Below are 69,904 nucleotides of genomic sequence, written 5' to 3' on the forward strand. Positions count from 1 at the left end.
GACAAAATATGCAGGAATGCACTATATGAGCTGCACTGTAATAAATGTAGATTGTTGTTTTAAATATTCATGATAAAATAGATGCGTCAAAGCTTGAGCTTGTCTGTGTCAGTGTTAACTGATCTGCCCAGGACACAGACACATTTTAATGTTCATGTCGTTCAATTGAAATTTTATACACACTCTCACTCCTCTTCCTCTTTTTTACACATTATGATATCGACAACCCTATATTATGTCGTTTGTTATTTTGGGTGTAAGCAGGCTTATTCATGTGTAAAAATGATTTATTTTCTAAAGATTTTATTTTATTTTATTTTATTATTATTTTTTTTTTTTTTTAGTGGGAGGATTAAGGCAAGATAAACTGGCTTCAGAAAAACGAGGCGATGACTTTTGGACTTTGGACACATCCACCTGCCAAACTGACTGGAGAGAGTGAATGGCATCTTGAAGCTTAAATGACCGTGAGGCATTGTTACTTACTGGCAGCAAAGTGATCCCTGTCCGCCTGATTGCGTTAATTGCTTTGAAATAGGATACATTATGTATAATTACGCAGACCTCGGATTGGACCGCGCCGACTCTCTCTTTCATCTCTCTGAGGTGCATCATAAAGCGAGTCGCTATCAAATTAACTCGAAATCACCGAAATGTTGCCGTAGATTATTTCACCACAAACTCACAACTTTGACTACCTTCATCTCTACTGAGTACAGCCCGTGTGACTTAATGTCCCGTGCAGGCGCAAATCCCTCCATAAATTAAAAAATGTGAGCAAGATGAAGGAATTATACTCACATGTGCGGTGTCACTGCCTGCCCACCCCCAAGACGAAAGTCATTTACTTGCACCAAGTGCAAATATTTTTGCCTGAAAATGCCTTTTGACATCCACGCTGCCCTTTAATGTCTTTACAGTCTAAATTGACAGACCTTGCATGAAAAGGGTTAAGACAACTTTCAGAGGAGGCAACAATGGGCCTTTGTGTGCAGTCCCTGCCTCCTGACTGGGAATCAAAGGTAGTTTATAAAGTTAAATAAAGGCCCGATGAGCCTTACAGTTGTTTTGTATCTCAGCTCAGCCCTCATTTGTTGCCTCTGGATTTAAATAAAACGGTATGGTAATCGTCTTCTCCATGGCATGTCAGTCTTCTCAAAGAAAGGCCATGTTTGGGATGCTAATTGCCACCGACATTGTTTTCCAACACCACTGTCCCTCTGTTCACCGGACAAATAGACTGGAGACACGGATTCTGCAACGACCGAGCCAGGTTTAAACAGATGTTCATTAAAATCAACTTTTGGCTGAGATCAGTGATCATCAGATCATCTAATATCGATGAGAGGTGAGACTCGTCGTTTCGGGTGATATTTTTGTCACATTCTCCGCTGGGTAATTTGCACTTATTTTTGCTCCATAGTTATCAAATCACAAAACACTGGTGCGCAGAGCTGCAGTGTTTTGAGAGTCACGCATCTGTATGATGTATGACTTTCTGAAAGAGTATACATAAAAAAACATTGCAGGCCATGCGTTGTTACAAAACAGCGCACGTTAATGCGTCTCACGTGCGCCAATTTGTGTTTACGCAGACTCGTTTAACGAGTTGGTGTTGGAGGACAGGTTAAGTGTTTGAGCCCCAAGCAGAGGGGACTTCAGACGGACGTGGGAGCCCGGAGACTCCCGGTGACTTCAAAGCTCTTCGGAGCAATGCCACTCGTTCCAGGTTAGAGGTTTTAAGTGTTTCCAAACACGCTGCAGCTGCACACTGAGCCTCCTACCTGCACACACACACACACACACACACACACACACACACACACACACACACACACACACACACACACGCATACACAGTGTGTGTGCTAATGAGGAAATGATAAATTAAGACTTGTGTGTTAAGTTTTTGGAAACCCAGTGGAACCAGGTTATGTGCTGTAAAATGCAGGGCAGTAATTAAAGAACGCCTGTGGCCTCCATTTAAATATGAACGAGTCAACCGGAAATCACTGGAGAAGTAGACTGTTTTCAAAGGCAGAATAACTTTTACAGGTTTATTTCTTAATCATTTGAAACACAACTTACATGTGTAATGGACATTCTGGGCCTCATTTCTTTTATTGTGTCCCACTTACCTTAAAATCACCATCATTAAAAGGACTCCTCATGCAATATTTCTTTCTCACTAAATAGTTAATTAGGCTGTTTCTATTATCCTGTCATATTTGCTCGTATATGCAAAAGAGTGAAGTCTCCCTGAATCAGTGGTAAATCAGTGTGCCACCTTGTTTACTGACTGATATTTTGAACCAATCAGACTACACCACAGCAGGTTACAACTTCATCAGGTATTGGTTCCAAAGCTGGGGTCCGCCGTACCCCTGTGGTCCTGGAGATGAACTTTATTATAACTTCCCCTTCTTTAAGTTATAGCACAGATTATGAAGGTACGTGCTTTGAGGGTCTCACACTCCCCCAGTGTATTAAACACCCCAGATAGTGCTGCGCAAAGTCATAACAACAAACACCTCCTCAGACTGGGGTCATGTGGTCTAATGTGTATCTTGGGAAACACTTGCACCGAGGAATCCTTTTCAGTAAAAAGGACTCTCTGAAAGTAACCAGTGGGCGCTGACCTTTTCTTCTGAGGAGCCTACTATTACAGCAAACTATGGCGCTCATTTGAATAGATGGAAATGGCGTGCGATCGGCTGAGAAAAAGCTAATTTTTCAGGCTGAATGGCTCAGTGTCCCTGGGCTAGGGCGGGTATAGTGGTGGAGGAGGAGGAGGCGGTGCTGCGCTCTCGGTGCGGGTTCAACTTTTTTTCAATAGGTCCTTCCTAAAAGTCGAGCGCTTTGATCCTGCCGCTGCTGGCGCCTAAAAACAACATAACTTGTCTGCCCATTAGAGAGACTGACAAATCGTGACAGATTGTTTATGCTTGGCAATTAGCGACGCAGACGCTTGCCTGAGAACTGAGGGCGCACCTAAAAAAAAAAAAAAAAGCAGGTAATCCGCGCCCATGTCTTTCAAGAAGCCTGTTTTATTTCATGTTTATGTACAAATTTATTGCAAGAACATTATTTGATAGGACATTAAAACCTTATACCTGCATCCAATGAGATAATACTTTCCCATATAGATGTGGTGATAATTTTAATGTGAATAATGATTGAAAAACGCGCTTCTTAAAGGACCGCAGACAATGATAAGGTACAAGGAGGTACAGCCAGGTAAATCAATGACAGTCCTGGGTTCAGTCCCCTCCCTTGGCTCCGCGCTGCATCCTCCCCCTTTGCCCCCTTGCCTCCATATAATTTTTGACTTTAATGGATGTAGTCAAAAAGGAAAAAAAGGAAAGAGGAAAAAAAAAAATGCTAGTGACCCCCCCTCCCCTCCAAGCCCGATAATTGCCCCTAAACGACTGCGAAGGCCTGTGTGTTTCAATCTGATTAGAGCCCCGCAGCCATCAATAAACAGCGCGCTGCAAGAGGTTCATCACATAAAGAGGAGCAGTAAACTGTTGTGAAATATTCAAGGCTCGCTACACAGCAGTGTAAGCACATGGCTAAAGTCATCGTGTGGGTCGAAATGAATAAAGGCTTATCCAAATGTTTGGGGGCAGAGAAGTTATCAAAGATGGCGTAAATACGATGAGTAATAGAAATAATACTACTGCACATGCCTAAGCCCTAATTATAAAACATCAATAGGTTAATGGCAGGATCATTATAAGGTATACATTTGGGTAAAAGATCATTTTGTGGGATTTAGTCTTGGAGTTTGTTGTGTTTATGTTTATCTGAAGTTGGTTGAGGTTTTTTTTTTTTTTAAGAAAAAAAAAAAAGAGCAGGCCCAGCTATTGTTAACTTTCCTACTCTGATTTTTTTTTTTTTTTTTTTTTTTTTTTTGAGTATCACAGGGGCCAGCCCATCTCTGCTCTGATTGGCTGGCTCTCTCTCCACGCCTGCCTTATTATAGCCCCGCACTCCAATTTGGTCACATAAACATGAGGATACCGTCACCTTAGGGCGCACCGCAGCAACTTTTTGGTAACTCTTTGCACGATACCCACGAGAGTCGTTTTACCACCAGTGGCAGTCGGACCTGTATGGCCCCATCGATCGCCATGTCAGCTTTGAGCGCTGGTTTGAAAACTGAAGACCTTCCTCCCCGCTCGTCTCTTGTCGGCAGAAGCGAGATGCAGACCACTCTGAGTCCCGCAGAGGAGACCGGGAAGCCCAAAGTTGCCATTCTGCCCTTCAGCGTCGAGGCACTAATGGCTGACAGGAAACCCAGCAGAGAGGTGCCATCCCCGGATGCCCAGTCCGTGGCCGGGACGTCCCAGGCGCACGGAAAAAGCGCACGGATGGGTTCTTTCGGTAGTCTAGATAGTTCACTTCCTGCTTTACCCATGGGCTCTTCGTTTTCAGTGGGCGAGATTATGAACATGCCAGAGGATGTGCTGATTAAACCCGAGAGCCCGGACAGTAAAGAGAGAACTTCATGGATACAGAGTCCTCGTTTTTCTCCTACACCTCCACGTAAGTTCAAGCCATGGTTTCAACACATAGCCGAGATTGGAGAAATAAACGTAAATTAGGTTTAATGTTATGTTCTTATTCTAAAATATGTAAGGCCACGTGTGCGAAGGGATTTTTTCATACTCAGCGTGTTTTGAATATGTCCCCAGTTGACTCGTCTTGAGTGGATTTGTCGTTATGCACTGTAATCCACAATTTAAAATGAAAGCTTTTTCTCCTGTTACAGGAAGGTTGAGTCCTCCTGCTTGCCCTCTGCGAAAACACAAGACGAACAGAAAGCCCCGGACCCCCTTCACCACGTCCCAGCTGCTGGCCCTGGAGAGAAAGTTCCGCCAGAAGCAGTACCTTTCCATCGCAGAGCGCGCAGAGTTCTCCAGTTCCCTCAACTTGACGGAGACCCAGGTCAAAATCTGGTTTCAGAACAGGAGAGCCAAAGCCAAGCGGCTGCAAGAGGCAGAACTCGAAAAACTGAAAATGGCAGCTAAGCCTATGCTGCCTCCAGCTTTCGGGATTTCCTTTCCTCTTGGAGCGCACGTCCCCGCGTCTTACGCAGGGTCGCACCCGTTCCAGAGGCACTCGCTGCCGGTTTCCCCCGTGGGACTGTACGCCGCTCACGTCGGATACAGTATGTACCACCTGGCTTGACAGGGACGCAGGACGAGGGGTTAAGACTACTTTCTGTGAGCCCCCAAGCGCGAGGTGGGTTGGGAGGGGGTGGGAGTGGGGGTGTAGTTGGACAGGTGAGGTGACACTCTAGTAAATACAGAGGCATCCTGGCGGTGAGCTCAGTGTCACATCTTGTCAGGGGAGCCAGGACCTTCCTTGTAGACCCCCCCCCCCCTCCCCTCCCCTTCTGAGGACCTTGAAGTTTATCCACTTCTCCTGACCTCGCCAGTAAGTTCACACACTGCAAAAATAATCCAGCTTTATTAGTCATTTAATCTTAAAGTTTGAATCAGTTTTTTTTCCAGTGAACTTTGAAATAGCGTAACCATAGCAGTCATGAACGTACTGAAATCTTAGAAAGATGAGTGCGAGACTAAATGACTCTGAGATTGATATTTTTGCGGTGCAGAGGTGGGCAACAACTTAGTACCTGTAGGCCTATGATGTTATGACCAATGGACGTTCAAGTATGGACAGCAGGCTGTGTGCCACGGTGTGCCACAGATAGCCCACTCTTTGGCTCTATTGCTGCTTCCAGCCAGGTAAAAAGGGCTATTTCCCAAGCCTCTATATGAGTAAATAATTTTGCGCAGCTTGACATATTTTTTTTTTTTTGCACCAACAAACTTAGGTTGGGGCTTTCATCGCATTTGTGGGCTGCTGCCACACTGCGAAAACCTTCTTTTTTTCTTTTTTCTTTTTTTTTTTGCATTCATGTCAATGCGTAACTATAGTGGGTTATTGAATCCAGTGTCAATGAATGCTCTTTATGAACCACAGCATTTGTTTTTGTTTTTTTATTTGTTTATTTTTTTTATAACAGCACTGTCTGTTGTTGGAATGATTCCCTTCGGAAGGGATATGTGTACTGTAAAATAATGTATATTTGAAGAATATCCTCATTTATATTATGAATATATTTGTGACATAACTTAACAATAAATTGTTTATTCTTTTTCATTAAGAAGTTGTTCGTTCTGACTGACATTTGCCTTCTGCCCCAAAATCTGACTATTGAGTAGCCCTTAACTGGGTTTGGAAAAATAGAATTTCTTATATTTTCGGAAAACCTAAGGAAATACTTGGTATTTTAAAATTCTCTGTCTATTTTAGGATGAGGTTTAGGGCTGTTGTGAGTGGTGTAACTACTTGCCTATAGGGTCTTAGAAGAAACAAGTTTATTTGGGTAGAAGCGGAAGTAAAAAATATATATGTTGTCAGGCCTATAAAAGCAGATTCAAAAACATGAAAACAGCAACATTGATCAGCTTGATTACAGCATGATTTAAATATTATTCATTTTGGAATTTCATTGAGATCTAAAGGCTTCATGTGACCCACATTCGTCATAACAGCACTGACAAATACAGCCCACCGTCCAATAGCTGGTCGTCAGGTAGTTACATTCAGACCTTTTTTTTTTCCTGTGCACATGCAAAGACGCGCACATTTCAGCCTTTCAGAGCTGGTGTCCGCTGTGAATTTAAACTTGTCACATGTTATTTTGGTGGAATGTATTTCTACAGCTGTTGCCTATTGCTTTGAAACAACTAACCTAGATTTTGTTGGCGCCAGAAGATTTTAGGGGGTGGACAAGGGGAGAGAGAGAAAGGGGTGGTGGTGGTGGTGTGTGTGTCTGTGTCTGTCTGTGTGTGTATGTGTGTGTGTGTGTGTGTGTGGGGGGGGGGGGGGGGGGGGGGGGCAACCAGTTGTGCCGGCTTCAAAACACACCGATAAATATTGGAGATTGCTTCTTTGGGCTAAATTGCTTGTAAACAATTCACTAGAATGTCATTATGGAGTGTTTAGGGTGTAAAATGAGCCAGGTGACACGCCATTATGGTGAAGACAGGGTGTTAGGACTCATGTGCCAATCCACATATAAACGTATTACAATACTGGAGCACATAAAGAAAAAAATATATTATAATATACATATACATAGTATATTCCATATACTTTTTTAACCTCCCGTGTGATGAACTTAGACTTAAATGACAAAACAGAGATCAGATTGGGGGGAAAATTACAGGCCACTCTGCAGCAGTTTTAAAGGCTTTCCCTTGACTTCCCTGCTATTCAGGCAGGGGTTAAATTGGAGTAAAATAATTGCTGTAATGAGCAAAGGCAATCTGCCGCAGACTGAGGCCGGCTCCAGCGAGGCTGTAGCTCCAGGCAAGGCGGAACTTTTATCATTCCTAAAATGTCAACGGGGGACTGGGACGGGCAACACTTCTCCTCTCTGTGCTGTGATTTCCTCCTCCTCAGCGCCGACAGGCTGCTGTCCTAAACAAGGGCCTGAAAGTCCTGGTTTTATTTTCAGAGACATCAGTAAAGAATCAGTTGTCAGTTTGTTTGTTTGGTTTTTTTTTAATCTCCCGTTCTGTTTCATAATATTACGTCTTATGAAATCAGTTTAAGTCTACAGTGTTTTCTTACAGCCTACTGCCCGATATACATATATATTTTTGATTTTATTTATTTGGTGTATATTCCTCCGCTCCATTTTATCCATGAAGCGTGTATTAATACATAATCCCTGACAATAAGCTGAAATCACACGGATGAACGCTCCGTCTGAAAAGAAAAGAAACTTGACACAAAAGAGCCAAAGGGGATCCGTCCATTCTTTTAAATGCTTTCATTCTTTTGTCCCCCCACTACCACCACCACCACCTCCACCACCACCCTCTACCCCCCCGACTCCCTATCATGCCAGGAGACACACAGAAAACAAAACTCACTTGTTTATATCATTCAAAAGATCACAGGAGCCTGTTTGACTCTGCAGTTAACCCCCCCCCCCCCGATCCTCAGAACTAGAAAATGGGTTATAAAAAGTCGCCTTAGATAAAATATTATTATTTAAAAATATGGTAACTGGTTGTTTTATAGACCTTTAACCTTTATTCAGTTTGTCTCCCAGGACAGCTACAGGATGCGTTATTGTTTTTTTTAATTAGCTGCATTAATAGAAGTTAACGAAGAGAGTTTGTCAAACCGCCAGTGATGAACCAAAGTTTGCGGGGTTTTTTTTTTTATCCTTTAACAAATAGTTTGTTAGAACTGATGTTAGAAAAATGTCAGCTCTTCTATCCCACACAGCCCAGCTCAAAGGAGATCAATGCTGAAGATAAAATGTGAATGTTTGGGATGAACCCACCAAAACTTTAAAAAATGAAAGAAAAAAAAGAAAAGAAAAAAAACGCTCTCGTTGCTCACATTTAGTTACAAATTTAGATCTAAACAGATTTTCTCTTTTTAAACTGTAGGTTGTTTCATTCATCTCTTGATCTATCCACCTTTCGTTTTCCCCCCAACACATTCACACACATTTTAAAACCTGTGTGATACCTGATCATTAATGAAGCTTCCTTCTAAACCAATTAACCATTATTTTTCCCCCCATAAATACAGTGATCTGACTCATGAGCTAATTCATGAAACAGTCATGCCTGTTAATGGAAATGAATTGACGTTTTCGGGTCTTTAAAATTTTCGCTTTAACTCTGCAACGAATTCAATAAATCTTTGTACATTTTATGAGACTTTTATTGTAAGAAATTAGATCTGTAGCATAAATTAATATGCTTGTCTGACTGTTGCAAGGCGCAAAGGTTAATCAGGAATCATTTATTGTCACTTTATTTAAAATATTAGACAAAGTGATGTCAGGGTAAATACAATTCCAGTGAAAACTGAACCTTTAAGAAAAAGCTAATATAATAAGCAGGTTCATTATTAACATTTGAAATATGGGTAAAAACTGACCATAGACAATTCTTAAGCCAAAATCCATCAAATCTGTAAAAACCCAAGTTATTTTCTTTCAAATACCACACCACCACCTTCTGTTCAGAGTCGGTGTGACATAAGCTCTTTAAATGAAAAGGTTTAAAATTTAACCCACCTAAGGTAAACATACTAAACTAAAAATGAAAACTAAACTAACAGAGTCTGGAGTGTAAGTTCTTCATATGCCACTGGGCCATTTCGAACCTTTTCGGTAGGACAAAGCACAGCAATGACAACTTTTTAAGAAATACTTTCTATAAAAATGGAAACGCTGAGGATGACCTCGTGTTTATAATTGCTTATGACAATTTCTTTAAACATTTAATCATTTCCTGGCTGTTAAGAAAATGTCTTATAATCGCGCGGGGGAAAGGGGAATGGAAAATAAGAGACAAATTTTCGATTAAATTACTTACTACCTACAGATTTTTGTTTGTTTGTTTCTAAGTCTGTTTTTCACAACATGTTAACTCAGGCAAATTTGTTTGGGCGCAGGAAACATGTTTACTATTCCAATTTCCATTTAAAACATACAACTACTACAAACACCCAGATTTAACTAAGACAGGCCCGAACGACCGGTCCCTGCTTTTCAGCTATAGATACAGTGGGAGTCCAGCCAGTCAGAGGCTGTAAATACTATTAATAATGCAGCCTGGATGTTTTAAATCAGAGATAGCCATCATCACCAATTTCTTGCGGCTGCCTTTACCAAGTAGACCAGTAAAAACCAGTGTCCTGCAGAAAACCAGATGTTCTTATATTGTGAACTGTACAACAATGACATGTTTTAAAAAAATGACCGAAATGTAATAAGCTCACCATGATGTCAGTTTGGACACTGCATCTCACAGTAAACGTCAATATTAAAGAAAGGATTTTAATACATTATTGAGCTGGACGTTGTAGTTGCAGGTAGCACATGTACATGCTGACAGCCACTGAATGTTACTCATGAAATCATAGGCCCACTCATCGTTTCTTTTATCATTTTTTTAAACTGTTTGTCAGCTCGAGTTATTATGTAAAGGTGATAAAAGTGTTGCCTCCAAGCAGAGACGGATTAAAACAGATTCAGTAAAGTAGAATTAAGGTTCCAAACCTTTTCACTTTGTAATCAAATGGCCTGTAGTGTCCACTAGAGGGCGGTGTCTATTTTGGTTTGACCTACGTCCATGACCAGATTCTGGCTACTTAATCTATATGGCTGGAGTTATTAAGCACAGAGATAACAACAGAATGATCGCCCGTGAATCCATGAAATAAGAACAACTCTTCATAACTGCACTAAGTATGATGGTCAGTCACAGGCATTAGAAGTCCTCCGATGACCCTCTATTGAATAATTACTTCAACGTGTAAAACCCATGGAACAATTGAGGGTTTATAAGGTACATTTACAGTTGACAGGAGGGGCAGCCTCGGTCTCATGTGTGAGAGATTTGAGTCTGAGTGCGGGTTGAACGCCTCTATCCGCAGCCAGATTTACTGAGCAGCGTAATTACAACAAGTGCGGAGTGTGTGCCAATCATCTATTGGAAATTAAGGGGGAAACATTTTCTTATGTGGACTAATGAGGCAACATTTCTTTTAAGATGCAATAAAAATGCTAAATGTGATGGAAAATTGCCTGAAAACCCCATAAAAAAAAAGTGAATCACAAACTGCATCACCGAAACTTTAATGTAAATAGGTTTCTGATCTGTCCTTTACAAGGTAATTTATTTCAACAAAGCAGAGAATGATTACTGTCACCCTTCGGCTACGTTGTTGTGTTTTATTGTTGCAGCATTTAGCATTTTTGGTGCAGTGTCACAGAACATAAAAACCGTTAAATTACCTGGCCGCCTGCGGTTTAAATGTTCTGTTCTCGTTTTGCCTTAATGATAGAAAATAACGCGGACTCTGCGGCCCTCTAATGATGATCAATAAGCAGAGGAATTAAGCTTTATAACAGCACCGTGGGCTGATTTCTTAACGAGCCACATGCTGCTGACATTTTCATTTTTGTAGGGTTAGTTAATTAGCAGTGAGGGGTTCAGGCCTGATGGTTCAGAAGTGCAAGAACAGGATTCTTGGCACAAAAAGAGAAACATTCCTTTTGCAACATGGGCCAAACAAAACCTAAACTGCAGGCTGTAAAATGATTAGTAAAATGATTAGTGTGTGTTGTAAGATGAAAAACATCTTCTACATGGGAGTGATGGAGCTGCAAGCGGGTTCCCACCCCCCAGTCAGGGCCAGTGATTAACAAATGTCAGATGGGTGTTGTTTCACTACTGTGGATTGTGATATTACAATCCACAGTAGTGATTGTAATATCACTACTCAAGTAAGCCATGGCAGTGACAGCGAGCCAGCATTGCACCAGGACCCTGAAAATAAAGCAGCTAAATGAAATACAGACATTTAGAATTAACATTGTGCTACTTGACATTTTTGGGGGCTAAAACTCAAATTCTACAACATTAGCACAAGTTTGAAAACCCTCGTGAATCCATGTGTCCTTCCTTAATCTTTTATCAATGCACATTTTATGTGGGACAGAGAAACTGAAAACCCTAAATTCTCATCACTAAAGTTTAAACTCAGGCCTTAATACCTGTTTTAAATGATAGCTTTTTAAAATCGTGAACATTTGCAGAAGATGCAACACATGACAATCATGTGGTGGCAAGCTAAAATTAAGCCCTAATTAATCCTGAGGACAATTAGGCTTGTAATGCATTGAGGTGATAGAGATAATCAGCTGTGGTTGCATTCTGACAAGCAATTTTACAGAACATCAGTTCTGAAAGAGACACCTTTTAAACAGTTGTCTGTCAGGGGGCATAAAATGATGGAAAACTACCATCCTCTGATGTGGCACCATAGATCTGTGACAACCAGCACCATCTTGTGGCCGATCAAGGCACTGTCATATTCCTTCTGAAGATCAACTTACACATTGAGCACAGACAACAGTGCAACGATGATCACTGCAGGGGGACCCTGCTTGTTAGCCAGCCTTCAGAACTGACTCGTGCTGTTGACCCAGGAGCATCACAGTTCTTCCATAACTGGCACCTCAACAACCCTCGATATAAGTGAAAGCATTTCAGTGGAGCTCAACAGTGCTGCCCATCAGTATTTCATTTTGCTAAATCCTGCACAATAGGCCCTTTCACATTTGACATTTTAACCAGTCATAGCAGGAAACACATAGGTGTTACCAGGAGCATTGACAGTGGCTTTGTTCTATTCAAGTAAGCCATGGCAGTGACAGTGAGCCAGCACTGCAAAACACCAGGACCCTGAAAATAAAGCAGCTAAATGAAATACAGACATGTTGAATTGTATTTTTTACACTCATGTACTTCCTACTGTGAAGTGAAAAATGGCTTAGTCAGAAAGGCAAACCCAGAAGGCAAAAAATCACAAACACACTGTAAAATTCCCATGATTGTTTCTTTCATTAATTACTGTTTGGCAGCCAAGCCATGTTGGGGATTCTTTGAATGAATGAACAGAGAGAGTTGTCAAACAAGCCCCTGCTGGCAACAGTCCTCCACTTTAACACACAAGAGTAACTTAAGCTTCACTTGTCAGAAGTTAAGCTGGCTGAGTGTTCAGTGGGAAGGGTTACCCATCACAAGTAAATTCAAGCCTCTGCAATTTCATTTTCATTCAGCACTGACATGAATGTAAACCAGGGCCAATGAGGCAAGACTCCCTACTTGGATTCATCTAGTTTTAGTCTGTTGAATTATACAAAACATAACTTTTATGTCATGGTCTCGTGTAAACAGGTCTAATTAAAACACAGACTAAATTAACTGGAGGGTTGAGCAGGATACGAGACATATCAGATAAAAAGTCTCAATGCCAGATGAGGGAATACTTTATCCACATGCAAAAAACAATGGGGGAAAAATGGACAAATAAAAGCTTTTTTTTTGTTGGTAGCATGTTTAAGGTCTAACTGGCCTCCAAATCACAGAAACACTTCCACATTTGTATATAACACACTTCAGAACCGCCTGTCTGTCTGCAGGTTACACAGTCTTTCCAACAGAGAGCAGCAGAGCCCATGAATAGAATCAGGAAAGCAAAGTGTTCCCTGTTAGTTGATTGTTCCAGGATCAAAACACTACATGCAATACAATAGCAAAACAGTCATTACTGACTTTGTATTTGCCCAAAAAGCACAAAGCTACATTCTCCTTTTGGGAGGGTTAATACTTTAAGTTAGTTAGAACCATGATTTATGTAAAGCCACGTTTTCCACTCACAGTTCATCAATCACATATTCCAGACATAGCCACAAGTTCATTTTAGTTTTTTCTTTTTCTTTTTTAGGAAAAATGTTTTTGTACAGTGACTTAAACAATGGTTACTCAAAATACAGTTGTATTTTAGGCAGACAGTAAGAGTTCATAGTGGCAGACAGGCAGGAATTCTGAAATTAATTTTAGGCAAAATCAACAAGTACATAAAAGACAGATTTTATTGCATATAATATATAAGACAAAGTATGGATATTGTCATTAAGTATATGTAAAAAACTGAGTTTCTAATATGTGTACAAAAGTGAGAGTTTTATGCATTGTGCTTAAGGCCATAAGCAGCAACAGCAGCAGCACTTGTGATAATTTCTCTGGTTTTAAACGACAGGTTAAAAAAAAAAAAAAATTCTGAGAGAACATACTGTACAACTGAAAGCAATGCTTAGAACATCCATTTCTTACATAACATTTTCAACCACCATGTTCAGCTCTTCCAATGTTTTCAAAATGCTTTATAGTGTTCCTTTAAGACACGTTAGTCAGACCAAGGGTTATGACAACACAATATATTTCTCTTAATGACACACAGACCTTTGATCAGCCCTGGTAAGTAAGCAGCGGTTAAAATCCGACTCACAAGCATCTCTTATTGGTTTATTATTTCAAGGTTTTCTTCGGCATGGCTGGCATTCAGCAAATTTCCTGTGGAAAGTTTTGCACTCCTTGCTGGAATGTAACCACACACATGTCCCCTAACATGAGTCTGCTGGAGCCAACTAGGTACAGCATGAAACAACACTGTGTGTCCTGCCAAAACCAAATGATGCATCTAATACACTGTAGGCTGTGGTGTGTATTGTACATTTATTTGTACACACATTCTATATATTGCTGATATGTGTTTTTATGAATGTAATAGACCAGTGTCCTTTGTCTGCTCTGTGTGTTGTTCATCTGTCCTCTTGCAGAAGCTGAAGCCTGTCCTCTGCATAGTAAGGGCTGCTCCGGCCAGTATCGATAGCCTCACAGTCATCCATGAAAAACACCAGGTCCTGCCAATGAAAAACAAAGACATGCGGTCAAGTCACTCGTGCATGAAAACAAGAATGCTGGAAGTCAAGAACACTGCAGACTTTTTGAGATCTTCTCACCCGATAACAAATTCTGGTAATGATGGTGTACAAGTTCTGGATTTTACGTTTCAGCAGCACCATTCTGGGGAGTCCTCTGCAGTGGTCATTGGGATGGTTCAGCACCACATAGAGAAAGTCACGGAGCTTGGTGGTAATGCATGCGTTCTAGAAAGACATAAACAGTGTTTTTAAAATGTCAGTGTGTACCACTTACAGTATTCATGAATATTCTAGTGAACTGCTATGGTTTTTTTTTTCTTTTATTAGGCTTTTGCCTGTCACCACTTACAGATTGCACAAATGTAGTCAAGTAGTCATTTCAAATAAACTTTTATGTACATTGTTATTTCACAAACCCTCATCCTACTAACAAGTTATGGATCCCTAACAGATTAGATTCTGTCACACAAATAATAATAAACAACGCACTGGTTTGATTTTATTTGTTCTGAATTAGCTTCCTGTGGGTGGTGACAGTAAAAGCTACAACTCTTCTCCAACTAGGATCATTGTTTTCCTGGATTCTGAAATAAATGAACTCCGTCAGCTTTTAATATTGGGCTTCTGAAAGTGGTTATCAGTGGCTATCCTAATTTCCTGGGAACCCCTTATAACACCACTTACAGCATCCCTTTGTATCTCCCACATCATAAGCATCACCTCGTTGTTTAAAACTTACATGCACATCAAGGAAGATCGTAGGTAGGACTTCAGCACACGTTTTCTGCAAATCAAGCATTATCATTAGAATACATAGTACGCAGCACCGGTCTAACAGGGTTTAAAAAGCCCCTGTATGCAACAGCAATGCAATCAGCGTCAAAGTGCTTACCGTGCGATGGTAATTGTGTATTATTTCCAGCAGAGCCATGATTTCTTTGCTCAGGCCGAGCGCTCTGGAGTAGCAGGTCGGAGGCGCGCACTCCGACTGCAACACAAAGCTGAAGAAACACACCAGAGTGGCCAGTCCCAGCCTCATGTCGGAGAATAGCACTGCGCTGGCGCTGCTCAGGACCTGCTTCCAGCTGCCTGTACAGCCAAGGCTGCTCCAAACCGTACAGAGGAGGACTTGCTGCAGTTTTAAGGATGGAGTGGTCGAAAAAAAAAAAAAAAATAGCGATGGGCGATGACGTGGAAGCGCAGCAAGACTGAGGGAAATATTTAGGGTCTGCTGTGTTTTGGAGATAGCATCAGAGCTGTGTTCATGTAAGCTCCAAATACCAGGGAATGACTGATCTGCTCCTTTTGAAAACACAACCAAACGTTTTGCAAATTTTCCCAACAGTCTCTGGCCAATACGGTGGTTTGACAAATCCAAAAATGGAGAGATTTTTCATGTCAGCTATCAATGTCAAAAACCACTGTCCGTGTCCAAAGGAAACAGGCAAAATTCAGGGGAAATTTGTAGTAGTAGTCATGAGGACGTCCAAGGGTGTCTGGCAGTGTAAAATAATTTATTTTATCTTATCAGTTTTAACTGGTGTACGTGAAAGCATTTGTATTTGGACAGATACCTGAAGATTTGGCATGGATGTTTAAGAGTGCCAACTACTTCATACTAAAAGACCAGAAGCGTTTAATTTTGTCTGTTCTTTTCCCAGTAAATTGATTTGTGATGTAGTCTTGTGAGAAGGTCTAAGCCTGTAGCTCTGTATAGACTTATCCACCATTTAAAAGATGCCAGTTTGAAAAAAGAGCAGGGAAGAATAACCCGTCACTCTGCAAATCTATTAACAATCGGAATTAATCAGACGAAGGAATAAGTGGAAACAGTTCAAAGTCAGCTGCCTTTACTTAAAAACAAAGCCAGATGCTACATACATTTTACAGCAAATGTGCTATTTCTGATACACTGAAAAACTACTTTTGTTTATTTTGTATTTTAGTATCACCATTAAACACCATCATCACAAAACATGATGTTTTGTAAATCTCAGGATAGGCTGGTTGGTGCCACTGCGCCTTTCTTCAGATTGAGGAAATTCCTCTTCCCTTTTCTCTTGGGGACGGCGACGCTGTCACGTGTTTCAGGTGGATCCCGAAACACAAACAACCGTTCTCCAGTGGCAGAGCTGTCCAGTGCAGAGCTGGCAGAGGCTGCAGCCATGTATTTCCCTGCTGAGCTGTGTAATGTTTCATTCACTGTGTCCTCAACTTGTTCTTCTGCTGAGTCACTCTGCTGCTGGTTAACCGTGTTTTCAGCCATGGCTGAGTTATAAATAGGCTGCTGTGCTTTGGTGAAAGTGTCCTCCTTTCCTTTCTCTTCAACCAGAAGTGGTTCGACATCTCTTGGAGGCAGAAGCCGGGATCTGGGGAGCAGTTTTTCCATCAGACTTTGCCTCTTTTCCTGGACTCTGTGAGATTTGGAGGACAAAGGGGCTGTTGTTAGTGGGGCTGGGGTGTTAAAGTGCTTACCTCATGCTTGTGGTCACTGCAGCCCAGCCATGTAACTCCTCTGATGAAAGGCGTATTTCACTTCAGTCAAAGGATCTGTCTATGATGTTGGTGACCACTGAACTACAAATTAGTCTTAACATCAAGTCTTTATGAGGACAGCTGGTAGCAAAAGACAGAAACGTGTTGAACTCACCTCTCTCTTTCTACAGTGCAGCTCGGCATACTTTGCATATTTTTGTGCACCACGTCTTCCCTCAGTTTGACAGGAAGAAGTCGATTAGACCCCACAGCACACCTGGTCAGAAAGTCATCAGCATATTACGAGGCTGGTAATTGCGATACAATCTCTGCACACAATGCTAGCTTTGAATGAAAAATGCTCAGTGATCCCCTAGCTATTTGATGCGCTGTAAAAACTTCATCACTTTAGAGGGAGAGATTTGTGAGCTTTTTCATCAAAGATATTTAAATTGCATTAGTGGAATACTGCACAGTAGGCCCGTCAAATTAATTCAAAATGCTGACAACTGCAAATTACACAAGGTTATTATTTTAGAAAGACAAATATTTGAGATAGACTTCAAACCGTAGAACTGTGTTGCTTAATAATCATGCTCCATGAAGAGCAACAGTAAATCATATGCATCATTTGATTCATGTGACATGCTGGTAGTTTTCAGTAACTGTAACACACAGTTACAGATTTTGGTCTGCGGGGGAGGCTCGGTCATGTGTGTGCCATTTCATTGGATTCAGTGTAAATTCAGAAGCTAATGATGTTTGGTTAGCTACATGTAGCAAAGTAGAAAATATGAATGCATATTTGTTTCTGATAAATAAATAAGTTAACAATAAATAGGTTTAAAAAAAGTGTGTGTGTTTAAAACAGGAATTAAAATGTGTTAAAATGGTTAATTTCATAAGGAGTTTAAAATGCTTTAATGTGTTTTATTTCATTTATTTTGTTAAAAATGTAAAAATCTGTTTATTTTATAAGAGATATCTTCTAAAGAAATGTACCTGGTCACATGTGTAGTGTAGTGAGTGTGGATTGGCTTACAGGACCTGCATGCAGTGATCGCGGGTCGGGGAAAAAAAAAGAAAAAAACTGATGAGACCGCGGAGGAGCAGTTTTCGTCGATGCGGAGAGAGAAGAGAAGAGAGCTCGAAGTTTGTGGATTAAAATATGTTAGGATTATCTGCAAGATAATCTGCCGGAAGACCAGTCTTTTAACAGAACTTTAGTTAAAAGTTTTGAACGTTTGAGGACATAATTAGCTGCTCGTTAACACAGCGAGTAGAGGGAAACATAGCTGACGCTGCGCTGCGGCAAGCTAACAGCGGGATTTAGTAGCCTCGTTTGGACTGTGTGACCCTTCGTTGGATTGTTTTCGGTCTGGAAACGAGAGACAACCACCAGATAGCGCTCTGAGCTAGCCAGGAATGCTCAAGAGTTCCTCTGGCCACGCTGGAGAAAGACTGGACGCTCGACTTTACCTCCCTGCTCTGCTAGTTCCTGAATCCCCTGGAGAATACTACCTGGATACACTTCTCTGCGGACCACGTTGCTCTGGAAAGGTACTGCTTTGATCTTTATTTTTTTTTTGCGCATTGTGAGTGAAGCGACCACGATACAGGCCTGCAACGAGGGGTTTAATTTAGCATATTTGGGCTAATCCTGTCGGCTTACTAAAGGGGTTGCATTAAGGTGTGTTTTGACAAAAGAGACTGTTTATTCTGTGGAAAACTGTTTCAAATATTGAAGTGTAAAGGTGACATTTTAATTTTTCTTCTTATTATTATTATTATTATTTATTTTTATTACTTATTTTTATTTTCCCTAAATTAAAGTTCAAAGTTTACTTTAAGGTAATTTTAGAAGGTTTAAAGGTTCTTACATACTGACACTGTGTGAGCTAAAGTGTGGCAGAGCTTAAGTTTAAAGAGTGAGGAATTTCCCAATTTCCCAAAACTAGAAATTTCACTGAGTCAATCTGAGTTTCTCTACCAAAATAAATTAGGCTAAAGAACTCAGGGCCCCTTTCTACACATTTAACTTGGTAGACGGGCTAGATACATACAATCCGATGCAACACACACTAATACTAAGCACACTTACCTACACATTAAAGACAATGTACAGTGAATGATCAAATTGGAAGGTAACATAACAGGACAAACAGAACAGAGGATGGGAACAGTGGAGAACGTTAGAAGCTAGAAGTTGGTGTGGTAGTACTGGTGACTCTTTGCTACGGAAAGAAGCTAAGGTTTGTCCAGAAAGTCGCTATGTTTGTTGCTAAGTGCGTTTTAAAAAAAAAAATCCCCTGACAAAGGCGGCAAGTTGGCAACACTGCTTGTAAACACCCACCCCACCACTTCATCAGTCAGTCAGTCAGTCAGCCAGTCAGTGACAGACATTTGCGTTTATAAGGCTGGCCCCGCTGTTGCGGTCCGGCCAGAAATAGAGTGTCTTAAAGAATGGGTAAGTGCTATTCTGGAAACAAAAAGAAGCAGGGGAGAAAAAAATAGCGCTGAAAAAGAAAACAAAAACACATGTCTTTGCAGATTGTTCCAAACTGAGCATTTTCATTTCCTTGTCCTTTGGCCAGACAGCTCAGATCCAAAAAGACCTCATGCATGGGACATTATTCATCAGTAAACTAATCCAAACTCAGCAGGGGCCAGACACGAGTGTTCCAGTGTATCAGGAAGAGAGGGAAATTAAATGATGAGTAAAATCATTTACCCCTTCATCTTGGCTCAGGGAAAATGGTGCTTGTGGAATTGTGTTCAGACAGTATTTGTTATTTAAATTGAAGACAATGCTTGGAGATGGCTGTGTTTCAGTCAGCTGCTGTGGAAAATTGGTTTTATTTAATCAGTGACTTCACTTAGAAAACTACTCTCTTAAACCACAGAACTTGAAGTGCTGAGACTCTGGCTGCACACTCGGGACAAAAAGGTTTTCACTATATTCAAGTTATTCTATTCTTTTCTTTCCAATAAAAAGAGGAAAGAAAGGAACAAAAAACATGAACTAGAGGGCAACTGCATAACAAAAGCATTTGGTAATTTGGTAATACCAAGCTTCAGACTATTTTTTTGCCAGTTGGGAGAGACAAAAACATTTGTATGATGATGACTTATCAAACAAAGTTCTGCCACCATTTACAGACAGGCAAATCTTGATATAGTTTTCTAGTGCTGATAGAAGAAATGGTTACGTTTTCTTTTTGGGATGCCAACATAGCTAAGTGTTTGATTGTAAAGGCCTGGACTTGGCATACGAGTATACTTTCAAACCGAGAATCTTACACATCGATCTGTCAGCAACATATGATGCAGTTTATCAAATCAAAACTTGAAATTGGTTCTTACCCCACGTGTTCCTGCTCGGCCGACGATGAAGCTGGGTGCTGTTTGGGGCAGAGGGCGTCAGTGATGGAAAGGAGTTCGCTTTCAGGCAGGGTGGGCAGGAGGAGACGCAGGGCCTCCAGGAGAACCTCAGTGGACACCTGACTCTGCTTCACCAGACGAGATGCAAACTCCAGATCCTAAAATGAAAAGCAGGGAAAAAAGCCACTGTAAGTAGAGATTTCCTCTACTTCCACTGGAACGCACACAGAAGTGAGGATGTCCCTGCATTTTTATTCTTTGCCTTTATTATGTTTATATTCATGATGTTAGTGGAAAAGCACTTGAGTGAGTGAAGCCCGACCTGGTCACATATTGCGTAAAGTCTCTTGAGCTCCATTTGTTCTTTTAAATCTTCCATGGCCTGATTGTTGGCAGTCATTTCTTGCAACCTGAAAACACCAGAGAATTTGTGCACAGCGAAATTTAATGGCCTGTGTCAAGCCACTAAATTCTTCTGAGCTAACACTGACATGACAGCTCACCTCTCGACCGACAGAGCGGTGACCTGATCACACTTGTAGAGTGCCTCCTGGAGGATGGATGTCATCCTATAATCCTGCTGGAGCCGAAACACTCTGTCTTCTTCACTGTCTTCCTCCCTCTCATCGGAGTCAGCTCCGCGTGTTTTATTTGACTCGACTCTGGCCCGAGACATCTCCAGGCCGTCCAACTCTGTCTTATCCTTCTGAAACTGTTGCTCTGCTTCCTCTAGGCCCTGTAGTAAGAGTCAGAGGACACATAAGGATGGAAATTTACTTTTTTAAGAATTGCACATTAGTTTGAACCTTATTATAAACCTCAAAGCCCATGAGCAGCCATCCAACCATGCAATGGTACAACACAGGTGTGATGAGTAAAGCTTTGCCTACCAAGCAGTGGCTCTGTATACTCTGGGCCATGTCTTGCTTCTCCAGGTTCTTTCTCTCTCTGAGCTGCTGAATGAGCAGGCTGTGCAGGGTGAGCATGGCTCTGGAGGTCTCCAGGACTTTGGTCCTCCTCTCAGCCTTCTGGTAGTGGATGGTAGCCATCTGAATCGCCAGACTGTCCGCCTGAGAGCGTAGATCATCCTCTCTCTCCCTCTGCATCTCCTCTAACACCTGCTGAAATTACAATGGGTGAGTATTGTCAAATTAAAACACTTATAAATGACTTACGGTTAACAGAACTGAGAAAACGGCTCTTCTGTCCTCCTTTCCACCTCTCCTTCACCTTGCTCATGACACTAGTCTCCATTTCCATTTCCTTCTCCTTCTCAAACAGCTGGATCCTGTCCTCGAGCCTTTTCTGGAAAAGCAGCAGGTCGGATGTGTCTGTTTTCTGTCTGGCCTTGCTGGTTTTCCCCTTGGACTGCGTACTCATCTGCAAAGAAACCCACAATATCCATAAGGTGGTTGGGAAATGACTCCAACCACACAGCTATGATGTGATTAGAAATGAAACCGCTCTGTGGAGCCCTTTATTATTTCTGGATAACAATGTGCGCTCATCCAACAGCCGCACCATTGAGGCTGATCACAGTGTGGTTTGCACTGGTGGTCGCTATTCTACTCTTCTTCAAATGAGAAAACATTAAACGCACCATTATCCCCTGCTGTGGTTTAATTCACATGGGTCTCTCTCCTTGGATTACCCTCAGAATTGTATCATGAGGAGATTTAAAACAAAAATGAATTTACTACATCAAAGCGAACACAGAGTAAAAGAAGTGGGGATAAAGACTTCTTCCCAAGAGAAACGCTTTTATGAGAGCTACAAAAGAGATTCACAGACAAAAAAAAACATAAATGTTATCAACTGATTCTAATGAAAAGCTCTAATGCTTAATTATAAAACAAGCATGCACAAATGTCTGGGGATATTTCTCACAACAATGTGAGTGGGCACTGATGAAATGATGTTTGATTTGAATATTGTGTACAATTCAAAACATGCAAAGCAAAACTAATAAGCTGAAGTTCCAAAACAGATAACACAAACATTGTACCAACAGAAGCGTGGACATCAGTGTTGTTTTTTTTAATGCTACCAGCAGTCAGAAAGTATCTAATTCTAAACATTGGGGCTTAAAGAGAATAAAACCAGAATTCAGTATTGTGTGATCATATGTTCACCATCTGTTTCTCGCTGTCCTTTCTCCAAGCTGCCAGGGATGTGTGGAGTTTGGTTCTGGAGACAGAGTGGGGAAGCACCAGGCAGCGGTCCATCACAGACAGACACTTCTGGAACTCCAGTTTCATCCTGAGCCTGTCATCCTCAGATAGCGTCAGCTGGGACGAACACAAACACCTGGGATGGAGAGGGAAAAAGAAGAATGACACATGTGTCATGTGTTTAAATCCCCCTGAAAAGTCTAAATGACTAACGTCATTATGAACAATCACTGACCTGAAGAAAGATCTGCAGTGTGCCCTGATCTCCTGCTGCTCCTGCAGCTCTCTCTCCATGGCTTCCTGCAGGGCTTCCCTGGTGCAGCTCAGGGTACGTAAGGCTGCCTTGCCTTCCTGGTGCAGCCGCTCCTGGCCCTGCAGGAGAGCACTCGCTCCTTGTCCCTGGGCCTGTCCTGCTCCTTGCTCTGGTTCTGCCTGCAGCAGGGAGCGCTGCGTCCCTGGAGGTAACGGTGCTAGCAGGGCCTGAGTTGCAGAGGGCTGGATGGCTTTGACTTCTGCTATGGCACCTTGGATCACACGCATGGTCACCTGAACAACAGGTAGAGAATCAGGACAGGGAGTAAATCAAAGTCAGTTGAGCTCTGTTCTGTATTTGTGTCTGGATTTTTAAGTGATTAGGTCACAAATGTGCCTGGTGTGTACTGTTAAAATGCCACCTTGCGGATGTCCGCGGTAGCCTCCTCATCCAGGTTGTTGATGAGCTCTGCTAGCTCCAAGCTGTGAGCCGTCAGTAAGTTCTGCCAACAGTGCAGGTTCTGGGCTACCTCAATCCTTCCCTCCAGACCCCTGGACAGGCCCGACAGATCCTTCTGTCTCTGTTTGTGGACCCTCAGCTGGCAAAAATAGGAACAGGATTGAATAATAGTGGCAAAAATCACATCAATCCACAATGGATAGCTGTTTGGAGGAAGACCCTAATAATGTATGATCTCTTCACCATTTCAGAGATGAGCTCCCTCCTCTTCTTAATCAGCCCGCAGCGCATGGCTCTTCTCTCTTGGCTCAGTGCCTCATCCAGTCTCTGCCTTACCAGCACCAGCTCTTTCTGGGCCTTCTCCTGCAGCTGGTCTATCTGCTCTGCAGGCACTGTGCTCCCTCTGGTGGAGAAGAGTTTGTATCATTACTTACACAGTGATTTCCCTCCTTTTTAAAATTCTATCAAACATATATTGTGTATTATATATTTCACATCACAGATGGAACCACTTCAGATTAAATTTTAAGATAATCAAGACGTGGAAACAATGTTTGTTCATGTTACTCGAGAAGCTTTCTTTTCACACATTTCAAGTGTGATCTTACAAGAAGCACTAACCTCCTGATATGAGTGAACCAGCTGTCCAAGTTGCTGGAGGCGCTGGAGAAGGTGTCAGAAATCAGGCTGTTGAGGCTGTGGAGGCTGTGCAGCAGGAACTTCCTCTGTGCGTGGCGTTCAGACAGAACATAGCGCTGATTGGCAAGGACCACATCCAGAACCTCTTCTAGCTGATCCTAGACAAAGAAAAGTCGCATCATCACATTATTAAATGATCAGTACTTGGCAAACACATTAACAGAGTATGACTGAGTATAACAAACGGAGTCATGGTTCTAATTATGTCTCAGCAGTTTGAAAATCAACTGTGGCTGTTCACCTGACAGGTAAAATAATCGTGCTGAAGGCTCTTGGCTGTGCTCTTGTCCAGCTCGCCCATCCTGGTGGCCTCCTCCAGCTCCTCTGAGAAGATCTTGTGCAGCTCCACCCGGCGCCACTCGATGATCTGCCTCTGGACCTTTGCCGAGGCTTCTTCGTGCCGGACCAACAGGATGCGCTGGAGCTGACTCTGGCTCAGTTTGTGCAGCTTCTCCAGGAGGACACTGCACTGGAGGAGCTCCTGGCAACATTACAAAGGTTTACAGCGTAGTGATAGCAAGTAATGAAAGCAATAAGCCAACAGGATCCACTGGGGAAAAAACAAAACATGAGTGCTTCTTCCTGTAAACGTTTTACTGTCTCTTAATTCATGTGATTTGTTTCTTGACAATAGAAAAATACACAATTCAAATATTCAAACAAACCGCTCACTGCTGTTACCTGTTGGTCTGCATGTTGACACAGCAGCTCGGCCTGGGCTTTCTCAGCTGCTTCCCTGCGGTGCTCTGCCTCCATTTCTTCCCTAGTCTCCAGGTTACACTGGCCAGCCAGGGCGGCCATGCGGGCCCCTCGCTCCTCCTTCAGGCGCCCCTCCATGCCTTGCAGCTGTCCGTGGAGCACACTGAGAAGCCTCTGCTGGGCCTGGGCGCTGGACTGGCCCCGGGACCTCAGGCTGCCCAGCAGGGAGGATATCACGTCCTTGTAGATCTGAATCCGGGTGGCCTCCAGGTTGTTGGTGGCACGCAGCAGTGTAGACATTTCAAGGCTTATGGGGATAAAATGCAGAATGAACTTTTATGTTGTTGGTTATGGTTTCGAATAGACATTAATGCATTTGCACATTTGATCATTTCTTTCTTGTGGTGGTGATTTTTATTATTTTTCCCACTTCAGGCCTTAGAGAAAAGAATGTGATTCCCTCTTGACTGGTCTACTCACTTCTCCAAAGCCTGATACATGTTCTGGGGATCCTCCAGCACCATGATGTCCACCATCTTGTCTTCAAATGCTGCCTCATCTTTAACTGTCTCACTCATGTTGCAGTCTGCATACTCCAGGTCTGAATCCCTTCTTTTTCTCTGAGCCAAGAAAATATATCTCCAGTATATTAACATATAGCTGAACTAAATCATAAAAAGAACTAAACAACTAGCAAAATGTATTTTAAAAGACCTTTATAACAAAAACAGACACAAATATATATTATAGGTGATGAGCCAATACATGGTTGATGTTGAACAGTTGGTCATTACGATTAACCAGAACAAAGCACACTTATTTTTAAGATTTTGATACCCTTTGCTGAAGAAGGTTCAACCTAGTTCTGAGGCCTATCAGGTTCATGGCCAGAAACCCAAGTGACAGCAGCACCAAAGTGACAAAGAACCCAGCAACAAATCCAGCAAAATGGACACCGTGGTTAGGATAGATCTGCAGAAACATCAGATTTCCCATTACAGTGGTTTTGTGAACATGACAGATAGATTACATATTGCCCTACACTTACCCTGTCAGTGGAATTCACGCTCAGTGTCAGATTAGCTGTTAATGGACCAAACATACTGACATCATTCTAGGGAGTAAAGAAAACAAAATTTCAGGTAATAAGACAGAACATTATATTACTTCGTTAAATATAGATTTTGTGAAATTAATAAATAAAAATAAAAAATACAAGTGTGATTTTGGTTTTCACAAAGTTGGGAAGTAAAAAAAAAAAAAAAAAAGAGGGAAATGGGTTCGCAGACAATACCTGTGAAGCATTAGAGAAGGTGAGAAAAGCTGGAAGGTCCAGCACTTCACTCTGATGACTCCTGATGTGAGCAGTATAATTGACAACAATCTGAGAGCCAGCTGAAGAGTAAAAAACAATGATTTGCTCTTTTTTAGAATACAGCAGGAAGAAAATTCAAGATATAAATCAGCAAATGTTTAAAAAGTTCAAACCCGATGTGTTTGGGTTAAGAATAATCTTTTACAACATTTAGATTCCCAGACATACCAGAGAGTGAATCGATGGCAAATGTCTGGTAGCCTCTTTCTACCACCCTGCCTTCAGTTTTGAGGGGGACTATTCCAGAAAGAGAGTCCCGGATAGCCACCTGAGACAGGTTGGTCCCACCGACCGGGCCCATGTTGTGAATCAGCAGGAAAAATGTCAGCTGAGGGGGATCAGTGTCGAGCTTCACCTGTGGACCAAGGGATTGAGGCGGAGAAGAATTAACCAGTAAATGGTTCATTCTTATAGTTTGTTTGCAGATTAAAGGTGGTCGAGTGAAATAAATTGTAATAAAAGGCACATAGATGGAATTAGCTGTATTCAAACAATTTGCTGATGTACCTGTGCACACTTGTGAAATTTGACTGCAAATGCAGAGGGAGGTGCCACACTCTGAACCTGCAGAAACATTCAAAGCAGCGTGTAGTTACTTTAACCATTCTTAAAATTTCAGATGTAAGAAGGGTTTGGTGATGATGCAGAAACTCACCTGAGGCAGAGTGTGGCCCGGGTTGTATCTGGTAAGTGTGCTTCTGCGGGCCTGGAGGTGCAAGATGTTTGACATGTGGGTAAATGATGAGTACAAGGAGTGTCCCCATGGACCAGCAGGAGCTGAGGAAGTGAGGGGGCTCTCTGCAGAAAGCACCACTGATTGCCCTTTGATTTCCATTGTACCTGTCAGGTATAATGTGGTGTTTGAACTGCCTAAGTACAGTGGAAATAAATAAATAAATAGCAATCTTTCTTTAAATCATCTGTAGGTATAAATAACTGTCAAATGAATATAACCAGATAGTATTCAGCCATCAATCTGTTATATGTACAATTATTAAACTCCTACATAAACTGATGTTATAATTTTATTTTATAGTTGATGCATAAAATTAAGAGAAAAGAACAAACCATCCAGCCTAAGCAGTGTCAGCTCTGCTGTTCTCCCCCCAGGATCATGTTGCATTACATGGATACTGGAGAGGCTCTGACAGAGAAAAGGGAGAGTCGGTTTTACACATTCAATCTGTTTACTCTTTATTCAAAAATAATAACAGCTTTATCCAACGACAGCCTCTAGGCATGCATTTACAATGGTACTTCTCAAAGCCTAAGAAGCAACTGCTACAGGCCCGAGTGTAAATAAAACTTTGTAAATAAAAATTTGTTTCTAAAATAGGCTTACAACAAAATAAATAATCTTACTGTAATGTGCAGGATAAACATCAGTACTGGAAAATGGGTTGTGCAGCTGTGGTAACACATCTACTCAATCAAAAGAGAGACTGGGGGCTAAAGTTACACCACGTCTGGGTTCTTGACATGAAAAAGTTCGAGTAGTACTGATTTTTACCATTGGGATACTCACCTCCTGTTTCCCCGACAAAGGAGGTGGTGGTAAGCTTGTGTACCATGATATATCCTGAAATGTACCGTTATAGCACAGCTGATGTCCAGCTCTGTACTCCAACCCACCGGCTCGCTGCGTCTCACGCCGGGTTACATCGCGACACCAGCGGGAATATAAAGGAGGTGGCAGCAAACATGACACTTGGATATTTAAGATAAATGACAATATCGTGACCCTCGCCGAGATAAAGTGTACCTGAAGCATTCGTAAGTTGATGTGTCGCTCTCATCGAGGAGAGCCGTTAGCTAACTGGCTGCATTGTGTCTGGATGTTGTTAAAAATCCGCCGCGATTAAACCATTTCCAGCTTTTTCTTGAGAAACATTACCCGTAGCTGCGTCTCTGTCGAACAACAGCTTTTTACTCGTTGGTTCATATTTCAGGAGAAAATACAAACGCATTTCAAAGGATTATGTACAAATACAAGATCCATAATCGCCGTTTTTGCTTCCCTTTGGAAAACATTCCCAAAACTTTGGAAAAACGGGCACCTCCTCGGAGAGTGTTAAGATCAACAAAGTACACAAGTTCATTTCCGACTGTGGCTTTCAAATTAAAAGAAAACGTAGGCGAACCCGTGGGATGGTTGGACTAAACAACAAACTAGAATAATGCTGTGAAACTACATTTTAGTCATATTTGTGGTCTGTGTTTGCTTCATGTTATTATGGAAGGAACTTCCCTTGTTTTCTACCATGAATCGTTATTGTGCTTTAATTCTGAAGATAAATTCGTCTGTTTTCCGCCCCAATTCTAGCTAGCTCGGTTAGGCTCTGAAATCTCTGTCGACCCATCGGCTTAAACGTATACGAAGTTTGTCGTTTTGGAGAAACTCTTTCTTTTTTCTGGCTGAAAGAGAGGTTTTTTTGCCAGTCGTAGCTCGATAATGTTCAAAAACGTTAACCTAGTTAGAGCGAAAAAACCTAAAAAGAAAACAAATGCGAGACAAAAACTTCAGCGTGAAGACCCAGGAGCTAAGGAACTTTCCTTGAGGAGATGAGTCTGGGCTATTCCGCCTATTTCTGTAAGGCCTATAGTGCAAAGTGCTAACATACAGAGTTTTTCTATAGTTTGATGATTTCACTGTGAGATGGCAGGCCAGGAGCTGATAGCGGAATGCGGCGTCGATGTAATGGTCACTTTCGCCGAGTCGTTGTACATTTACACAGAGCTGTTATCTGTGGCTACAGTCTGTGGAGGGCTGTCGGGAATATTAGCTGCTGCTCTTTTATATGTCTTCTGTCTTAAGCCGCTGCTGTTGACGAGACAAGTAAGCAAATCCAGCAGGTCTCTTATCCCATCCATTCAAGTCTTCTGTCTTCATCCCTCATCATGAATACATTATGTTCCGTCTTTGAAATCACATTCCCTTGTATCATCCCACCAGGGTTACAATGCAAGGAGGCTGCTTGAACCTGATGAGGGGGAGTTAGACAATAACCAGAGTGACTGTGTCAGCAACAGCAGAAAGGAGGCTGCAAGTGGAACCACTAATGAAAAAGTATGAAAGAGCATACCTTCTCTAATACACAGTGCATTGTAGCTTTGCCCAGGTGGATGGGATAGTTATATTGGATCTATGCTGGTATAGTGATGGAAATGACAGTTGTGCACATTTTTTCATGTTTACTAATTAACTTCCCACTAACCTTTTAAGTGTGTTTACTCATTGACCAGGAGAAGAAGCAGCCACCCGTGAACAGTGATGTGGCTGCATTTGCATCCAGAGCAAAGGTGGTTTATCCCATCAACCAAAAATACAGAGTAAGTCCATTCATACATAGAAGCATATGTAATTAAATGGGGGACAACTTTGTAATCCAAGGGTGTATGGGCTTTAGTAAGGTGTAATAAAGTGTGTTGTAATCAGTTGATGTATGATGGCATGTCACAAAATGCATGCTACTGAACAGCTAGTTAAAATTTGCTCTGTGTCTGCAATTATCTGTACTTACTGATAAGACTATGTATAAAAACACTTTCACTGTATTTGTCAGCCTTTAGCAGACGGAGCATCCAACCCGTCACTACATGAGCACTCCAAGTTGCCAGCCATGCCTAATGAGGAGTCATCTTACTCCATGGACGGAGAGTCCCTGAGCCAGGAGCAGGACAACGATGACAGCAGTCAGTTTATCTCTTCTTCGCTGGTCCCCAAGAGCCTGCAGAACCAGAGCTTCACCAGGGTCTCTCACTACCCTCACACACTGACACAAACAGGGTGGGAGTCTGTGGTCTCTAAGTGTTAAGCCATAATCATATACCTTCACCTTAAGGCAAGTATGCACAAACCAAGTGAAAGTAATAATGTTCTTGTTATCTCTGCAGTTTTGAAGGTAGGATCAGCCTTTACTGTTTAGCCCTGCAGGATATACAACAGCACTGCTCTCAGCTTCAGGAAGAAAAATATCTGGTGAGTATTTGTCTTTTGTTCTGTTTTTATGATAATCATGTACAAATATTAAGTTATAACTGTTTTATTGTGTTACTTCTTATTTCTTCTCATTGCTACCACAGATTTTTCTTCAAATGGTGAAAATGATATTCAGCTGCCGGTTTCCAAAAGATAAAAATGATGCTGACTTCTCCAAGAATATTCTTCAAATGCAGGAAAAGGTAGAGCCAAATGGGGTTTTGTATTTATTATATCTTCTTTGCTGTGAAGTGAATTGATATTTTTTGTGCTTACATGCATAATGCATTCTTTTTTGTAGTTCTTGATTTATAGTTCTTTGAAACATTGACATTTAGATGTTAATCCTTAGGAAAGTATACGTTACCATTTGTCATTTTAGGAACTAAATGAGCTTAGGAAACAGCTGCCATCAGGCCAGACTGCCAGTGAGAAGAACGATGACGCTCCGTGTACTCTGGAAGAGATTGAGAGAGCTCAGAAAGATATCCTTGAACGTGGCCTTCAAATGGTAAAAGTGAAGAGAAAATTATTTAACAGTTGCACAAATGCTAATAATATACTAAACCTATTTGATTATTGTGAGGGTTCATGTGGGAAAATTATTGTCTCTTCACAGTCCAAAGGCTTCAGCAAACAGGTGGAGGACTTGTGTCAGCATCTGCTAAAGAAGACCAACACTTTATCTCCAGATGAAGCCCAGGATGTTATTCTGTCTCTCATCCAAACTCTTTTGTTAGTAGAGAACCACCTGGTGAACACACTAGAAGAAGACCTGAAAGTAAGTGATGCAAACTGTTGATTGGCATACCATTTATTTGACATCTCAAACTGGATGTGTTAAAGAAAAAGCTGTCATGTCTCATTCTCCTAGAGAATACAGCAGAAGCTGCTGTGGTGGGAGGAGCTGACAGGGCTTCTTCAGTCCCAGCCGGCCTTGCTAAAGCGGGAAGTGTCTCTAAGGCAGGGCTTGATAGCCACAACACTGGAGCAGCTGACGAGCGATGACATCTTGACCTTTAGCCACATGGAAAAGATAGTTTCAGACATTCAGGCCACTCTGACTGAAGGCCTTCAGCAGTGCACTGAGGGTAAGACACCTAAAATGAAGAAAAATTCACTACAAGGTACTATCAGGTGAAAAAAAGAGAGAAAGACAAAGATGGTTGGCAATTTATGGGTTAAGTAAGGTGAGTGCAAAAGTACAAAAAAAATAGTTTAGTAACACAGTTATCCAAAGACTGACAAGTGTGTGGAAGTGTGTTAGATTCTACTCAACTAGTTTCTGGCGGCAGGTAGCAGTGGACAATGTCTAGCCTACTTTAACAACTTAAATGATGTACTCTCTCAAAATAGGCCATTTTCTGGGAATCCTCTTTAGCTCCTTAAATAAGGTCAGGTTCTCTCAGAACAGCACTGAATATCATGCCTATTACTGCACTCCAGACTCTCATGTAACATCTTTCAGCATAAGACTTTAGAAAGACTCTTACCACTGTCCCATTGTGTGATCAAAGACACACAAAACTGTTGAAATGAACAGTGTTGCTACTGGTAATATACTTTGCCTTTAAACATGGATGAGGCGACTTTACCTTATGTTGCTATCTGTATGTTGCATCCAAGCACAAATGATGACTGGCTGTAAAAATATTTTTTTAATTATTTGACTACTTACAGCATTAGTAATAACAGTCTTCTTTCTGCATCTGCCCCTCAGAGTGTATGTACCGAGTTGGTGTAAAATTGATTATGAACAAGTTGTAACTCAAACTACTCACCTGTTACAAGAGCAATCTATATTAATCATCATTTGTACAATTGTCAATCAGCTGGCTGAGTAACTATTGTGATAATATGCAAGTAGTCAATGTAAAATTTTAATGTTCTAGAGTGCACACAGAAGACGAAGGAGCTGGTGAATGACAAGTGCAGCAAAATAGAGTCTAAGCGGAAGAAGCTTCAGAGGAGCCAGACCAAGGAAAAGACTCGAGCCCTGGAACTGAGACAGACTCACGGTGACCTACAGCAGCTTGCCAAGGTCAAGGTCTCCCCTGTGTCAATATGTAGATCAGGAATTACTGTTACATAATAAATAGGCCAAACAACTGGCTGGAGATTCCTGCAGTTAATTAATTTTAGATGTGTGATGCAGTCATGAGACCTTTCGGCTTTCTAATTGTCTTTGTTGGTTCCTGAGTGTCTTTTCTACTTTTAGCTTTGCTGTCAGTGGTTACATAAAAAAAAAAAAAAAACGAGCATGAAAGGAAAACGTAAAGTCCATGTAAATTCATCGGTATCTGAATCTGAACTACAGCTTCTCCTCCAGATGTACCAGGAGCTGCTCATGAAACACAGGCAGCAGATTTCTGATTTGGAGCTGCAGCAGGAGAACAGGGTGGCTGAAGCCCTTTGTGACCTTTGGAAGGTAAAAGATTGAATACTGTTTCTTGTATTGTGGGGACCCTTGTATTTATATATATATATTTATATCTGCTGCTCTTATTTAAAATCTTGCATCTTTAGAAACTTCGTACCTCCTGGTCAAAGAAGCTTGGGGAGCTAGCCAAGGACATCTTTCTGGCCTCAGTCCCTGCCCAGTCAAAACTCTCTGCTGAGCGCTGTGAGAAGCTGTGGTTGGATCTGGAGCACGAGCTAACTGCACAGCTGCAGCAGGCAGAGTGCACTATCAAGCTGCAACTGGAGGACATGAGGGCTCAGCTGGATAAAGATGGACAGGTAGACACCATGTGGTGGATCAGATGAATTTTATCTTCTTTTTATCTTCATTTTAACATTTCTAGTTACGTTGCAGCTTGATTCTTTCTGTATTTCAATTTCATTTTTAAATATTGTTTTATGTTGCTTAACTCTAAGTCCACAAGATATTTGTAAGGGTTTAATTATCCTAAGTGCATGTCATTGTTTCTAACTGAGCCTCTATTTCTCTAGGTGTGGAGTGAGGAGATGGCTCTGGTGCAGGCCTGTCTCAAACATCTGAGTGAACAACAGATGAAGATCCTCCAAGCCATGGTGACCAGACAGAGCTACACACTCAGCAGGTGAGGTGGCAGGCACGTGTCAAAAAGTGTTTTATAGCACATTTACGGTCGTGAAAGACCTGATGTAAAGAAAACAAAATTTGTAGCAACAACTTATTTCCAATACAGCTACAGTATGTGGGAATATTCTCTTGCACCCAAGTGCATTTTATGAGGTGGTGTAAAACAATGAAATATGATCCTGTCCACAGTCAAGTGGGTATGCTGATAGAGAAGAAACATGAGCACCTGCTGGTGGCGGTGCAGAGGTGCTTTGTGGTCAGACACTTCTGTCTGCACATGCTGAAGGAGATGAGGCTGTCCAAGCTGAAGGTGCTCTCTCAGACTGATTTTAGAGCTGTGCTAATGGAAGATGCCAGTAAAAGCCAGTCCTGTGCCAGTTCAGTTCTCAAGGTGGGAAATGTGTACACAAGTCTGAGAATTCATTACAGAGTCTTTGAATTTAGTGATATTATTATTTTGAGCATTCTCAATAGATTATACCTACACTGAGGATGCTGCAACACTATTGATTGAAAGAACTCGGTCTGGGCTCAGGTGTTCTTGTCTTTTACCTATCACAGAATAGCAGTGCCAGCCTAGCAGAGAGGCATCTTGGTCCAGAGAGTCAGCTGGTGGCCCACAGCTTCCAGCAGGAGTTTCTTTCTGAACTGGAAACAGGAATGGAGCTGCTTCAGAGCCATGCACAACTGGTGCTTGGCAATGCCCTCAGTCACGCTATCCAACAGATGATGGAGACCCCGCACACGGAGTCACAGCCCTCCCTAAAACCTGATGACAGCTTGAAGGTAGGGTTTGGGTAAAAGTTTTTTTTGTGATGAATTTCTCATAAATCAGATTCCTGCTGTGTGTTTGTTACATGAGTTTGGCAAGTAAATTTTTTTGTTTTTGTTTTGTTTTTTTTTTCCTCATCAGCACCACCTGATAGAGGCTGCACCAGAGAGTGTATACATGACCAAAGACTCTCTTTCTGCTCTGGTCCAAAGCTATTATTCCCACCTACAGGATGTTACCAAAAAACTACAGCAGGCTAAATCAAACACAAACCAGGGTGAGGCTACAATCACAATGTGTGCACACGTTGACAACTGCACAAACCCTGATTTTAGAGTTGATACATTTTATTAGGACAAATGATGCTATAGTTATTGTGTTTCATTCATAAGTCACAGGAGTTACAAAGAATACTGTGTGTTAACTTTACTGTTTTGTGAACTTTTCCTTCAGAGGTGAATGAGAAGCAGGAGAGCAGCAGTCAGCTGAACAGAGCCCTGCAGAGGGAGCTGGTGAACTGGGGCAAAAAACCTACCTCCGCTGAGTTTCAACAGAGGTATGATAAACGCTTGCAGTGCTGGTAATTTTTGGGGGACTACCTCGTTAATTGTAAATGAAATGAGCATATTTTTCAGTTTTTCTTTAATTTTGTGTGTGTTAGGGTTGAACTTCACAAAAGGAGGGTGTTGGAGCTGTGTGATCTGGAACAGGAGATGATATATGATGGACTTAGGCGGAAGAAAGTAGCCCAAGATCAAAGCTTGGAAAAAATCAAAAAACAGCTACTGGTTAGTATGCTTCAAGTCTACGGTATTTCACTATTGGATAACTGGTTTATGAATATATTTACAATCCTGCAACATTATTTTCTGAAAGCACTGTGTTGCTGTGTCCATTAGGAGGCAGAAGAAAGCTTCATCAATGAGCTGGCAGATTTGGCCCGGGTCTCTCTCCATAGTCCAGAACCAGAACCTAGTGGTGAAGAGGACAACTCCGGTAAGCAACCCTACCCCAGAGCATAAAAATATGTACACTGCATACTGCTCCTTTGTTTCCTGACCTTTGTAATGTTGTATTTCAACAGGTGATCAGAGTACCACAATACTAGACCTGCTAGCCCTGAACCCAGCATTAGATCCAGCCTTGAATCCTTCACTGACTCCAACTATTGTAACTCCAGTGGCGAAATCAAAAGCTAAGAAGAAAATGTAGCACAAGCCCCACCTCAGCTGAAATCTTAACACAGTGATGTGCCTGTAATGTCCTGTAAAGATCTTCTCCTAATTTTATAGTTAAAAAACCACTAATCTGCTGAGAGCAATTTTGTTTTTATGAAGGTCCCTCTCTTTAAAACACTCTTTCTAAAAGTGTTTTGCTTGAAGTAGGTTTCTAAACTTTTGCAATTATGACAAAAGCAATCTGTTTTTCCAATCAGTCTTCATTATTGTAAATGCCATGTACCATCAAATAATGAAACTATTAAAAAAAACAAAAACAAAACAAAAACAAAGCAGATTATCTTTTAAATGCATCATTCAATTTTTTTTCACTCTTTTCACGTGTTATACTGAACTGTCATGCTACTGGCCTGAAAGTACTACATTATTGTCCTATACCTAAACCCACATCGCTTTTCATACCACGGCTCATTCACTCCATTGATTCCCGATGATTTCTGAGTACATGGGATGATGGATGTGCTCTTGTTTTTTTTTTTTTTTTGAGTTGCCAGATGAATTAGAGATGTCCACTCTGATTGTAGCAGAGTGCTACTACTCAGCGATGAAAGCCTTGCCCTTCGCTTTCTCTAATGGGGTTTTAAGTACAACCCTTTATGGATGATAATGCAGAGTAATGGTGAAAAGTCTGGGGAGGGCTGAAGTCTGGCAGACACTTCTGTGTCTAGGCAGCAATCTAGCAGGCAGGTCACCCTATACCTTATGGTTTACTGTCAGTTTGGTGTTTTAAGAGTGTCAATTAGCAAACATCAATATTTAATCTGTTTTTTACTCCTGTGCTCACCTTGCACACATAACCAATTATTGCTATGGCACCCTGAGAAAATATGCTCCTGGTCCTGCTCCACTCATACACACTCGAATGTCCTGCCAAGTGTGTGTCTCTCCCCCAGTGTACCTGTTAGAAATGTGGGTGCACTGTTGACTTTGCAAGTGTCGTCGCTGATCTGTGGTGAGGGGAAACCGTTTGGATGTATTTTGAGGTCCCTTAGGGGACTGCAGGGACTTGTGGGAAGATGACCTGATTTCTAATTTTCTCCTCTCCTGCCTGGGCTGTGGGCTAGTCGCTGCTACAAACAGAGAAGCCCATGAAAGGAGTGTGACAGTATGAGCCGACCCGGATCCATTTGGAATAACGGCCTCGCTTTTGGCGTAAAACTGGGTTTTATTTGTAAGTGTTGATGGACGCAAGCGTGGTTGTAATTCTCTCACTGTAGATTCAGGTAAGTTGAAATCCTCCTCGGCTCACCTCCGCTTAAGATACTCCTTTAGTAAGATGTTTACAACCCAAATTCCGTCTTTCAGCAGTCATTGTCATTAGTAATGTCCCAGCTGATTCTCAAACACAAAATGGGGACTCGCAGTACAGACTGTTACAAAGGAAAATTCCTTAATCTTATCCAAAAATCTTTTTTCAAATGCGATCCGATTACTTAGGACAAAGTTACTTAAGGAGTGTGAGTATTTTCGTCGATACGTCCCGCATTTGCCCAGTAAAGTGGCGAGTGTGGCCTGAAGCTGTTAATAGAAATGAGAGGATTAAAAATGTCCAGTGAGGTGAAGATGCGCGCAGTGTGACGGCGTCATCGGATCAGATGATCGGTTATTTTAGGGCCAAAAATAAGGTCGCTTTGCAAATTATCACTCAAAGGCCTTTTTCCACTCGAACTAAAAACCAAATACTTTGACTGTCACACATTTTCGACCTGCAGTGAAACAGCATCTAATCTGAAACACTGTTGATATTGCAACTAATGAAACAATGTAAAACGTTTGGTGTATTTTTTTCTATAATTGATTAATTACTATAACGATAATGGTAGCCGTGATTATGCTCTATAATAATCTTTTAGAAAAAAAATAAAAACACACAGCAGTACATAATGGTATCTAAGTAATGCTTTGTTACTATTTGTTATTCTCACTAACATACATAACTGTACAACATACTTCAAACTATTAGTACATTATTGTTTTATTTGCTGAGAGAAGATCTGTTTCCTTTCCCAGAGAAAGATTTCTTTCATGAAAGAAATTTCAAATGAAAGAAAACTTTCATTTGCATCAAGTGTTTGGGATTTACTAGCACTTATCAGATTAGATATGAGACTTTAATTCTACCTGTAATCATGTTTGTGTCTTTTTATTCATACCTTATGTCACTTTTACATCTTGTCTTAAAGATTGTAATGTAAAGCACATTGGGTTGTTTTGTATTTGAAAGTTACTTTACAAATAAAGTTGTTTTCCCTACTAACTGCCTTGTTTTCCCTCAGGTGAGCAGCCATGGCTAACCTACAGCAGGAATACCCCGGGGTCCTTCTGGGGATCCTGGAGGAACTTTCCAATATGCGCCAATGGCTGACGTTCCAGGACCTTTGTCGCATGGTCAGCACCCGCTTTGACCTAGAACACCTCATTGAGCTCAGGAGTTTGCTGTTTGCTGCTGCCAGCCGGGACCCCTGTTTCCCAGCCACTCTCTTCAGAGACAGAGTTTCCACCAGAGGCCAGGGGCTATCACCCATAGGTGTCGCTGCTGACATTGTAACTATCTTCAATCTCATTCAGATGACGGGTGGGGCCCTTGATGATAGTCAGCCAATGAGAGCCCAGACAGTCCTCCCTGTCGATCAGTCCCCAGGCCCCAGTCTCCCTGGAATCTACCGGCTGAACATATCTGGTCAAGAAAGAACACGCTCCCACTCTGATTCTGGTGGTAGGCCTATCGACCAGCACTTGCTCTTTCCGAGATCTAATTACTCTGCCCGCAAGCGAGCAAGTCTTCCCCCTGATCCCATCTCACTTGTGTCCTCCCCTCCAATCAGGACAAGGGCTGTGTCTTTCGACTTGCCTCACACAACACTCCTGTACCCTAGCAGCCAAATCCCCAACGAGGTCATGAAGAACATATACCTGCCTTTGGAGACGGACAGTGAGTCTAGTGGAGATTCTGCGCCTGTGGAGGTGTTTGAAGCTGAGCAAGGATCGTCTGTTGACCAGAAGAGAAACATCTTTAGGAAGGACTTTCATAACCAGCCGCCTCTAATACCCCAGGTGACCGTCAGCAGTGAGTCTCCTAGTCCCAACAAGGGCAAAAAAGGTTTTGACAATCACAGCTTTGAAATGATCCCAAATCCTTACCCATCACCGACAACAGTCCATCAGTCACCAGAGCAGCGGGCTAAACATGAAAGCCTCGATGACCTGCAGGACTCAACTTATTTCGGACCCGGTTCAGTCCCAGACTGGTCCCCACAACACCTCCAACTTCCCAGGAAGCCCATCTGGGGCAACAAGAGTCACAGTCTAGAAGACCGGATAAGTGTGAGCAGCGTTGGGATAGGGATAGAATCACAAGTGGGACAACTTCCAAGACGATCAACGCCTGCTATCAGCAAATTGGGGTCCTCGGGAGGTGATAGTGGGGATAGTGGACTGCCAAGTGGAGGTGATGGCGTTAAGGCTCAGGGAACTCAGACAGACCCACCAGACCCCCGGCGCCTCCGTAGCCTAGTCCACGCTGATCGCCTCTCTTTTATGACCTCATTGGATGACCCTGAATTCGGAGAGGATGACATCAGTGCCATCTTTCGTTTCTTAGACGACATAAGCATGTGTGGTTCCACAGGAGTGCTGCACCCCAATGATGGAACAGGGGCCATTAACCAGGACACCCCTGAGGCCAGACGTGGCCGCCTAGGTCAACTCCAACGGCTTTTCCACTCTTTGGAAAGCAGTGATGATGGGTTGAAGGCCAGTGTCTGTAAGCTGCTGCTCCGCATGAGCCAAATTGAAAGACAACTGGAGTCACTGAATGATGTAAAGTCTGAGATTTCCCAGGTGCTGTCCGCTCTGCAGCGGCTGGATGAAAAAATTCAGCAGCCTATCCCGGGCGGTGGACAAGGTAGCAGTGGGCGATGGCTGGAGCCTCTCAGCGGTGTCTCCTCCTTTATGAGCCACCCTGTAACTCCTTCTGAATCATCAGAGCCTCAACCTCTGTCTGTGTCTGGGCATCTGTTTCCAGGGACCAGCACTAGTAGTCTGGACTGGAGCCGATGGAACACTCCTGGGGAGCAAACAGAAAGCAGCAAAGGTCAGCCTGATTCTAAGGGGAGCAAAGAAGGGAAGAAGGATGCATCATCTCGGCGTGCCTCCAGAACGCAGCCTGAAGAGAAAAGTGTCTCTGATTCCAAACAGCTGAATGTTTCTAACTCTGCAAGAGACTGGACAGTGTCATTCTCGAAAAGCAAAGATGGAAAAGCCTCACATGGAAAAATGGGACAGGTAATTCTACTGTGTACGTTTTATTCTGTATTTTCCTTGATACAAGAAGAAATAACTTAGATGAGAGATGAGTTTCTCATCATATGAGCGTCAGTTCTTAAAGAGATTCAACTGTAACCCAGGATGAAGGCAAAAGTACAGTATGTGCTTTGTGTGTGTGTCCATTCTGTGTGACCACAAGATGTGTTAGGCCTATAGCTGGCCTTGTGTTGTGCTGGGTAGACAAGAGATTATATGGTTGGTTGACAAGCTAATCAGGCCACTTTGTGGGATATTGGTTTAAACCTTTACAGTAAATACTGTTTGGTCATGGCTGCAAAGAAACATAGCATTCATATGCATGTTTGGAGACGGCATTTAGTTAAATTATTATTGTCGACATTGCCTTTCACATCCTTTTAAAGATAAAAACAGGTGTTGCTGAATATACAGTACATATAAAATATGTGTTTGGCCCATTTTCCTTCTAGGCAGATCAGTCAGGAAGCACCACTAACCTACTCTCCCAAAAGTCCACCAACCTGGTGGAACAAGTCTTTAATTCATCCCTGTTCCGCCACAAAGACAGCAGCCTGACAGGTGGGCTAACCTCTGGGAAGATCATGGATACCAGAGTGGCTGAGGGGAGAGGAAGGCCCATCTGGACAGTAGACGACAGAGAGGCACGAATCTCCCCTTTGGACTTGCAGGTAAGAATGGTTGCAATAGTTAAAAACATTTAATTACGCTCTGCTTCCTGTAATATTTCTAATATTAAGACAATGGTTTTAATCTATCAGCTGTGCTTTCAGCGTTTTTTTTTTCTTTTTTTTACAATACAATATTTTAATAGGTTAAATTGTGATTTGCAGTCAGTTCAAATGAATTTACATGTGCTCTAAAACTATGGCATGTTCCTCAGGGCCAGGAGTCTCTGAACCCCAACAACATGGAGTTCTGGATGGACGACATCTACACTCCAGGCTACGACGCTCTGCTTAGGCGTAAAGAGGCTGACCTGCGCCGGGCCAAGATCTGCAAGTTGATTGCACTCATTGCCACCGTAGTGGCTATCATTCTCATCATTGTCATTCCTATTTGCACCATGGGCTCATGAAGGCCCTCACAGACAACCCACATTGTTGCCTGTTTTCATTTTATTTTATTTATTTATTTTCCAGCTGTATGCTGTACCCAAGGAACTTGCACGCCATCCTCATTGAGATAAGTAGATGAGAAAATGTGACATAAGGACCCTACAGCTGGATCAGTAATCAGTTAACATACAGCACCTCCTTCAACTTCTCTGCATGCAGCACCATTATTCATGACTTCAGAAAAACCAGAGGAATAGTAGCTTACTTTGAAATTACACTGTCACTCCTTCATGCAGTTACAATAAATTGTAAGTAATCTACCATGAACAACAATTTGTTTTCCCACTATTTACAGTCATTTATTTAATGTTTTATGTTCTTAATCATTTCAGGTGGCTGTGAAATGGAAGTAATTATGGATGAAGATCTTAAATAATTCTAAAGTAACTCTGAGAGCATATGTTGAAACTACTAACACTGAGCCAATGCAAAAGTGTCAATTTCTTTTTATTTTCTAATTTCGTCTGCTCTTTTCTGAGAAACAACACTGTTACAACACATTGTGAATCGGATTTAGCCTTGAGCACTGCCTGGCTTTTGTTTTTGTTTTTTTGTCTTTTTTTTTTTTTTTTGCTGTTCCCTTGAGAACACTACGGGGCTTATTTCACCTCTGTGTAAAATAATAGGTTTATGACTACACAAGAGTTTTACATCTACAGTTTATAAATAGTAATGGATTCTGTTGACAGGAGCATTTTTATTTTCTTTTAGTTTCAATGTTCTTGTATTTCTTTTAAGCAACAAGATATACTGCTCAAGCTTAAATCAATAAAAATAATATTTTTATAGAGTTCCCTGCCATTTCTCAAACTGGAAAATATGAGGTGTTTAATCCACTCATGAATGGGTTTGGGTTGTGGGGCAGAGTGTTTATCAAGAGTCAGGTTTCAAGAAATGTTGTTGTTGATGATGTTTTGGCCCTGGAGCAGTGAAGGAAAGCAGGAGCCCTTTCCAGTAAACACTCTCTAAGTGGGAGATTCCTCTTGTAATTCAATTGATGGGATGTTTGGAGTGCACCTATATACATTATCTTTTCACTATACTCACTTGGCCAAAGCTTTTCCACATACCTGCAGTCTCACTGAGCACCAACGGATTCATCTGGCGTCCTTTCACAGATGATGAAAGTAGTTTTTCCAGTGGTGTGACATTCCATTTTGTAAAAACATCCTGTTAACCTAGGAGACATTTTATTTCAACCGACGTTTGGTGCCAGTCTATAAAATCCACAGGGGTTTGACACAAAATATGTACACCTGTAAAACATAATGGATTCTAACACAGTACCTCCACAACAAATACTACCTTTGTAAAGCTTGAAAAGTTCATTTTTTTGTTGAGACTGTGAGAGTGTTGATTGAACTCTAGGTAAAGCTGTATGACAGTGTAAAAGGTTGCATATCAGTAACCACAGCCTCAAAATGACCAGTGAATTCAACACTTGACAAAAAGCTTTACAACACTACTGTTTATTGCAGGGCTAATGAATTGGATTGCATTATGTTTTTTAGGTGTTCATGTTATTATGTCCACTCCCTCGATATTGCTAGATATGGATGGTTTTGTTTCTGTTTAATGATGGAAAACCACTTTTCTCCTTTTATGGAGTGCACAGAACTGATGCCTATCAGACCTTTTCTTTTCTCAGACCTTTAAACTTTGCTTTGCTTTGTGTTCAAGATATGCACAGGATGTATAGAGGATGTGTTCTGCTTCAGTGCATCCTCCTAAGTAGATGTATATCTGCCAAGTGTTCCCCATGAGGCTGTTTGTGTATCCATTACCCTTCCAGTGGTGCCACTGACTTACCCTGTAGTCAGCACAATCAGCAGGTGCTTCCTCTGAAACTTCTGTGCATTAGAGACTCCTGATACTTTTTTTCATTTCTGAAATCTGGACCTTGTTGCTGCAATATCCATGCACCTTTTAGACAGACAGCTGAAAATCTGTGAACTCATTATTCAGGTAAAACACTTTTAAAACTGCACGTAAATGAAAGAAAACATGCAGGTGTTACAGTACAAGTTACTGGTGTGCAAAGCTTAAACAGTTGTGAGGGTGTATGTTGACCTATGTTGCCTGTCTGAATAAACTCAACAAAGTTGTAACATGCCTTTTACAGTATTTTGTCTGATCTGATAAATAATAAATTAAGAACTAATTGTACTATGTTATAAACATGCACTTAAAACATTATGGTGAATGAAAAAAGGTCTTGTGAAAGGAACTGCTCTGTATATTTCCCATTTTTCTTTTGGTAAAGTGCTTGCTTGATTATACTTGCAGACAGCAGTAATAGTCCACTCAGTTTAAGAAAGGGCAAACAGTGATGGGTGTAAAAAGAGAATTCTGGCAGTTAAATGATCCGTGACTGGAGGAAATGTACATACAGAGATGAATAATTGATAAAGACAGAGCGCACATATTGACTGACAGATCCTATTATCTCAGATCAGATCTAATGGACCTACAGTATTCAAAAGACACACACACACTCACACAAACACACAATGTTCTGGGGGCAAATGTAATGCTAAGTCAGACAACCAATGCATTAAAAAATCATACAGACACACACAAATCAGTTATAGTCTATTGCTGAGTTGCTTAAAAAATCTAATGTGCTATGGACACATAAATGTAAATAGTTTGCAGTTGATTTAGTGTGTTACTGTGTGTGTGTGTGTGTGTGTGTGTGTGTGTGTGTGTGTGTGTGTGTGTGTGTGTGTGTGTGTGTGGGTGTGGGTGTGGGTAGATGTCTGTCTGTGTTACCCTCATTGAATGCTGCTTAGCAGAGCTGCTGCTGCACCCAGATATGCCATCCGTAGCTGATTAATGGTACTGTTGTGTGCATCCCATGTGCCAGGCTTACGACAACAGGATACAGTCACTGACTGTTTCAAAGGATTTTATGATTTCACACAGAGTGAACTGTAATACTGTAGTGCATATTTTTAGACACAGTAAGGAGAGCAGGAGGTACAAGTACTGTCCTAATTGACCTCAAGCAAAACTACCCTTTCATATATTGTGCAAAAAAATAGCTTCTATATCGACGTTATTGATACTACCAATGAGGTCACTAGGTACAGTCAAAGACAAAGAAAGTGACTTCAAGCACAGATATCATGTCAAAGACCTCCATGGATTCTTTAAACTTTGTCTCCAGCCAAGAGATTCCTATTTAAAATGTTGTCTTTCTGTACAAGAGATGAAGAAATACACTGGGTCATGACAATGTATCAATGTATTATGGAGATCATCCATAATGTAATGAATGGAGAACCTCCAGAGTCTTGAAATAGTTATTTAGCAGTTCATTAATTGATAATGAATTGGACAATACAAAGAGAGACTGATGCAGAGAAAAAAAATTTTAATGAACATGTCAATCAAATCAGTGTTTCATTCAATAAAGGATGCCTTCCATGAACTGCTCATGAACTGGATAATACAAAGAGAGATGACTGAGTTAATTTACAAATGAATATGTTAACCAAATCAGTGGGTTGCATTTAAAAATATATATGAATGCATATTGATGTAAATTCTATACAGTATTCTATAAATTATTCTTTAAATTGACCCGCTTATTGATTGAGTTACATATTAATTTATAAAATGTTATATTCATTTCTGTTTAAACCACACATTGCAATTTCAGTTTATGCTGTATTTGAAAAACTCCTGGGGTCATCTGTAATAATAAATGTCATATAATAAATGTGTCTCCCCATATGACACATTAGTAGTCTAGTAAATTGTGCTGAGACACTTCTAAACCCCCTCAGTGACTCCAGCGCGATGCTTGGAGTCTGCTATTCTGGAGACCTAAGGAAATTAACTTCACAACCCCTTGCAGTTACAACTCAGGATGTGCGGGGGCGATAGAGCGCCCGCTCTTCCGCCATGTCACACAGCGAGGAAGAAAACCGGCGCTGATTTTGAACTTTGCTGAAGAATGTGCAAACTTTATCAGACAGGTGTGGCTCTGCTCCTGCTGCTGGAGTGGGAATAAACACTTTAACCTCTTCTTTTAACATCAAACGGTGTTGTATTACATGTCAGCCGCACATTCACAGGAATACTATTGCACAGGTAAGTGTGTTTTTTTTCTTTTGACCAACGTAAAGATAGAACGATAGGAGGCTAAGTCATGTTATCACGAACAGGCTATTGCTAATGCTAGCGTGCCAGTAGCTTCAACACAGGCGCAGAAACGTTAAAACAGGCGTAACATGTATTTATTTAGTAAGCCTGTGAGTTAGTTTGAACACAATTGAGATAACGTTATGCCTAATACTTAACAACATTAGTGACATTAGTAACATTAAAATGAGTTACAATGTTTTTTTGTTCGTACTATAATGTAGTTTCGTTCATTTGCAGGCTAACCTATTTGAGATGAAACGTGGGTTTACTGCCCATTCAGTGCTAATCACAATGTAAAACACTAGCAAAATGACAATAAGTAACATTAGCATTGCCATCCATATGTTCTCCCTATTAATCCGTTTAAGTTTGGCTTTAACTAACCCAGCCGCAGTAAGACGCGATGGAGCCGTCTGTGGTGAACCTGTACAACCAGTTCCAGAGTCTCAGAGCCCAGGTGGACGGTCTGAATGAGGGCATTGAACCACGTAAGTTATTTCCACACTTTGTTTTGGTATTTGCCACCTCTCGAGAAGACTGTCACTGAAACACGTCGGGGTTTAAGTGCTTTTGTAGCACATAGTTAAAGCAGTCTGCTGTGGTATGGTGCTGTCGTTAGGAGCAGTGATAAGCTGGGTGCGTTTTTTTTCTGTTTCCATCCAAACGTGTTAGTTGGTGCAATGAATTATTAACCACAGACGATTAAGGCAGAACCAGTGCTGAGTATAGAGCTTCTGTTGTACTAAGTCTGACAAAGCCTGGATGTAGTAAAAATTTCCATGTCAAAAGTCCAGATAATTCAGTTCATTTCCATTTTAACAAAGAGGAAAGCTCAGTTACTCATTTGCTCACTTTGCAGCAGAGCACTCTGTATTTGTGCTGTGCCTTAAGGTAATTTGCATCATTGCCACTGTCTTGAAAGGGTTTTTGGAGACCTAATATATATATAATATAATATACCCACCACAAGGGAAAATACTATATGGTGCACAGCAGCAATACAACTATTTTTTTCTTATACTGCTCTTATCCAGAGTTCCTCCAGATGGCAGTGAACTTTGAGGAGTGCCGTAAGAAGTGGCTGCAGGCAGGCGATGAGCTGGTTTCCTGTAAAGAGATGCTGGCTAAAGCAGAGACTGAGAGGGGAGCCCTGGAAGTGAAACTAAAGCACGCTCGCAACCAGGTGGATGTAGAGATCCGCCGGCGACAGAAGGCTGAAGCAGTCTATGAAAAGCTGGTAAGTGCAATAGTGTTTATAGGTTACACAGCCTCTCATTTACCTTCATTATTGTGTATGAGATACGTTACATAAGAATATAGAAAGAGAAGAAACAAGATTTATAATATTGAAATAATGCAATGATCACTTTTCTCGGTAAAGCTCACTTCATAGATCACTTTATGTGCTTTTTTTCTTTTTCCCTGTTCATGTCCACCTGCTGGTTTGTTGGTGTAACAGGAACGTCAGCTACAGCTGATCCGGGAGCTGCTGATATCAGAGAACAACGGCAACAGTGTCCACCTGAGTGAGGAGCAGCGCTCTGCCCTGGCCTTCCTCAGTGCCCACTCTCAGGCAGCACAGTCTGCTAAAGGCAACCTCAACAATAGCCGAAGGTCAGACCCTCCTAATCTGTCTCTGAAACAGCTGGAGGTGCACCATTATAATTTTTTTTTCCCAGAGACTACTGATAAGAAAGTAATAATAAGTGTAGTAATGATTAACCAGAATGTCTGATCTTTTCTTGAGCTTTCAGTTATCTTAAAGCTATTGTACTGCAGCAAGCTAATTAATACACTATATACTTTATAGTGCAACACGCATGCATGCTTTACACTGTAATCTGTTTTACAGGTTAGCTACCATCGATGAATCAGCCTCTTTGCTGTCAGACATCAGCTATGACCAAACGGACGACTCTCTGGTATAGTGACCTATTTTATTTATTAGATATTTTAGTAAAACTGCTGATTTGAGGGTTACATTGTGGGACAACAGTGTTCAAGTGAGGGGCGCTAATAGTGACTTGATTTTTTAAGTATTATGGTCTTCATATCCACTTTTCCTGTAGGATTGGAATTCCTCTGTTGTGAGGACTGTGAGGCTGCGGAAACGCCAGAAACGAGTGAGTGATGGCTGAACTCAAAGTTTCTTTGTTTGCGTTAATGATAATATAGTTTTCATAATTTATTTCACATTAGGAGTAAAGGCACTTAGTTGTCTCAGTCATGTTTTGTATTCATCAGCACAAGTTTCTCTTGCTATTTCTTGTACAGTTTTTCATTAGCCAATCCAAAGTTACATAAAAGTTGCATTTTAATCCACAGCGTTCCTCCAGAAAACTCTCTGAGGTTCCTCCACAGGCCGTGAAGAAACCTCGCTCTACTGGACGCACATCAGATAGGGTAATGCTGAACATTGCAGCTGATTAACAGTCTGTGTCTGAAAAAAGGCTGCCAAGAGACTGTTTTTTTTTTTTTCTAAACCAGCTCAAATGTACAACAGTTTGCTGAAAATAGCATTAAACATCTCTCCTTATATGATTCAGATGAATGAGTCAATCGTGGCCAAAACTACCATCACTGTGCCTGTAAATGGTGGTGCTGTCGAGGCTGTCTCCACCATTGAAACTGTCCCTTACTGGACACGCAGCAGAAAGAAAAGTGGTGAGAATTTTGTAGATCTTTTTTAAAAATCTTGTTTAGCAGACCTGAAAACAAAATATAACAAAATTATTCTGACTGTAAAACAATGTAGTTTCACACAATTTCATTTTATTTTGAGTTTAATTTTTTTTTCCACTGGCTTTGGGATTTGACTGATCTGTGATTGTGTCTGCAGTTGCTCCAGGGTGGGGTGATACAACCACTACTGACCAATCTGAGACTGCCAGTGAGGCTCCCAGCACACCTGTCTCAGATTTCCCAGCTCGAACCCCCAAAGTTAATGGGGGAGGAAAGAAGCACCACTTCATCCCCAAAACAGTAAGACTGACTACCTATTGTTGTTAAAGTTAAGTGATTTAGACTCTATATCTGCCTTCTTCAGCACTACCAGCTGGTTCACCATCTTCAAGTGTAATATCTCTCTGTTCCCTCTCTCACTAAGGTGATCAAGTCTGAATTCTGTGTACCATGTGGAAGAAGAACAAAGTTTGGCAAGATGTACCTCCGCTGCCAGGATTGCAGGGTTGTGACCCATCCAGAGTGTCGTGACCGCTGTCCCCTGCCCTGTAATCCCACAGCTGTTAGCACTCCAATCAAAAACACAGAGGTACATTTTTCTCATTGCTTTATAACACATTTCCACTCCATATTTTTCTTTTACTCTCATGTTACTTAAGATAAGAACCGATTGTGTTCTGTGTCTAGGCCACCCTGGCCGACTTTGCTCCAGTCACCTCCCCAAAGATACCCGCTTTGGTTCTCTACTGCATTAAGGAGATTGAACACAGAGGCCTACATGAGGTGAGACGGACTTTATTAAAGTCCTTGTTTACTTGCCATCTTGAGCAGTTATTATAGACAAGTAATCTCATTCAGCAGTGCTACAGTATCACAGTCAGACAAACAACGAGAGTTGGTTTCTTGTATCTTTTCCTTTCTGCAGCTTGGCCTGTACAGACTCTCTGGACACGAGCGTTTGGTGAAAGAGCTGAAGGAGAAGCTGATTAGAGGAAAGACTCTACCTCCGCTTAGCAAAATAGAAGACATCAATGTGATTACAGGTGTCCTCAAAGACTTCTTCAGAAACCTTCCAGAGCCACTTCTCACCTTCCACCTCAACAAAGTCTTCATGGAAGCAGCTGGTGAGTTTCTGAGACTTCTGACCCTTTTTATACCAAAATTAGTGCATATATGCAGGTTTTTTAAATGTAAAGGGTAAATCCGCTAAAATAGGGTGATAAGGCTTCATTTCTGTTTCTGCTGATTGTACCTTTTCCCACTGGAGACAAATGCTAAATGTTAACGGGTGTTACTTGTTTTTTTGTCCAGCGTGAAAGGGGATTTACAGTGGAGCTGTATCTGCAATGTGCTTTATTTGTCTAAGTGTTTTTGTATTGTCATTCTTTTAAGAACAAATATTTAAATTCAGTGATTTAAAGGACCAATTCTGAATAGAGGGATCGGCCATATACAGGCATGTTTTATGACTGATGTTAATGTTTTTGTAGAAATCCAGGATGACGGCAACAGTCTTGCCATGTTGTACCAGACCATTAGTGAGCTGCCTCAACCCAACCGAGACACTCTGGCCTGCCTGATGATTCATCTGCAAAAGTAAATTTCCTTACATTTCAAAATGGGTGTTGTTTTATCCAGAATCAAGTATTTTGTAACCTCCTGCCTCTCTGCTGTGCAGTTTAGCTTGCAGTGTTGAAAACACTGTGTGAAATTTCATTTTCTGCTCTTTTCTTTCCCCAGGGTGTCTGAAAGCGTGGATACCAAAATGGATGTGAACAACCTGGCCAGGGTTTTTGGCCCAACCCTTGTGGGTCATGCTGTTCCTGATCCTGACCCTATGACAATTTTGCATGACACAAATCGACAACCGAGGGTAAGGTGAACGAGAGTGAAGGATAAGGGCTATGATTATATAGGTCCAGAGCCTTAGTCTAGTGCTTGTAAAGCACATAATCTGTCAGTATCAAGTGTTCATGCTTGTGTGTGTGCCTTTATTCACTTTGAGAACAACGTTTTTGTTCTGTGGTTTTTACTAAAGATCATGATGGTTCTCTCCAGGTGGTGGAGCGCTTGCTCCATATTCCAGCGAGCTACTGGAGCCAGTTTGCCTTTCCTGAGAATCCAGCCATGGACAGTGCTCACCAGTTTAATACTCCAGACCACAAAGGTAAATCGTTGAAAGCTGCACTAAAATAATCATAATGCAAGTAGTAAAGTACTACTAAGACAATGTGTTCAAATCTATTTTAGCAAGACTGTTCATCTTCATAAAGACGTGATAAAGGAGAGATTAAAACCACTTTTTTCTCATTTTTGTGCCTCTTGTATGCGGGCGCTTTGATTTATAGATAACAGAATTACCTGTACTGATCTTTAATTTATATTCAGTGAGCATATTGGGGCCAGTGACCACTCCAGAGCACCAGATGATGGCTAAAACACCTTCCTCAAGCTCGCTGTCCCAGCGCATGATGCAGACCCTCTCCAGCACCACCATGTAAGATCACTCTTACCCTCTCACATTCTGTACATACCAGATGGAAACAAAGCAGGTCTTCATTCTTCATATGTCACTTAGCTTTCTCCAGGATTATATTAGCCATATGAAAATTATCATGTAAATTCTCTTTCAGCTACTCTTTTTTTCTTTGAGAGCAAGATGAGGATTGATTTGTTAATCTTGGATAAAGTTCTCTTGGATAGCTAACTCCAAAATTGGACAATACAGATCAGTAGTATTTTCTGAGGCACAAAGAAACTTGATACTGTATTATCCTTTGAGAAAAAAAAAATCACATTTCTCTCACAGCTTATTTATAGTTTTTCATTTCTAAAGGGGATTATGATATAAATTTAACTCCCGTGTGCATGTTGAAATTATGATTTTAGTTAAAATTAACATAGATTATTTGTGTTTGTGTGTATTGTGCAGAGAAATTTAATGGAAATTATAATGGTAATTTTATTCACAAGAGGCCTTTTTCACAGAACACATTTTGACATGTACAAAAAGCACAGGTGTAAATAATAAAAATAAAGATGGCTGAGTTCCATTTAGAGTCCTGATATTGTTCATGCTGCCTTACTCTCACAGTGTCACTGCACTCTGGGACACTTGAGTGGAACTGAGCCATCATTAATATTTTTAGTATCTTCTGTGTTTTTTTCCTTTTACAATTAATTTTACAAAGAAAAATTACACTTACAATTAATAAATTAAAAATATTACTTTCTGCCCCAACCCCCCTATCCTCCCTATCCTCAGATTTGGGAGCAAGAGCAAAGCAACGGCTGCCTCTAACCGTCAGGGCAACTTCTTTGCTTCTCCACAGCTGAAGTAATGAAGGAGGAAAACAAAAAGTTAATCCATGTTGTACTTTGGGTTTACTTACTGCAATAACCAAATATATATATTCACATAATCATGTGGGAAAACTACTGTGCAATTTTTTATTACTGAATTTTTTTTTATTCAAGTGTTCTAACCAAGACTTTCTAGCCAGTTTTTTTCTTTGAAGAGTGTTTGTTTTTAATGTCTTTAATAACTTTGATTTAGTATCGACCAAAGCTGTGGTCACGCTTATGTGATTGTTAGAGGTTTAACTCTCAACCAGGTATAACCAGCCATTCTAAAGCAATCCAAGGCTCATAATTTTCTATTAACACTTGGCATTGATGTTCCTAAGCTATGTAGTCATTGGTGTTTGCCCATATGTTAGCCTGTGGTTGTAACCACAGCGACAAAGATGCACAAGCACACATGAGATACACAGCTGGACTGGACAAAGAGAAAAGAAGTCGTATTATTGGCCAGTGTCTCTTTGTCTTTTGGCTTTGGTTGCTTTGTTATTGTTTTCTAAACTGACATTGGTTTCCTGCTTTAACTCTTTGTTTTATATGTATGTTGATTGTTTGGTATTACATGTAACACTCGTGACTTATTTGCCTTAACAATATTGCAATGTAAACACTGATACTGAATGGGGAATTATGTTGCTTTTTGCACTGTATGCCTGTAATATATTTTCGACCTGAAAATACACACCACTAGAGGCTGCTCTTGCACCACTTTTGATATGCAGACCTTTACCAATCTACTGTTTATTATGCACATAACCAGTCAGAGTTACTGACACTTCTTTTATTATCAGCAGATCATTAGAAGTGCTGTAAGTTATATCTATAACCTAGGGCTCTTAGGTCAGTGTTTCTTCTCTCCCAAACCAGAGATCTGAGACTCACATCTGTGGTCGTCACAAAATAAAATCTGGAGCTTCCTTAATTTATGAATGTGAAAACCGATTTGCGTGCACAGTTACTGTTTTAAGTGTTTGTATCCACAGTAGCGTTCTTGTACAGTTACATCGCCAGTAATGCATAAGAAGTGACCCTCAGTGTCTCTGAGAAAAAGTCTTCCCTCTGCTGCTCTCACTGTCATTATTACAAACTCCAGATTTTAGCATGGTACAAGTACTTGTTATTTTGGGGGGAATGTGCACACTGACAGTATTTTCTCGTTAAAACCAGATCTAGCTGTGTTTTGCTTGCCAGTAGGAAATATGCATAGTTTGAGGTTGTTCTACACCTTTAACATTGCTTTGTTTTATATGTATTATTATCCATTCTTTATACATTTATACCATCATATGATTCTGTGTCTCTAATGAAATATTGTCTGATGAAGTTACTTTCACTTTAAAGATCTCGTGGACTGAATGTTAATGTTCATTCCTTTTTCTTAGCTCAAATAAGATCAAATCCATAGTTGAGCTAAAAATAAAACATCAAAAGACTGGTTCTTTTGTCTTGGTGGGTGTTGTTCATGCATGAGGTGGGCATGTGGAGTGAGGAACCCTGCTGAAATGAGTCCCTAGAGCATGTGAAGCAAATGCATAGGATGTGTGGGTTTTGTTACCACCAATTCAACCTTAAAAAGAAAAAAAAAACCCTCTTACCTGGATACGGATTAGTGTTGCCCTATTAACTGTGAGTATGTTAATGTTGTATTCATGTAGACTAAAATGTTCATTCATGTTTAACACTTTTCATCTTCATTTTCCTGGTCTAAATTGAATATTGGCCATTATTATTCAAGATCTTCAGTGAAAGAGGAAAAGCACGCCAGTTATTCCAAAGCCGACATGGCACGGAATGATAATGCAATTTGGCTCATTGTTCCAATAGTCATTACAGCTCTTTCCATAATCTATTGGGCTGAGTGGGCAGGCGATGAGGTCCAACATTATTATGAATTAAAGCAGGGATCATTTATACATCTTATAGTTATTCCATTAACAGTTTCTGTGGAGAAAGAGCTAAGCTCAGGCTGAACCCATTGACATACATTTTATATGGCCTCATTCAATACAGAGTTTCAGCAACACATTAGGCCCTTTGAGATCTAAGCCCAGCTGTTTTGGGGCAGTCATGAAAATATGGTGCGCAGAGTTCATCCAAATTAGTTTGTTCTTGTTCGTTTCCTTTCTTTCTCGCTGTCTCGTGCCATGAAAGACTGCAGAGGAGACCCTCCAAAAATATTTGAATTTCAAATCAACATTAATAGTTCATTAGCCTGAAATAAGGTCTCCTGTGTGTCGATCTGTCCCTCTCACCGGGGGATTGTGTGTGTGTTTATGCTGTACGGTGCAGCACACGCTCGGCGGCTGCAGACATCAAACAGCTGGCTGTGTACAGTGTGTCTCTGTAGCTCCATATTCCAGCATGCCCCAGTGTGCAGTGATAGAGCTCCACTCTGCTGTGGGACCAAAGAGGGCCAAATGAGTAACTAGTCCAATTAAGAGCTCTTAAATAAATTACAATGTAAGCTGGTAAACACAACAACAACAACAGCACTATTTAATTCCTCTATTTATACAGTGAACTGCAGGCAGTGATACCAAAGGAAACAACAGTACTACTACCATTTCTGGAAGCTGAATACAATCAATACATCATTTGATTCATAAGGTTTAGTTATTGCTGGTATTGACTGATTGAAAATAAGATCTATATGTGTCTAGCTCTTGCTGTGCAGCATGTAGCAGGTGTCTGCCATGCAGGGCAGACACTCAGGGCCAATAATGTCAGCACCTCAGAGATGTCAACTCAATAACTGCCAGTCAAACCCACCCATCTGATCATGTAGCTAATCAATACATTTGTTAACGTAAAAAGCCACGTTAACCACTGGACAAACAGTTTCAGCATGTCCCGTTTGACTACTTGTCTATGTACATTTGTAACATAAAACACCCTGTTGTACATGTTTTGTCGTTTGCTGGAGGGCATTTCTGTGTTGCAGAACCTGCTCACTAGTTTGCAAGATTTGCTGGTGGATCAGGCCAGGCATCATGCAGATTTGCTTTTCAAATCACATACAAATGGGCAGAGGAAAAAGGAACCGCTAGTGAGGTTTAGGGAACGAAAGTGTAATGCTGCAAATTTACAAACATGACGACCAGGGCAGACATGCTGCATCGTTAGCAGGCTAAGCATGTGCTTGAAAAGTGGCCCTCCAGATTTGTTCCTAACACTGTTTTCAGTGAATTATGTGACAGATTGTATGATCAATATGCTTTCCATTTGGTGAATTAAACATACAACACTGAAATACCAAACCATGTCCTGCCTTAAAAACCCTGAAAAACAAGACAAGAGTCATTGTCCAATCTACACCCACCTGTGAGTTGCTCTTGCTCTCTCAATCTATCTCTTCTTTGGTTTCATCCTTCGTTCCTTATACCCACCCCCCCCCCCCTTTTTTTTTTTTTTTTGGAATCGAACCATCGTCTTAGCTGGCTACCATGCGTGGTCGATACCTTGTTACCACAGAGAAATCAATTATCTCGACCAAGCAGCAGGGGAAAGAGGCAATAATGAAAGAATGCTCCTCCTTCCCAGACGATGGCCACAGTCATTAAATATGAATTTATCATTGGCTGTGGAGATGTATGGAGCGAGACGTGGGTCCCGAGTTCACACTGTCTTTACAGCAAAAGTTCACTGTCTGGTTATAAGTGTAAACTAAACAGGGAGCAGGTTGTCAGGCTGATGATGTCATATTTCCTAAAGCTTAGGCAGGGATTTGATGATTTTATTCACTGTTATCTGGGTGCCACTGAAACACAGGTGTGACATTAAACTGTCTTCTAAAAATACCCAAGTAACATGGCTAACTGCAAATGACAAGAATGTCCTCTTACATATTAAAATGACACACCTTTTAACCAATGACTGGCCTCTGGGGGGGAAAGTGAAGGACAATGAAATGCTAAAAACTGTTTTGCATGTGTAAGCTGCTCTGTATACTTAATAATAGTGGCATAAGATGCCACCATATTCATGGACAGTGCAGACTCTCATCAGTTTGATGTTTGAGCGCCACTCACAGGTGACAGAGGAGATGACAGTTATGGCTGACAGGTAGGTGGGCATACCTACCATACCTGGTCTGTAATGAGCCATTCTGATGACTTGTGTGACAGTTGCTGCTAGAAGTGGAAAAAAAACACACCTCTACCACCACCACAGCCGGAGAAAAGGAAAAAGTGCAAATGAGAGAGAGAGATAGAAGGAGGAAGATGGAGCGGAGAGGGAAAAATGTGTAATTCGGGCTTGCTCTTAAGGCAGCAATAAATTCCATTTTAATGGGGCACCACAAGCAGTAGCAGGCACTCAGCAGTCTGTTGTGTTTGATGCCAAATTGTGCAGAATAAACAGATTTGCTGTGCAGCTGGTCCAAACACACACTTTCTCTCTGTCTCTCTCTTTGACTTGCTCTGTTCCTCCTTTTCCACCGCACGTTCTTTCTTGCATCCACCCACCCACCACCACCAAAAATGCCAAAGCAGAATCAGACAAAATTGTTTGCCCCTTAGATTAACCTGAGATCAAACACCTAACTAAACCCAGATGGTTTTCTGTGATACTTCAACACTAATGCTTACCTTAACCACTTTGTAGAAGTCAGTGTCTTGGACCTCCAGAAAATGGTCCACAGAAACGATGACATCATCATCACTGTCAAAATGGGGACCCCCGAGCTCCTTCTTCATCTTGGGAAAGATGTAGTAGTGTGTAGTAGAGGGGCCAAATCAGGTAAGATCAGGCCAAAGACTTTGGGTGATAAGTCCTTGAGACTGAGGAAAGGCTGCATGACGGCTGATGTTGACCATTTCCTCAGACAGCGCTGACTTACAATTTTCAAGTACCCAAAACAAAAATACAATAGTTATTAACGTCACACTTTCTACATAATCACTCGAAGAGTTTAACTGCATGTGCATATTATAAGAGCTATGTAAGTAATTTCCTTCTACCTAAGACCACAAAGACAAAAAGGAAAGTCAAAGTCAAAGTCACACTTGGAGAAACTTTTCAATTGTACTTTAAATAAACTGACAATACAAGGGAGATTTTTACTGTATGTGAAGACAAGTTCAGAGAGTAAAAACAAATGTGTGAAAGTCCTTTAAGTTTGGTCAGTGTCAGTGGAAATGTTATTATGAAACCCATGATCAGGGCTGTAGTTTCCTTGGTATATTAACAACACTAAGAGTCTACAGCCATGCTAGTGACTCTGTGAAGCTGTGCTTAGGCACAGCTATATATAAGCATGCTAATAAAGTTACAATTCCAGTGTTAAGCAGGTATAATGTTCACCGTTCACAGTGTTCACAGTGTTCACTTTTTTGGTTTATCATTTTACAGTGCTAACATCAGCTAATTAGCACTAAAATGAAAGTGCAGCTTAGGATAATGGGACTGTGATTATTTTAGCAAGTATTTAATCAAAATTTTGACCCAATAGTGGTGTTACATAAAATGTTACAGTGTGTACTAAATTTCATGCCAATCCATCCAATAGTTGTTAAGACATTTCAAATAAAACCACAAATTTCGGCGTCTATGCGCTAGCATCACTAGTGGAAGAGTTAGGGAATCTCTGGTCCTTAAGGTATACTGGGTACCATGAATGTCTGTGCAAAAATATTATCATCCACTAGATGTCAAGATAATTCAAAGAACAAGTGAAAAATCTGACCTCTAAGTGGCACTAGTGGCGAAGCCAGAAGATTACCAAAGTTGCCTTGATTCATCCTCTGGGGAGGATAAAAGTCTGTACAAAATTTGATGGAGATCCATTTAGTAGTTAATGAGATATTTCAGTCTGGATGGCTGGACCCACAGACCGACAGACGTTGCCATCCCTAGAACCATACTGCTAGCATGGCTAAATATAACTCTTCAAAGACCAAACATCTCCAGTGATAGGTTTTCTGCCCTCAGAGTGACATCATGGCCTGTTGGCAGCATACTGTCGGCACTCATGGGTGCATCCAAATGCACACCATTGACTGCTGTCATTGTTTTCATGATTTATGTATTGTTTTGGGGAAGCGAGCTCTCACATGTGCATGCAGACACACACACACACACACTAAAATACCTGTATGCATGCAGCTGGGTGTTTGTGTGTGTCCTCCTGCATGAGTGCATCTGAATTCATGTAATTTATTGTGAATGTGTGTGCACAGGTGCATGATATGGAATACTGTGAGAGGGGCTCTGTGCATGAATGGCTGAGTGTTTTCTAGTGAATGTGTGCAGTGACCATGTGCGCAGGTATGTGTGTGCCTCTGCCTCTGAGTTTGGGATTGTTTTTTCTGCATGGATGGACACAGCTACAAATACTATAAATATATTGTATACAATATACTCATATCTTCTAAAGTGGAATAGCACTACATGACCATAATCAATTGGTTTTGCCAGTTTAGATCGGCAGCATTGGTGAAGCATTAATATGTAATCCGGTGTTAATAATTTCGGCCCCCTCTCTCGATGCTTCCGCGCATCAAAAAGGAAACAGGCACTCTTACACAAGCTTTACCTCAACCTGCAGCATCAGAAATGAAAAGGCCTCGGGTCTCTGTGCTGCTACACATCAAGATCATTTGCAGAATTTTAGATCAGTTTTCCATTATGCAAAGTGCCAGTGAAGGCTCCACAAAAATATTTTAACCAGAACCCATTTTTCCAGCACTTCCTGTGATTTTCCTGCTGGCCACTAGAATGCACTGTTGCACCCTGTAATCAACCTCTGTGTCATGAAGCAGCTCTTCTGCAACTGAACACACCCATTAATTTCACCCATCCCCACAATTCTATCATGTATGGTTCCCCTGTGGTTGTTAGGATATGGGAGCGTTACAGTATTGTCAGCATTTGTATCATTTGCACCACTGAAGCTTTAATTTGAACTGATAAAATTTTGATTTGACTGTGGCAGCCCTCTCAGGTGACAGGTATTAACATCTTCTTCCATTTCACCCTCCAGGGAAAATATTAAATTAGGTGGATCAGAGTTCATACATAAATGTAAGCTGAAGAGGCAGTAGTGTATATAAGAGCCTTATCATACATGTAATTCACATGTTCGTGGTTTCATCTTACCTGTAAGGATGACAGCCGTTTGCATATATAGGCGTTCTCCTTTTATCACACCCTGCAGTTAGTGATAACTGTCACTAAACTGGGAAAATTGTTTTATTGTCAGTTTTCCCAGTGTTTTTCTGTTCTTGCTGAAAATGTAGGGAAGTGTGTGAATGTGCCGTAGTGTGTTGTGACATTTGACACATTTGATAAGTATATTTAAAACACATCTATAAATGATGTGTCCAGGTTTAGTTTCAGTTCAAGCTTATAGTGATACATGACCATATAGGTTTTTTAAGGGATTTTTAGGCACAGTCCCTAAACTTTAGCAATAATTGTTTTTAAGAGGCCAAATGAAAACTGTTCTATTTTTGTCATAATCTTGGTACAGTACAAGATGTTTTTCCTCCTTTTTTTAGATGCTGGACTATGGCAAAATATAAAAACGTTGCATGATACTATAACACAAATGATTTAGTCTAACAATTTTGTGGATTTGTAGATTTGAAAAGGTTTATGAGAACATTTTGAACAATTTGAAATCATGAACAATTTGTACAGGTGAAAACATCATTTGCAACATTTGTCGAATGTATTTTCTAACTCAGATGATCCAAAATCTTCTGAGATCTACCCTCTGGCACAGTATTCACATCTCACGTGTTCAAAAGGAAATCACTGCCTTTCAAAATGAAAAATTCAACCTGCCATTTACACCACTGACTCTTCACATGGCTAAACACCTGTTGCTTTTTGGGAAGCAATCAAGGCTTGGGGAATAAAGAGGGCCAAAGGTGGGCCCGCCATTTCAGTTTTTATTTTTGGAAGGTATATGAATGTAATCCGCATGAGTCCATACCTCTTTTATACAAATACTGTAGGAAGCATGTGGTGACGTTGCTGCTGAGGCAAATCAAGGCTGGATTCATCATACCATGATACGTTCCCTGCTGCTTGGTGAAAGAGAGCCTGTGATATCAGTGCAGTCCTTTGGTCATAGTCTAATTAGGGCCTGAGCACGAAATTCTTGCGAAACCCTATTGTAACTCATTCATTCATTCATTTTCTACCACTTAATCCTTTGTCAGGGTCGTGGGGGAGCTGAAGCCCATCCCAGCTCACTATGGGCAAGAGGTGGGGTACACCCTGGACTGGTCACCAGTCAATCGCAGGGCTCCTATTGTAACTGAAGGGATTGTTATTATTGTCCGTGCGAAGCCCTATTGTAACTTAAGGGATTATTATTAGTTTCCTCTTTTATTTTTCTTCCGCCGCTTTATCGGCTAATTTGACCCCCTGAATGTGCTCAAAAAGTCACCAAACTTTGCCAAAATTGTCCCCCAACGAAAATTCTTGTTTGACACTGTCCATGCGACCGGGTGCGGCCAAACGGCTCTGCATCGCCCCCTAGAGTCTGAAAATATTCATTGTAAGACCTACGGACTTGAAAATCGGTACACAGATGCATCAGGTCGAGACGAGAAAAAAAAAGCCTCTTGGAGAAAAATTCCACGATGTACAGGAAGTCAGCCATTTTGGAAAGACTGCACCATTTTGCCTTTCGCATTTGCCATACTTTGACGAACTCCTCCTAGGGGAATTGTCCGATTGCGCTGAATTTTGGTCAGATTGCTCAGAAAATGACCCTTCGCCAACACACAGGAAATGGGTGTATTTGTGGCTGTATCTCACACATACTTCATCCAATGTGGATGAAAAAAATCAGGCATGATGACCATGTGATTCTGAACAGATTGAAATGCTAATATGATGATATCGCCACAGCGCCACCTGATGGCAGTGGTTCATTTTTTCTTTAATTAACTCCTCCTAGGGAAATCATCGGATGGAGCTGAAATCTTGTCATGTTGCTCTTAAGACACTATTGTCCAATTGTGATCAAAAGCTTTTCTCTACGTTACACGATGTGGGCAGAGCACCGCCACAAACTCACCCTCCGATTTGTGCAAATGAGGATTTGGGGTCTTTCCCACTTATCATACATTCTGGCAAATATTCCACCTTGAAACCTATAATCCCCTACAAGTCTTGCCCCAGTGCACAATTTTAGCACAATTGGGCATGGTCACTCAGCTCAGCAGCGCCCCCTGGAATGTGAACTCAGCCCCATGAGGCCTACAGACATGAAATTTGGTGCACAGATAGAGCTCTTCAATACAAGAAAAAAAGTCTCTTGGAAGAAAATTCTACGATGTACAGGTAGTCCGCCATTTTGGAAAAATGCCGCCATTTGGCGTTTTGGACTGGCCGTACTTTAATGAACTTGTCCTAGGGGATTGGTCCGATCGGGCTGAAAAATCGATTTTGAGGCCTTACTATACTATGACGTTTTTTTGGCATATTTTGAGACCACTCTAAAGTATGACTTTTTTTGGCCAATTTTCAAGCTTTACTATACTATGACGTTTTTTATGACATTTTGAGGTCAAAAAATTTTTTGACTTTTTTTGGCCGATTTTGACGCCTTACTATACTATTACGTTTTTTATGACATTTTGAGGTCAAAAAAAATTTTGACTTTTTTTGGCCGATTTTGACGGCTTACTATACTATGACGTTTTTTATGACATTTTGAGGTCAAAAAAAATTTTGAATTTTTTTGGCCGAAAAAAACGCCTTACTATACTATGACGTTTTTTATGACATTTTGAGGTCAAAAAAATTTTTGACTTTTTTTGGCCGAAAAAAAACGCCTTACTATACTATGACGTTTTTTATGACATTTTGAGGTCAAAAAAATTTTTGACTTTTTTTGGCCGAAAAAAACGCCTTACTATACTATGAATCTTTTTATGACATTTTGAGGTCAAAAATTTTTTTGACTTTTCTTGGCCGATTTTGACGCCTTACTATACTATGACGTTTTTTATGACATTTTGAGGTCAAAAAAAATTTTGACTTTTTTTGGCCGATTTTGACGGCTTACTATACTATGACGTTTTTTATGACATTTTGAGGTCAAAAAAATTTTTGACTTTTTTTGGCCGAAAAAAACGCCTTACTATACTATGACGTTTTTTATGACATTTTGAGGTCAAAAAAAATTTTGACTTTTTTTGGCCGAAAAAAACGCCTTACTATACTATGACGTTTTTTTATGACATTTTGAGGTCAAAATTTTTTTTTGACTTTTTTTGGCCGATTTTGACGCCTTACTATACTATGACGCTTTTTATGACATTTTGAGGTCAAAATTTTTTTTGACTTTTTTTGGCCGATATTGACGCCTTACTATACTATGACGTTTTTTATGACATTTTGAGGTCAAAAAAAATTTTGACTTTTTTTGGCCGAAAAAAACGCCTTACTATACTATGACGTTTTTTATGACATTTTGAGGTCAAAAAAATTTTTGACTTTTTTTGGCCGAAAAAAACGCCTTACTATACTATGACGTTTTTTTATGACATTTTGAGGTCAAAATTTTTTTTGACTTTCTTTGGCCGATTTTGACGCCTTACTATACTATGACGTTTTTTATGACATTTTGAGGTCAAAAAAAATTTTGACTTTTTTTGGCCGAAAAAAACGCCTTACTATACTATGACGTTTTTTATGACATTTTGAGGTCAAAATTTTTTTTTGACTTTTTTTGGCCGAAAAAAACGCCTTACTATACTATGACGTTTTTTTATGACATTTTGAGGTCAAAAATTTTTTTTTAACTTTTTTTGGCCGAAAAAAACGCCTTACTATACTATGACGTTTTTTATGACATTTTGAGGTCAAAAAAATTTTTGACTTTTTTTGGCCGAAAAAAACGCCTTACTATACTATGACGTTTTTTATGACATTTTGAGGTCAACATTTTTTTTGACTTTTTTTGGCCGATTTTGATGCCTTACTATACTATGACGTTTTTTATGACATTTTGAGGTCAAAATTTTTTTTGACTTTTTTTGGCCAAAAAAAACGCCTTACTATACTATGACGTTTTTTATGACATTTTGAGGTCAAAAAATTTTTTTTAACTTTTTTTGGCAGAAAAAAACGCCTTACTATACTATGATGTTTTTTATGACATTTTGAGGTCAAAAAAATTTTGACTTTTTTTGGCCGAAAAAAACGCCTTACTATACTATGACGTTTTTTATGACATTTTGAGGTCAAATTTTTTTTTGACTTTTTTTGGCCGATATTGACGCCTTACTATACTATGACGTTTTTTATGACATTTTGAGGTCAAAAAAATTTTTGACTTTTTTTGGCCGAAAAAAACGCCTTACTATACTATGACGTTTTTTATGACATTTTGAGGTCAAAAAAAATTTTGACTTTTTTTGGCCGAAAAAAACGCCTTACTATACTATGACGTTTTTTTATGACATTTTGAGGTCAAAATTTTTTTTGACTTTTTTTGGCCGAAAAAAACGCCTTACTATACTATGACGTTTTTTATGACATTTTGAGGTCAAAATTTTTTTTGACTTTCTTTGGCCGATTTTGACGCCTTACTATACTATGACGTTTTTTATGACATTTTGAGGTCAAAAAAATTTTTTGACTTTTCTTGGCCGATTTTGACGCCTTACTATACTATGACGCTTTTTATGACATTTTGAGGTCAAAAAAATTTTTGACTTTTTTTGGCCGAAAAAAACGCCTTACTATACTATGACGTTTTTTATGACATTTTGAGGTCAAAAAAATTTTGACTTTTTTTGGCCGAAAAAAACGCCTTACTATACTATGACGTTTTTTTATGACATTTTGAGGTCAAAAAAAATTTTGACTTTTTTTGGCCGAAAAAAACGCCTTACTATACTATGACGTTTTTTATGACATTTTGAGGTCAAAATTTTTTTTGACTTTCTTTGGCCGATTTTGACGCCTTACTATACTATGACGTTTTTTATGACATTTTGAGGTCAAAAATTTTTTTTGACTTTTCTTGGCCGATTTTGACGCCTTACTATACTATGACGTTTTTTATGACATTTTGAGGTCAAAATTTTTTTTTACTTTCTTTGGCCGATTTTGACGCCTTACTATACTATGACGTTTTTTATGACATTTTGAGGTCAAAAAAAATTTTGACTTTGTTTGGCCGAAAAAAACGCCTTACTATACTATGACGTTTTTTATGACATTTTGAGGTCAAAATTTTTTTTGACTTTTTTTGGCCGATATTGATGCCTTACTATACTATGACGTTTTTTATGACATTTTGAGGTCAAAAAAAATTTTGACTTTTTTTGGCCAAAAAAAACGCCTTACTATACTATGACGTTTTTTATGACATTTTGAGGTCAAAAAAAATTTTGACTTTGTTTGGCCGAAAAAAACGCCTTACTATACTATGACGTTTTTTATGACATTTTGAGGTCAAAATTTTTTTTGACTTTTTTTGGCCGATATTGACGCCTTACTATACTATGACGTTTTTTATGACATTTTGAGGTCAAAAAAAATTTTGACTTTTTTTGGCCGAAAAAAACGCCTTACTATACTATGACGTTTTTTATGACATTTTGAGGTCAAAAAAAATTTTGACTTTGTTTGGCCGAAAAAAACGCCTTACTATACTATGACGTTTTTTATGACATTTTGAGGTCAAAATTTTTTTTGACTTTTTTTGGCCGATATTGACGCCTTACTATACTATGACGCTTTTTATGACATTTTGAGGTCAAAAAAATGTTTGACTTTTCTTGGCCGATTTTGACGCCTTACTATACTATGACGTTTTTTATGACATTTTGAGGTCAAAAAATTTTTTGACTTTTTTTGGCCGAAAAAAACGCCTTACTATACTATGACGTTTTTTATGACATTTTGAGGTCAAAAAAATTTTTGACTTTTTTTGGCCGAAAAAAACGCCTTACTATACTATGACGTTTTTTATGACATTTTGAGGTCAAAATTTTTTTTGACTTTCTTTGGCCGATTTTGACGCCTTACTATACTATGACGTTTTTTATGACATTTTGAGGTCAAAAAAAATTTTGACTTTTTTTGGCCGAAAAAAACGCCTTACTATACTATGACGTTTTTTATGACATTTTGAGGTCAAATTTTTTTTTTGACTTTTTTTGGCCGAAAAAAACGCCTTACTATACTATGACGTTTTTTTTATGACATTTTGAGATCAAAATTTTTTTTTTAACTTTTTTTGGCCGAAAAAAACGCCTTACTATACTATGACGTTTTTTATGACATTTTGAGGTCAAAAAAATTTTTGACTTTTTTTGGCCGAAAAAAACGCCTTACTATACTATGACGTTTTTTATGACATTTTGAGGTCAAAATTTTTTTTGACTTTCTTTGGCCGATTTTGACGCCTTACTATACTATGACGTTTTTTATGACATTTTGAGGTCAAAAAAAATTTTGACTTTTTTTGGCCGAAAAAAACGCCTTACTATACTATGACGTTTTTTATGACATTTTGAGGTCAAATTTTTTTTTTGACTTTTTTTGGCCGAAAAAAACGCCTTACTATACTATGACGTTTTTTTTATGACATTTTGAGATCAAAATTTTTTTTTTAACTTTTTTTGGCCGAAAAAAACGCCTTACTATACTATGACGTTTTTTATGACATTTTGAGGTCAAAAAAATTTTTGACTTTTTTTGGCCGATTTTGACGGCTTACTATACTATGACGTTTTTTATGACATTTTGAGGTCAAAAAAATTTTTGACTTTTTTTGGCCGAAAAAAACGCCTTACTATACTATGACGTTTTTTATGACATTTTGAGGTCAAAAAAATTTTTGACTTTTTTTGGCCGAAAAAAACGCCTTACTATACTATGACGTTTTTTATGACATTTTGAGGTCAAAAAAAATTTTGACTTTTTCTGGCCGAAAAAAACGCCTTACTATACTATGACGTTTTTTATGACATTTTGAGGTCAAAATTTTTTTTGACTTTTTTTGGCCGATATTGACGCCTTACTATACTATGACGTTTTTTATGACATTTTGAGGTCAAAAAAAATTTTGACTTTTTTTGGCCGAAAAAAACGCCTTACTATACTATGACGTTTTTTATGACATTTTGAGGTCAAAAAAAATTTTGACTTTTTTTGGCCGAAAAAAAACGCCTTACTATACTATGACGTTTTTTATGACATTTTGAGGTCAAAAAAAATTTTGACTTTTTTTGGCCGAAAAAAACGCCTTACTATACTATGACGTTTTTTATGACATTTTGAGGTCAAAAAATTTTTTGACTTTTTTTGGCCGAAAAAAACGCCTTACTATACTATGACGTTTTTTATGACATTTTGAGGTCAAAAAAAATTTTGACTTTTTTTGGCCGAAAAAAACGCCTTACTATACTATGACGTTTTTTATGACATTTTGAGGTCAAAAAAATTTTTGACTTTTTTTGGCCGAAAAAAAACGCCTTACTATACTATGACGTTTTTTATGACATTTTGAGGTCAAAAAAATTTTGACTTTTTTTGGCCGAAAAAAACGCCTTACTATACTATGACGCTTTTTATGACATTTTGAGGTCAAAAAAATTTTTGACTTTTCTTGGCCGATTTTGACGCCTTACTATACTATGACGTTTTTTATGACATTTTGAGGTCAAAAAAATTTTTGACTTTTTTTGGCCGATATTGACGCCTTACTATACTATGACGTTTTTTATGACATTTTGAGGTCAAAAAAATTTTTGACTTTTTTTGGCCGAAAAAAACGCCTTACTATACTATGACGTTTTTTATGACATTTTGAGGTCAAAAAAATTTTGACTTTTTTTGGCCGAAAAAAACGCCTTACTATACTATGACGCTTTTTATGACATTTTGAGGTCAAAAAAATTTTTGACTTTTCTTGGCCGATTTTGACGCCTTACTATACTATGACGTTTTTTATGACATTTTGAGGTCAAAAAAATTTTTGACTTTTTTTGGCCGAAAAAAATGCCTTACTATACTATGACGTTTTTTATGACATTTTGAGGTCAAAATTTTTTTTGACTTTTTTTGGCCGATATTGACGCCTTACTATACTATGACGTTTTTTATGACATTTTGAGGTCAAAAAAATTTTTGACTTTTTTTGGCCGAAAAAAACGCCTTACTATACTATGACGTTTTTTATGACATTTTGAGGTCAAAATTTTTTTTGACTTTCTTTGGCCGATTTTGACGCCTTACTATACTATGACGTTTTTTATGACATTTTGAGGTCAAAAAAAATTTTGACTTTTTTTGGCCGAAAAAAACGCCTTACTATACTATGACGTTTTTTATGACATTTTGAGGTCAAATTTTTTTTTTGACTTTTTTTGGCCGAAAAAAACGCCTTACTATACTATGACGTTTTTTATGACATTTTGAGGTCAAAAAAAATTTTGACTTTTTTTGGCCGATTTTGACGGCTTACAATACTATGACGTTTTTTATGACATTTTGAGGTAAAAAAAATTTTTGACTTTTTTTGGCCGAAAAAAACGCCTTACTATACTATGACGTTTTTTATGACATTTTGAGGTCAAAAAAATTTTTGACTTTTTTTGGCCGAAAAAAACGCCTTACTATACTATGACGTTTTTTATGACATTTTAAGGTCAAAAAAAATTTTGACTTTTTTTGGCCGAAAAAAACGCCTTACTATACTATGACGTTTTTTATGACATTTTGAGGTCAAAAAAATTTTTGACTTTTTTTGGCCGAAAAAAACGCCTTACTATACTATGACGTTTTTTATGACATTTTGAGGTCAAAAAAAATTTTGACTTTTTTTGGCCGAAAAAAACGCCTTACTATACTATGACGTTTTTTATGACATTTTGAGGTCAAAAAAAATTTTGACTTTTTTTGGCCGAAAAAAACGCCTTACTATACTATGATGTTTTTTATGACATTTTGAGGTCAAAAAAATTTTTGACTTTTTTTGGCCGAAAAAAACGCCTTACTATACTATGACGTTTTTTATGACATTTTGAGGTCAAAAAAATTTTGACTTTTTTTGGCCAAAAAAAATGCCTTACTATACTATGACGCTTTTTATGACATTTTGAGGTCAAAAAAATTTTTGACTTTTCTTGGCCGATTTTGACGCCTTACTATACTATGACGTTTTTTATGACATTTTGAGGTCAAAAAAATTTTTGACTTTTTTTGGCCGAAAAAAACGCCTTACTATACTATGACGTTTTTTATGACATTTTGAGGTCAACATTTTTTTTGACTTTTTTTGGCCGATTTTGATGCCTTACTATACTATGACGTTTTTTATGACATTTTGAGGTCAAAATTTTTTTTGACTTTTTTTGGCCAAAAAAAACGCCTTACTATACTATGACGTTTTTTATGACATTTTGAGGTCAAAATTTTTTTTGACTTTTTTTGGCCGATTTTGACGCCTTACTATACTATGACGTTTTTTATGACATTTTGAGGTCAAAATTTTTTTTGACTTTTTTTGGCCGATATTGACGCCTTACTATACTATGACGTTTTTTATGACATTTTGAGGTCAAAAAAAATTTTGACTTTTTTTGGCCGAAAAAAATGCCTTACTATACTATGACGCTTTTTATGACATTTTGAGGTCAAAAAAATTTTTGACTTTTCTTGGCCGATTTTGACGCCTTACTATACTATGACGTTTTTTATGACATTTTGAGGTCAAAAAAATTTTTGACTTTTTTTGGCCGAAAAAAACGCCTTACTATACTATGACGTTTTTTATGACATTTTGAGGTCAACATTTTTTTTGACTTTTTTTGGCCGATTTTGATGCCTTACTATACTATGACGTTTTTTATGACATTTTGAGGTCAAAATTTTTTTGACTTTTTTTGGCCAAAAAAAACGCCTTACTATACTATGACGTTTTTTATGACATTTTGAGGTCAAAATTTTTTTTGACTTTTTTTGGCCGAAAAAAACGCCTTACTATACTATGACGTTTTTTATGACATTTTGAGGTCAAAAAAAATTTTGACTTTTTTTGGCCGAAAAAAACGCCTTACTATACTATGACGTTTTTTATGACATTTTGAGGTCAAAAAAATTTTTGACTTTGTTTGGCCGAAAAAAACGCCTTACTATACTATGACGTTTTTTATGACATTTTGAGGTCAACATTTTTTTTGACTTTTTTTGGCCGATTTTGATGCCTTACTATACTATGACGTTTTTTATGACATTTTGAGGTCAAAATTTTTTTTTGACTTTTTTTGGCCAAAAAAAACGCCTTACTATACTATGACGTTTTTTATGACATTTTGAGGTCAAAAAAAATTTTGACTTTGTTTGGCCGAAAAAAACGCCTTACTATACTATGACGTTTTTTATGACATTTTGAGGTCAAAAAAAATTTTGACTTTTTTTGGCCGAAAAAAACGCCTTACTATACTATGACGTTTTTTATGACATTTTGAGGTCAAAAAAATTTTTGACTTTTTTTGGCCGAAAAAAACGCCTTACTATACTATGACGTTTTTTATGACATTTTGAGGTAAAAAAAAATTTTGACTTTTTTTGGCCGAAAAAAACGCCTTACTATACTATGACGCTTTTTATGACATTTTGAGGTCAAAAAAATTTTTGACTTTTCTTGGCCGATTTTGACGCCTTACTATACTATGACGTTTTTTATGACATTTTGAGGTCAAAAAAAATTTTGACTTTTTTTGGCCGAAAAAAACGCCTTACTATACTATGACGTTTTTTATGACATTTTGAGGTCAAAATTTTTTTTTGACTTTTTTTGGCCGAAAAAAACGCCTTACTATACTATGACGTTTTTTTATGACATTTTGAGGTCAAAATTTTTTTTAAAACTTTTTTTGGCCGAAAAAAACGCCTTACTATACTATGACGTTTTTTATGACATTTTGAGGTCAAAAAAAATTTTGACTTTTTTTGGCCGATTTTGACGGCTTACTATACTATGACGTTTTTTATGACATTTTGAGGTCAAAAAAATTTTTGACTTTTTTTGGCCGATTTTGACGCCTTACTATACTATGACGTTTTTTATGACATTTTGAGGTCAAAAAAATTTTTGACTTTTTTTGGCCGAAAAAAACGCCTTACTATACTATGACGTTTTTTATGACATTTTGAGGTCAACATTTTTTTTGACTTTTTTTGGCCGATTTTGATGCCTTACTATACTATGACGTTTTTTATGACATTTTGAGGTCAAAATTTTTTTTTGACTTTTTTTGGCCAAAAAAAACGCCTTACTATACTATGACGTTTTTTATGACATTTTGAGGTCAAAAAAAATTTTGACTTTGTTTGGCCGAAAAAAACGCCTTACTATACTATGACGTTTTTTATGACATTTTGAGGTCAAAATTTTTTTTGACTTTTTTTGGCCGATATTGACGCCTTACTATACTATGACGTTTTTTATGACATTTTGAGGTCAAAAAAAATTTTGACTTTTTTTGGCCGAAAAAAACGCCTTACTATACTATGACGCTTTTTATGACATTTTGAGGTCAAAAAAATTTTTGACTTTTCTTGGCCGATTTTGACGCCTTACTATACTATGACGTTTTTTATGACATTTTGAGGTCAAAAATTTTTTTGACTTTTTTTGGCCGAAAAAAACGCCTTACTATACTATGACGTTTTTTATGACATTTTGAGGTCAAAAAAATTTTTGACTTTTTTTGGCCGAAAAAAACGCCTTACTATACTATGACGTTTTTTATGACATTTTGAGGTCAAAAAAATTTTGACTTTTTTTGGCCGAAAAAAACGCCTTACTATACTATGACGCTTTTTATGACATTTTGAGGTCAAAAAAATTTTTGACTTTTCTTGGCCGATTTTGACGCCTTACTATACTATGACGTTTTTTATGACATTTTGAGGTCAAAAAAATTTTTGACTTTTTTTGGCCGAAAAAAACGCCTTACTATACTATGACGTTTTTTATGACATTTTGAGGTCAACATTTTTTTTGACTTTTTTTGGCCGATTTTGATGCCTTACTATACTATGACGTTTTTTATGACATTTTGAGGTCAAAAAAATTTTTGACTTTGTTTGGCCGAAAAAAACGCCTTACTATACTATGACGTTTTTTATGACATTTTGAGGTCAAAAAAATTTTTGACTTTTTTTGGCCGAAAAAAACGCCTTACTATACTATGACGTTTTTTATGACATTTTGAGGTCAAAATTTTTTTTGACTTTTTTTGGCCGATTTTGACGCCTTACTATACTATGACGTTTTTTATGACATTTTGAGGTCAAAATTTTTTTTTTGACTTTTTTTGTCCGAAAAAAACGCCTTACTATACTATGACGTTTTTTATGACATTTTGAGGTCAAAAAAAATTTTGACTTTTTT

General features: G+C 39.6%; 6 protein-coding genes across 8 annotated transcripts; 4 read left to right on the forward strand and 2 right to left on the reverse strand.

The window, feature by feature from the left end:
- Positions 1-4,023: 4,023 nt before the first annotated feature.
- Positions 4,024-6,175, forward strand: msx1a (muscle segment homeobox 1a). Its single transcript, XM_041034082.1, has 2 exons — positions 4,024-4,548; positions 4,775-6,175. The coding sequence occupies exons 1-2, from the start codon at positions 4,116-4,118 to the stop codon at positions 5,191-5,193; spliced, it is 852 nt and encodes a 283-aa protein (XP_040890016.1). The 5' UTR covers positions 4,024-4,115; the 3' UTR covers positions 5,194-6,175.
- A 7,302-nt stretch (positions 6,176-13,477) lies between these two features.
- Positions 13,478-15,482, reverse strand: LOC121179364 (cytokine-like protein 1). Its single transcript, XM_041034165.1, has 4 exons — positions 15,240-15,482; positions 15,087-15,131; positions 14,426-14,572; positions 13,478-14,326 (listed from the first exon to the last, which is right to left on the reverse strand). The coding sequence occupies exons 1-4, from the start codon at positions 15,384-15,386 to the stop codon at positions 14,225-14,227; spliced, it is 441 nt and encodes a 146-aa protein (XP_040890099.1). The 5' UTR covers positions 15,387-15,482; the 3' UTR covers positions 13,478-14,224.
- Positions 15,483-16,196: 714 nt separating this feature from the next.
- Positions 16,197-27,908, reverse strand: LOC121179926 (limbin-like). 3 transcript variants are annotated; one of them, XM_041035075.1, is made up of 23 exons: positions 27,385-27,908; positions 26,928-27,003; positions 26,515-26,699; positions 26,367-26,423; positions 26,028-26,214; positions 25,779-25,879; positions 25,533-25,598; positions 25,322-25,456; positions 24,965-25,104; positions 24,467-24,791; positions 24,027-24,266; positions 23,708-23,883; positions 23,330-23,489; positions 23,049-23,225; positions 22,610-22,920; positions 22,336-22,510; positions 21,434-21,583; positions 21,094-21,321; positions 20,707-20,939; positions 20,526-20,613; positions 20,186-20,361; positions 16,998-17,099; positions 16,197-16,761 (listed from the first exon to the last, which is right to left on the reverse strand). In XM_041035075.1, exons 1-23 carry the CDS (start codon positions 27,628-27,630, stop codon positions 16,341-16,343), a joined length of 4,155 nt encoding a protein of 1,384 aa, XP_040891009.1. In that variant the 5' UTR covers positions 27,631-27,908; the 3' UTR covers positions 16,197-16,340. The 3 variants fall into 3 exon arrangements, with proteins under 3 accessions (XP_040891009.1, XP_040891008.1, XP_040891010.1); XM_041035074.1 differs by having other exon boundaries at positions 21,094-21,324; XM_041035076.1 differs by having other exon boundaries at positions 21,094-21,324; positions 27,450-27,475.
- A 294-nt stretch (positions 27,909-28,202) lies between these two features.
- Positions 28,203-35,157, forward strand: LOC121178703 (ellis-van Creveld syndrome protein). Its single transcript, XM_041032992.1, has 20 exons — positions 28,203-28,695; positions 28,813-28,926; positions 29,103-29,189; positions 29,423-29,646; positions 29,754-29,838; positions 29,943-30,041; positions 30,221-30,349; positions 30,458-30,619; positions 30,713-30,929; positions 31,731-31,879; positions 32,168-32,266; positions 32,365-32,577; positions 32,791-32,900; positions 33,092-33,293; positions 33,464-33,688; positions 33,816-33,951; positions 34,128-34,230; positions 34,336-34,462; positions 34,574-34,670; positions 34,759-35,157. The coding sequence occupies exons 1-20, from the start codon at positions 28,516-28,518 to the stop codon at positions 34,884-34,886; spliced, it is 2,886 nt and encodes a 961-aa protein (XP_040888926.1). The 5' UTR covers positions 28,203-28,515; the 3' UTR covers positions 34,887-35,157.
- Positions 35,158-37,198: 2,041 nt separating this feature from the next.
- On the forward strand, positions 37,199-40,292 carry LOC121179671 (major intrinsically disordered Notch2-binding receptor 1-like). The gene is made up of 3 exons (XM_041034622.1): positions 37,199-39,196; positions 39,667-39,885; positions 40,098-40,292. Exons 1-3 carry the CDS (start codon positions 37,199-37,201, stop codon positions 40,290-40,292), a joined length of 2,412 nt encoding a protein of 803 aa, XP_040890556.1.
- Positions 40,293-44,291: 3,999 nt separating this feature from the next.
- Positions 44,292-51,957, forward strand: LOC121178637 (rac GTPase-activating protein 1-like). The gene is made up of 17 exons (XM_041032883.1): positions 44,292-44,430; positions 44,873-44,972; positions 45,519-45,721; positions 45,944-46,098; positions 46,337-46,406; positions 46,554-46,607; positions 46,810-46,887; positions 47,031-47,148; positions 47,324-47,466; positions 47,591-47,755; positions 47,854-47,949; positions 48,092-48,290; positions 48,657-48,762; positions 48,907-49,039; positions 49,225-49,333; positions 49,555-49,663; positions 50,432-51,957. Exons 2-17 carry the CDS (start codon positions 44,888-44,890, stop codon positions 50,505-50,507), a joined length of 1,899 nt encoding a protein of 632 aa, XP_040888817.1. The 5' UTR covers positions 44,292-44,430; positions 44,873-44,887; the 3' UTR covers positions 50,508-51,957.
- The last annotated feature ends 17,947 nt before the right edge of the window (positions 51,958-69,904 follow it).

This window comes from Toxotes jaculatrix, chromosome 3, assembly GCF_017976425.1.
Source record: "Toxotes jaculatrix isolate fToxJac2 chromosome 3, fToxJac2.pri, whole genome shotgun sequence".
Lineage (NCBI taxonomy): Eukaryota > Metazoa > Chordata > Actinopteri > Toxotidae > Toxotes > Toxotes jaculatrix.

Coding starts and splice junctions, on each gene's coding strand:
- msx1a (XM_041034082.1), top strand. CDS start 4,116: ATGGCCCCATCGATCGCCATGTCAGCTTTGAGCGCTGGTTTGAAAACT. Junction 4,549..4,774: donor TTTTTCTCCTACACCTCCAC/GTAAGTTCAAGC, acceptor CTCCTGTTACAG/GAAGGTTGAGTCCTCCTGCT.
- LOC121179364 (XM_041034165.1), bottom strand. CDS start 15,386: ATGAGGCTGGGACTGGCCACTCTGGTGTGTTTCTTCAGCTTTGTGTTG. Junction 15,132..15,239: donor TACACAATTACCATCGCACG/GTAAGCACTTTG, acceptor CTTGATTTGCAG/AAAACGTGTGCTGAAGTCCT. Junction 14,327..14,425: donor TTACCAGAATTTGTTATCGG/GTGAGAAGATCT, acceptor TTTCATTGGCAG/GACCTGGTGTTTTTCATGGA.
- LOC121179926 (XM_041035074.1), bottom strand. CDS start 27,630: ATGCTTCAGGTACACTTTATCTCGGCGAGGGTCACGATATTGTCATTT. Junction 24,792..24,964: donor ATGTATCAGGCTTTGGAGAA/GTGAGTAGACCA, acceptor TATCCCCATAAG/CCTTGAAATGTCTACACTGC. Junction 23,884..24,026: donor ACGATTATTTTACCTGTCAG/GTGAACAGCCAC, acceptor TTCTTTGTCTAG/GATCAGCTAGAAGAGGTTCT.
- LOC121178703 (XM_041032992.1), top strand. CDS start 28,516: ATGGCAGGCCAGGAGCTGATAGCGGAATGCGGCGTCGATGTAATGGTC. Junction 30,620..30,712: donor CACTAGAAGAAGACCTGAAA/GTAAGTGATGCA, acceptor TCATTCTCCTAG/AGAATACAGCAGAAGCTGCT. Junction 32,578..32,790: donor AGCTGGATAAAGATGGACAG/GTAGACACCATG, acceptor CTATTTCTCTAG/GTGTGGAGTGAGGAGATGGC.
- LOC121179671 (XM_041034622.1), top strand. CDS start 37,199: ATGGCTAACCTACAGCAGGAATACCCCGGGGTCCTTCTGGGGATCCTG. Junction 39,197..39,666: donor CACATGGAAAAATGGGACAG/GTAATTCTACTG, acceptor TTTTCCTTCTAG/GCAGATCAGTCAGGAAGCAC. Junction 39,886..40,097: donor TCTCCCCTTTGGACTTGCAG/GTAAGAATGGTT, acceptor CATGTTCCTCAG/GGCCAGGAGTCTCTGAACCC.
- LOC121178637 (XM_041032883.1), top strand. CDS start 44,888: ATGGAGCCGTCTGTGGTGAACCTGTACAACCAGTTCCAGAGTCTCAGA. Junction 46,407..46,553: donor ACCAAACGGACGACTCTCTG/GTATAGTGACCT, acceptor CTTTTCCTGTAG/GATTGGAATTCCTCTGTTGT. Junction 49,664..50,431: donor ACCCTCTCCAGCACCACCAT/GTAAGATCACTC, acceptor CCCTATCCTCAG/ATTTGGGAGCAAGAGCAAAG.